The sequence below is a fragment of the Apium graveolens genome, chromosome 3 (assembly GCF_009905375.1).
Source record: "Apium graveolens cultivar Ventura chromosome 3, ASM990537v1, whole genome shotgun sequence".
Lineage (NCBI taxonomy): Eukaryota > Viridiplantae > Streptophyta > Magnoliopsida > Apiales > Apiaceae > Apium > Apium graveolens.
In genome coordinates, this window is record NC_133649.1 from 51,860,731 (window position 1) to 51,932,819 (window position 72,089).

General features: G+C 35.2%; 3 protein-coding genes and 2 long non-coding RNA genes across 7 annotated transcripts; 3 read left to right on the forward strand and 2 right to left on the reverse strand.

The window, feature by feature from the left end:
* Positions 1 to 36,292: 36,292 nt before the first annotated feature.
* Positions 36,293 to 41,067, forward strand: LOC141712273 (uncharacterized). 3 transcript variants are annotated; one of them, XM_074515146.1, is made up of 10 exons: positions 36,293 to 36,597; positions 36,737 to 36,802; positions 39,303 to 39,383; positions 39,506 to 39,559; positions 39,646 to 39,714; positions 39,990 to 40,052; positions 40,208 to 40,290; positions 40,391 to 40,456; positions 40,567 to 40,611; positions 40,821 to 41,067. In XM_074515146.1, exons 1-9 carry the CDS (start codon positions 36,409 to 36,411, stop codon positions 40,607 to 40,609), a joined length of 714 nt encoding a protein of 237 aa, XP_074371247.1. In that variant the 5' UTR covers positions 36,293 to 36,408; the 3' UTR covers positions 40,610 to 40,611; positions 40,821 to 41,067. The 3 variants fall into 3 exon arrangements, 2 of the variants coding, with proteins under 2 accessions (XP_074371247.1, XP_074371246.1); XR_012571573.1 differs by having other exon boundaries at positions 36,294 to 36,597; positions 40,567 to 40,667; XM_074515145.1 differs by having other exon boundaries at positions 36,295 to 36,597; positions 40,567 to 41,067.
* A 1,560-nt stretch (positions 41,068 to 42,627) lies between these two features.
* Positions 42,628 to 46,630, reverse strand: LOC141712274 (uncharacterized). The gene is made up of 2 exons (XM_074515147.1): positions 43,551 to 46,630; positions 42,628 to 43,207 (listed from the first exon to the last, which is right to left on the reverse strand). The coding sequence occupies exons 1-2, from the start codon at positions 46,351 to 46,353 to the stop codon at positions 42,759 to 42,761; spliced, it is 3,252 nt and encodes a 1,083-aa protein (XP_074371248.1). The 5' UTR covers positions 46,354 to 46,630; the 3' UTR covers positions 42,628 to 42,758.
* On the forward strand, positions 46,220 to 49,279 carry LOC141712275 (uncharacterized). The gene is made up of 3 exons (XR_012571574.1): positions 46,220 to 46,359; positions 48,294 to 48,628; positions 48,754 to 49,279. It is a non-coding gene; the product is annotated as an uncharacterized LOC141712275 (long non-coding RNA).
* A 3,019-nt stretch (positions 49,280 to 52,298) lies between these two features.
* LOC141710713 (uncharacterized) lies at positions 52,299 to 52,753 on the reverse strand. The gene is made up of 2 exons (XR_012571026.1): positions 52,642 to 52,753; positions 52,299 to 52,516 (listed from the first exon to the last, which is right to left on the reverse strand). It is a non-coding gene; the product is annotated as an uncharacterized LOC141710713 (long non-coding RNA).
* A 5,712-nt stretch (positions 52,754 to 58,465) lies between these two features.
* On the forward strand, positions 58,466 to 68,167 carry LOC141712277 (PHD finger-containing protein 1-like). Its single transcript, XM_074515149.1, has 7 exons — positions 58,466 to 58,581; positions 58,695 to 58,743; positions 66,450 to 66,535; positions 66,847 to 67,359; positions 67,448 to 67,669; positions 67,757 to 67,881; positions 68,029 to 68,167. Exons 2-7 carry the CDS (start codon positions 58,741 to 58,743, stop codon positions 68,082 to 68,084), a joined length of 1,005 nt encoding a protein of 334 aa, XP_074371250.1. The 5' UTR covers positions 58,466 to 58,581; positions 58,695 to 58,740; the 3' UTR covers positions 68,085 to 68,167.
* Positions 68,168 to 72,089: the final 3,922 nt, after the last annotated feature.

Genomic DNA, 72,089 nt, shown 5'->3' on the forward strand with positions numbered 1-72,089 from the left:
TCCCATTCAAATTTCTGATTTTTCCTGGTGAGCTTTGTCAATGGCATAGCTATCTTCGCGAAATCCTGCATAAATCTTCTATAGTAACCTGCCAGTCCCATGAAACTTCTTACTTCCGTTGGTGTATTTGGCCTCTCCCAGTTGATTATGGCTTCAATCTTTGCTGGATCCACTTCCACTCCTTTATTGCTAATCACGTGCCCAAGAAATCGTACTTCTTTTAACCAAAATTCACACTTGGAAAACTTTGCGTATAACTTCTCCTGTCGCAGTATCTCCAGAACTATCCTCAAATGCTCTACATGCTCCTCTTCTGTTTTGGAATAGATCAAGATATCGTCTATGAACACGATCACGAATTTATCCAAATACTTCTTAAATACTCGATTCATTAGATCCATGAAAGCTGCTGGTGCGTTGGTTAATCCAAATGCCATCACTAGAAACTCATAATGCCCATATCTGGTTCTAAATGCGGTCTTCGGAATGTCTTCAGGCTTGATCTTCAGTTGATGATATCCGGATCTTAAATCAATTTTAGAAAACCATATAGCGCCTTTCAATTGGTCAAACAGATCATCGATCCTCGGCAATGGGTATTTGTTCTTAATGGTCAGCTTGTTTAATTCTCGATAGTCAATACACAGTCGCATACTCCCGTCTTTCTTCTTGACAAACAGTACTGGTGCGCCCCATGGGGATACACTGGGTCTTATAACTCCTTTCTCCAAAAGATCTTGCAGCTGAGTTGTCAATTCCTTCATCTCCACTGGTGCCATCCGGTACGGAGCTTTAGAAACTGGTTCTGTTCCGGGTGCTAGATCAATTGCAAACTCAATTTCTCTGTCGGGAGGTAATCCTGGTAGATCGTCTGGAAAGACATCTGAAAATTCGTTGACAATTGGAATCGCTTCTAGTGTTGGAACTTCCTTACTGGTGTCTATCACATGGGCCAAATATGCTTCGCAATTCTGACGCAATAACTTCTTCACTTGAGCGATCGCTAAGAACTTCTTCTCTTGCCTATTTCCTCGAAATATCACCTTCTTCTTATTATCCAAGGTCTGAAGTCTCACTTTCCTATTCTTACAATCAATCTGGGCGTTATTTTCCGACAACCAATCCATTCCTAAAATAACATCAAATTCTCCCAACTTAAAAGGTATTAAGTCGGCATAGAAATGATGTCCTCCTATCTTAATATCGCACTTCGGGCACACTCGGTCGACGGAAACTTGATCCTTATTAGCTAACTCTATCATTAATGCTTGTTCTAACAACTTAACTTCGCAATACAGTTTATCGACAAAACTTTGAGAAATAAATGATCTTGTAGCTCCAGAATCAAATAAAACTTTAGCATCTATGGAGTTGACTGGAAGCGTACCTGCCACCACGTCTGAACTCTGAACAGCATCCTTCATAGTCATATTGAATGTCCTAGCCTTTGGCTGGTTCTTTGTTGGTGGTCCTTCAATCCTTGGCACATTAGCAGTTGGTTCAGTTGTCTGGCAGTCCCTGGCAATATGCCCCATCTTTCCACATTTAAAGCACACTGTCCCTGATCTTTGAGCTGTAGTCTGACTTCGACACTCATTAGAATAGTGTCCCTTCTGATTGCACTTATAACACAACACATTAGCCTTACAAATCCCAAAATGCCTTCTACCACAAAATTTGCACTCTGACGCAGGTAGACGATTGGGTCTCTGCTGATTTGAATTCTGAAAACGGTTCCCATTTCCTGGCTGTGGTTTCTTAAATCCCACACTCTTATTATTCTGAAACTCTGGCCTTTTATTGAAACAGCCCTGGAAGTTACCTTGTTGCTGGCCTCCCCCTGAGGTTTCTATTTTCCTTTTCTTCCCATCCTTCCCTTTTTGATACATATCACTCTTACTTTCAATCACCATTGCTTTCTGCACCACTGCCACATATGAAGTCAATTCAAACATGGCCACCCTATTCTGAATCCAAAATCTCAATCCCTGTTCAAACCTTCTTGCTTTCTTTTCATCCGTATCAACCTGGTCTGGCACGAACCTCGCTAATTCAGTAAACTTAGCTTCGTACTCAGCTACAGTAAGATCTCCCTGGGTCAAGTTCAAGAATTGGATCTCCATTTGATTCTTCATATACCTCGGAAAATACTTCTCTAGAAACAGCTCTGTAAATCTCTCCCAAGTTATAAACTCACCTCCTTCCAATGCTCGCGCGGATTCCCACCAATAGTTCGCCTCACCCTTCAGAAAGTAACTTGCAAACTTGGTCTTCTGCTCAGCTCCTGCTCCGACCAATTCAAAAGCCTTTTCCATTTCCTTAAGCCATGCATTGGCTTCCACAGGATCAGCACTTCCCTTGAACTCAGGTGGCTTCACTGCTTGAAACTGCTTAAAAGTCACTGTAGGTGGTGCTGCTCGCTGCTGCTGTTGATGTTGCTGCTGTTGTTGCTGCTGCGTAAGATGTAACATCTGCTGCTGCATCAGTCCCAACATCTGGATAATCGCTGGATCTGTACGGCTCTCGGTACTACCCTCTCCTGAATTATTCCTTCTCTTTGGTGCTATTATTCTGGTAAGAAACAAGCAATATATATAATAATCTGTCAAGCATTGTGTCAAATATATAGCAATTCCTTAGCATATTAAAGTTCGCAAACACTATCTCTTCTCAAAATATCATAAACTTGCTACCATATTAACACAAGTGACATGATTATCACATAATCCTGCTTATTATCTCGCGAATAATATCATAAAGAAAATTTACTCCGAATTATCCAAACCTTTTAAATCCTTGCACGAAATCTTAACTAAATCTACAAAATAGCAGCAATGACACAAGGCCTAAAGCTAAACGCAAAACAGGAAACCTAAACAATTTAACTACAACTTAACCCAATAACCTAAATTTAATCCTATAAAAGCTAAACTACACGCGCCTATATTATGTGATCTTCCTATGACTCATCTATGACAATCCTAAGCCTGTTTCAGTGACCATAACCTGTAGCTCTGATACCAACCTGTGACGCCCTCCAAACCCGGGGTCTAGATTTGGGGGTCACTCGCCAATAAACCAAAATAAAATAATCACAGCAGAATAATATAATAAATACGACCCCTTTTACCTACACTGGATCGATCACAGGTTATAGTATGGAACAGGCACTAATACGAACCAACTGTTATTACAGACCATAGTCTAATTAGTTTTACAACTTATTCAAATTTTATTACAAACCTCTAGACTAATTAAGCGTCCCAAACTGTCTACCTGGAAACACACCAACTATTTACAAGCACAAAACCTTTGGTCAGACCTGGAACTTAAGCTTGCTCTGGCCTAGCTGAAAGAATCAAGATATGAAACAAGTATGAGCGAACGAAATGCTCAGCAAGTAATAAATAGCTTATGATTTGGAATAACAACAGTATATCTGATGAACAAAACCAACTAAGCTAACTAAACAGTATCAAAACTGATAAAAAATTGATAATAAACAACATTTGCAATATATTATGTTTTGGGACTGGAATCCTCGAACGACGGTGTGTTGCCGCCGGTGATCAGCCGCGGAGCAACACCGGTATGCCGAAGCATATCCAACTAAACAAAAGGTACCCAAGGCACATATTGGCCTAGCAAGGTGTTATATCCTGTATAACACATAGCTCACACTGGACCGCCGCCACGGCCTCTTACGCAACCATCCAACCCATAAAAACAATTTTCCGCCAAAGGAGTCGAATCAAATGACATCCTTAACCACATAACTCCCCATTTCTCATGGTCCGGAGTTTTCTCAACAACCAATGGCAAAATAACCAGAACAATTAGTTATTCGCTAATCTCAATTCAAAGCTTTGCCGTATAGAGTAATTCATAGCGAAACATAAAACGTTTAACTATTCTGAACTTAGAATAGTATGGATATTGAAAGAATAAAGTTCAGAGTCAATATCAATTGAATGATAAATAAATATATAGGTACTTGTATAATATGATTAGAAATGAACGTCACTTGAATGATAAGTGAAGTTAGGGGTACTTGCCTGGTATGCTCAATAACCTCTTACTTTAACTCTGCTTCTAACTGCTGGTTACTATCTTCGTCTAACACTTGACTGCACTCCTTGCTACTCGATTCTATAAACAAAAAGACTATCTTAATTGACAGAACTAAACTCAATCGACGTAACTCTACGTCTTGACATCTCCCCGACCATTTATAACTAAGCATGGCATATTAAACTGTAAACAAATAGCATACTTATCACATAACACATAATCATGACATTTGTATAACACGTAATCTCATAACTCATGCAATACATAATTCAGATCATTAAAAGATACGTCTCAGTGTGCTCAGAATGAAAATCAGGTCAATATTAGCATTTATCGATCAAATACCGACTCAAACTGATATACAAATTAAATGATATTGCAATATAAAAGAAATTAGGTCTCAAAAGTATTTTTATTGAAAGCGCAATATTTTTCTGAGTCTGTACGCGTTCGTTTCGTATTAAACGGACAAACGGTTGATTTATTATGAATTTTTGAACATTTTTCGGAATAAAACGGGTCTCCAAATCATTTAATAATTAAATAATAGGGCTCAAACACCCTAAAATAATTTTATAAGATTTATCGAGCCTGGAAATTAATTTAAAATAATATCTTAAAGCTCGAAACTATTTTTCAGAATTTTTAAATCAATTTTAAATAATTAAATCTAATTAAATAATCAATTAAAATTAATTAATAACTAATTAAATTAATTAATCAATTAATATTTACATTAATTGACTAATTAAATAATTAATTATCAACTAAAATTAATTAATTAAATAATTTGGATTTATTTTTTGAATTAAAATAAATTTTCAGAATTAAAAAATAATGATTTTTGGAATTTAAAATAATTAAAACAATTTTATAAAAATAATTATAAACAGAAATCTAATTTTTGAAAAATTTTAAAACAAAAATCCAATTTCTGCAGACTTTGGAAACGAGGGGGGTGCAAACGGTAATTTCACCGTCTTCCCCGTCGTTCCGCCGTCGCCGCCGGCCAGTCGCCATTAACGGCGACTGGAGCTTTTCCGGCCACCTGCAAAACCACTCAGATAATCACCAAATTAACAGGAAACGTTGTTCTTACTTCCAGGAACGCATCTGCAAGACTAAAATCTTCAAAAATTAACGATTTTAACCGGGAAATTTAATCAAAACTTCCGACGCCGCCATGACTAATTTTCCGATGAGGGCCTTCCGGTTATCGTTCGTTAATTTCAGTGGTACCATTCGATTCGTTGCACAACGGTCTACTTAACCATGTAATCAATTTCAACTCATAACCCCTAACAAAGAAACGCCTAATTTCTAATTGAAAATATTCTTGAATATAAACCCTAAATTCATAATCCGAGAATCAAAATCACTTTTCTACATGTTATTGAACTCCAAATTCAACGTATAATATATCAAAATGACTAGGAAGAAATTATCTACATGATTCTAGCATCAAATCACATCAACAACATCAAGAACAAAAATTCATATTTTAATTATCAAATAATTGGAATATAAATAAATAAATAAGAAAATTACTGTGATTTCTGGGCAGAAACTGATGATTGATTCAGAAAGAAGATTTCGAGAGCTTCGTTTTGATATGCTGCACGCCCGAATCGGAGTTCGATAACGCCTTCGTTCGTGTGTTTGATTCTCGGAAACGTATGGGTTTCTCGGGTTTTTCTCTATTTTTACGGTATTTTAACTGGTTGCAAATGAATAAACGAAATAAACGAAATAAGAAATAGGCTATTTATATTTATGGAATATTGGATCGTTTTGGATCGTTAAATTAGTTGCTTAGCCGCTAAGTAACTGTAAAAACGATACAATTCAATACCAGAATTGGATAATTATCAAAACCGGGCTTTTTATAAAACACCATATACGAACATCACGTAAAAATATCCCGTCTTTCGAGATTACGGGTTTTATTGATTACCGAAATAACTATCGTATCGAAAATATTGCGCCGGGTCGCGCACAAGTCAAACCGTAATCCGGATCGAAAAAGTCAAAACACGGAAAATGTCCGGAATTACCAGATTAGGTTAGGAAGGAGTTTTCGGAAGAGTTTCGGGTTGTAAAAACGCAAAACGGTTGAAGTTGGAAGATTCCCGGCTTTATAAAATAATTTTATAATTATTCTGAAAATAATTAATAATTCATAAATCATTATAAAATCATATAACACTCCAAAAATTACCAGAAAAATACCACAATTATCTATATTTTATTCTGGACATATAAAAATTCATATATTCAAATAATATCACATATAACATTCAGATATCTATTCTACTTTTCAGATAATTCACCAAAAATTCACATAAAATCACATAAACAATTCCGAATAATAATAATAATATTTGAAAATATATGGGATATTACAATCCTCCTGTTCTTTTTGATTGCATCAGTTCCCTGGCATCTTGTCTCCAAAGCATCCCATATCTCATTTGCAGTCTTGCATCCAATTACCCTGTTTGACATGACATTATCAATGGCACTCTGCAGCAAATGCCTTACCCTTGCATTCTTGACAATAGATGAGATGTCTTCAGCTGTGTAATCATATTTCTCCTTTGGTATGGACTTTACTGGTTGATCAGGAACTACAACATAGAGCTTGGTAGGCTTATATGGTCCTTCATTAATCCTATCAAGGTATTCTAGATCTGTAGCTTCCAGAAATATAACCATCTTCACTTTCCATATGGGATACTCAGAAGGTCTCAGTATGGGGACCCTAATAGTCTCATATCGACTGTGGGTTTGAGTGTTTTGAGTATCTTGAGTTTTGGTGGGCTTAGTTGGGGTTTGTGTTTCTTCAGACATGATTCTTTGGATCTTTACTGTATGTGTGTTAACAGAAAGGATCTGATACCACTTGTTAGGTCACACAACATTATAGAAGGGGGTTGAATACAGTGTATACAATCAAATCGATTTGAAAATAAGTATGTAACAAAGATCAAATATATTCAATAAACTCTGTTATAATACGAACTGTTGTTCTCTCTCAGTGATGAACAAATATCACTAAGAGCTGCTAGGTTACAATGAATAATATTTCTCGATAATGATAACACATATAGTGTAAACCCTAAGTTGTATTTATATAGTACACAGTTACAAGATATATTCTAATTGATATGGAATATAATTTTGTCTCCTAAAATATATCAATTAGATATCTTCAACAAGTCTTCTAGTCCTCTAACTCTTTCCATGCATATCTTCTATTGTTTTAGTCCAGATCTTCTCCTGCAAATCAGCCGCATTCCTTATCTAAAATCTTCCCGCACTTAAGTGCTGATATGTATCTTCTGACACCTTAAGTTCTGATATTAAGTTCTGACTTCAGTAAGTTCTGATTTCAGTAAGTCCTGATATGTCCTGTTGTTAAGTATTGAAAACTAAACACAAATCTATTAGACATGACATCTCAAATATCTAACACCTTATAATCTTGTATAAGTGAAATAGAGTTAACTGCTATAAAGATGCTATCAACGGATGTTCCACAAGGTTTCAACGGATGATCAACTAGTGTTTCAACGGATGATCAACCAGACTCTCAACAGATGATCAATTAAAGTCTCAACGGATGATCCCACAGAGTTTCAATGGATGATCAAATTCAGAAGCAGTTGATAGTGACTTGACAATCACATGTGTTGATTGTATGCAAATAGAATGTGGCAGCCTATTTACAGGTTTTAGAGAACAAAGAAGCATTTCCATTTTCATGTTAAACTGAAGATATTCAAATATATTGGATAGAGAAATGAAGAAGTATGTAATTAGACTAGAAATATTTTATCATATTTATTTGTCTTTTTATCATGTAACTTGGTGATATATAAACCAAGGGTAGCAAGTAGAACATGATCGAAGTTAGTAAGCAATTACCAGAGAAATAGAAAAAGCTATATTAGTAAAGAATTTCTCTGTTCTTTGTAACTTCAACTTGTAAGCAGCTGTGTGCAAATCTTGCATCACAGAGTTCTCAAATTTATATATATCTCTGGTGGAAAAGTTCAATCCACCAGAAAGTTTTTAAATACTTGTATTTGATTACTTTGTATTTGATTTCTTCAATACTTTCATTCCGCACTTTAGCTAAATCAAACACAGTTATATATTTAAAGTAGAACAGTTCTTAAAATCCAAAAGTAACCAGAATTACATTCAATCCCCCTTCTGTAATTCTTTGTTAGATTGTTTGGGAATAACAAATAGTGATATGATTATAACAAGAATCGTAAAATATTGTATTCTGCCAAATTTTACGTAATATTTTAATTGTAGAGGGCATATGGATTCCAGGATTCTAGAAAAAAATAGGGACTCCATATAACTTTCTTCTATATATATATATATATTTATATATATATATCACGGTGTGGTATGATTTTAATTAAAATAACTTATCAAATCATATTTTAAATTAGTATTTTGACTAAAATAATAAAAATTTATTTTATAAAATTTGTAGTGTAGTGCGATTTAAAGCACGCTATTAAAAATTTAAACGGCACTACGCGGTTTGATAAAATTTTTAACTACGAGAATTAAAAATTATTTGTTAAACACATGTTGATGCATATGTATATATAATATAGCGTAAAGTGCATCTTGTATAAGGTCATTTAGGGGTGGCCGTGTATTGAATTGGACCGGTAATATGCCAAACCCTAACCAATCCATTTAATTTATTAAATATTTTTAAATCAAATAATGTTTGGTTAAATTTGATCGGGTTATATCAGTTAGAATTTATTTTGATTTGAATTGGGTTGGCTCGACTAGAATAAGCTATTTCCTAGTATTGTGTGAACGTGTTGACTTGTTAAGTTTCATAAAAAAGACATTTAGGTAACTACCATTAACATTTCTTTAATATGCACTAACAAAATGAAGGGAAATAGGATTAATAGGCCAAACATAATTGAACTGAGCACCAACCTGCAGTTGGGTAAATAAACTCAAAAAAAAATTTACAAAATTTGCAGTTGATCTTAAATCTATAATGTATATATTTATAAATTTTATAAAATCTATAATTTCATAAAATCTATAATTTCGTACAATTTATTATAAGTATTTTATTATTTGTATATAAGCACGTAAAAAGTATGTAAATGTGAATTATTTTGCAAAAATTAATTGTTTTATTTAGTAAAAAACACTAATTAATTTATTTTAAAAAAACTAATTGATTTATTTAGCAAAAAACCTAAATGGTTTATTTATAAAAAACAACTAATTTATTTAGCAAAAAAATTAATTGATCTGTTTAGAAAAAAGTAATAATTAGATGATTTTTTGCAAAAAAAAATAAAAAATAGTTCATATTCTGTTAAAGTCAAATATGAGTTAACGTTTGTGCAAAAAATATAATTTTTAATGACTAATAAGCAATTTAATTTTAGTTTAGTGACCCGTGAGTTTTTTGAGTTCACCAACACATTTACAAGTTGAGCAGGAGTTCAATTATATTTTAGCCTATTAACCCGTTTCGTATATAACCAAAATGAATTCCTAAAGGCAACATGAGTTTGTAAGATGGACTATGCAATGATTGAATTTGGTTTCAGGCGGCATATTAGCATTTGATATAAAAGGACCATACTTGGGTTGAGCGGAACCCAACGGAAATCGAAGAAATCAAATTGTATTAATTCGTTTCGATTCAGTTCGATCCTGATTTTTCAGAAATTTGTTTTATTCGGGTCGGACTGAATAGACAAAAATGAGATTCGGTTCGGTGTGATTCTTTTAAAGAATATTTTGGTTCAGATCAAATAGACCGAATAGAAAAAATCATAAATATTATAATTTTATATTATATACATTAAAATTATAATTTTTAATTTTTAAATTATATTTATACACTCTTAAAACTCTATATATCACCTTAATTTAGTTATATTTTATAATTTTTATTTAAATTTTAATATAATTTTATTTTTTTAAAAAAATCGATTCGTTGAGTCCAAAATCGGACCGAACCGAATAGGACACGGAAATGATTAATTAATATTATACAAACTTTTGAAAGTAAATATTTGATAATTATAATTAATATCCCATTGTTTAGGATAAAGAAACGACTTTAATGTAATGTAATTTAGTTTTTTATTATAAAATAAATTATATACATGGAGTTAAAACTTTCAAGTATAAAATATTGTTAAATCTCCATAAATTAATACTCTATTAATTAATAACCTCAAATAGTTAATAATTTTTTATAGTCCCGACTCAGACCTTTTAATATAAATTAATAATTCTCTAAATTTATAAGATAATAATTTTTCATGAAAACATATAAGTCCCATATATATAAATGTTATTCCCAGTGGACTAACAATGAGATTTACAGAAGGGGGGTTGAATGTAAATCTCAAAACGTTTTCAAGTTTTGAGCAGTTTCTAAGGCTAAGTGTTTTAGTGAACAAATGTGTGTGAATTGCTTGAAGTTAATACAGACAGATATATATTCAAACACAAATGTAAAGAACACAAGGAACTTAAAAACTTTTCTGGTGGATTTGTTGTTCCACCAGAGATGTGTTATTTCAGAAAATCAGTGATTCAAAGAATTAAATCACAGCTGTGTCCTAGTACAAACTAGATGATTTTCTCTCTGGATTTTTCTAAACAGCTCTGGAAAATTCACCATCTAATTACTAGCTGCTACTTGGTTTATATATCATCAAGTTTATAATTGAAGACAAAACTATAAAATACAATTAAAAGATTCTTCACATGTTTCTTCTTCATTTCTCTATCCAATGTAATTTAGGTTTAGCTGTGAATCTTTGAATACTTCCTTGTTTACACCAGAATGGAAATATTACATTTTCTTGATTCCTCCTAGAGGTTTCCACATTCCAGTTTATCTCTGTCAACCCATGTGCCTCTGTCAGCTTATGAATTGTCACAATCAACTGCTATTGAACTAAGCGTCCGTTGAAGCTTTCATCCGTTGATGACTTTATCCGTTAAAGCTTTATCCGTTGAAGCTTTATCCGTTGATGCATTAGCAGTTGAAGCTTTATCCGTTGAAGCACTCATCCGTTGATGGATGTTATCCGTTGAAGCTTTAGAGACATCCGTTGAAGCTTTGTTTCTCATCCATTGAAGGCCTTTAATATCAATTGATACTACTTCACTTATACAAAATTACAAGGCATGAAATATTTATAATTAGCCCTCCTATTTGCATATCCACTAGTAGTCAACATGACTGATAATTTCCCACAACATCTAAGAATTACAACTTAAATACAGAGAATGAAATGTGCTACAATACTAAACTTATTTCTAAGTAAAGCTACTCCTTCAACGGATAGCCAAAAAGGTCTTATCCGTTGAGGCTACAAATACTAGATTTTTACTTAAGTGTTTTGTTTAACTTATCATCAAACTAATACACACATTCCTAACAATTCCCCCCTATTTATTTCTACTAGAACTGTAGGCATAAATTTGGGTTTAACTTGATGATAACAAAACACTTATCAAACATATGAACTGAAATAGAGTAGAAATTCAAAAGTGCTGCAAAAATGTGTATACTGAGATAGAATTGAAGAATTACATTGTTTCCAAGGGTGCTCCTTAAGCCTGAGTAGATTAATTTCTTTTCCTTTGATCCCTTGCTTTCTTCCCTAGCCTCCTGTCATTCTCCTCTATTTGGAGTTGGAGTTGTCTGTAGAATTCAGCTTCATCTTCTTCATTGATGTCCAACTTAGATTGCATATCCTTGAGAGTTTCATTACTGGCAATCTTGAGTTGATCTTCAAGTCTGAAAAATCTTCTGACTCCTTTATTGTCTCTGAACTCCATCAACCAATGAGGTGATTTATGAACTGTAATTCCTCTCTCTGGGATGAGTAATGTTCTAGGCAAGGCATTGGGTTCCTACCAAGTTTTCCTTATGCTGGCAATCTTGTTGAGAATCTCAGTTTTGGCAGTCCTGGTAAAGCCAGAATCCCTTTTTATAGCTGAGTAGACTCTAACCAAGGTAGAATAGCCTTCATCCAGAATTCTGTAAAGAGGCCAAGTCCTTTCCCCACTTCCTTTGTATTTGAACACTAGTCTTTCTGGAAGCTGTCTGTAGGCATTTATTCCCTTTACTTCCTCCAGCTCATCCAAATAGAGTTCAATGTCTGTAAATTCCTTTATGTCACAAATGTGAACATAATCATCCTTTGAGGCTTGTGGCTTAGATTTAGGCTTCTGAGTGAATTTGATTGAGGTTAAAGGAGGTGTTGATTTGATTTTTCTTTTCTGTTTCTTTGATGGTGGAGAAGTGGTTAAGAAAGTGGGCAATTTGATGGTGTCCCAATCAATTGGTTCCTCCTTAGGAGTGATTGTTTCACCATGAATGTTTATGAAGGGGTCAGGCACAATGGGTTCAGGAATAGAAGGTAGTGGTTTGGATTTTGATTGGGTTTTTTCAGTTTCATCTACAATCTTCCTCTTTGCATTGGCCTTCTTTCTGTTCCCTTTCGGCCATTCCTTTCTTTCCTTACTTCTTTCTTTCACATCATCACTAAACATGTTCCCCATACCTACATCTTCACCCTTGTCTTCAATTTCTTTCTTTTCTTTATCTTGACTTGACTTTAGCTATTTTTCAAGCTTTGCTTGTGCACTTTTGTCAGTCTTTAGCTTTTTAGCTTCTTCTTTCAACCTTCTGGCTTCTTCCCTCTTGGCTATTGAGAATTTGGGATGTCCTTGTATCACACAAATACTCTTTCCCTCTCTAAAGATAATAGCCATGTTCATTCTTTCAACCACATCCTTGGTCTCCTTGTGCTTCATGATATTGCCACCCAAAACCTTGTCTTCATCAGGCTTTGGAAGAGGAAAATCCACTCCTTTCAACTGAGCAAGGCTTAGAGGGTTCTTTGTAGAGTCCTTGTTGGATCTGTTGTTGGGCTTGAGAACCATAGGTTTCAGATTCTTGGAAGAAGTCTCTCCAATCTTATTCCTCCTTACTGGCTTGAGTTCCATAATGTTTGGCTCCACCTTTGTGTTATGCTTCACAGATTGTGATTTTGAAGTTGTAGAACCAAAAATTTGTTGCATCCTTTCATCAATTTTCCTCCTTTGCTCTTTGACTTTCATCTCAGCTGCTGCTATCTGTATTAGATCAATTCCATCAAGCTTTCCTTTGATTTGAAGTGTTGGAGAAGTGGTGATGGCAGGAACTAGCACTTTAGATATTTGAACTTTTGTTGATGGCTCTCCTTCCCTTTCCCCTTTATTCTCCCCCTTTTTGTTATCATCAAGGGTAGGGGTCAAGCCTTGTGCTTTTGCCAGCTGCAATAGTAGACTTGTCTGAGATTGTTGATTTTGAAGAATGGTGACCACAGAGTTTTCAATGACTTGAACTCTGTTTTCCAACTTGGCCGGCCTCTTGTTAGCATCAAATTCTCTCCTCAATCTCAACAATAAATCTTGCATTGTACCATAAGGCATGACTGAATCCAACTTCTCAGAATTGTAGGATTTCAAGTCAGCAATATCCTTTTTGAGTTCATCCACACTCAAGTTCTGTCTGATGTGCTGCAATTGCAAGAGATGCAGAGAGTCTAGATGAGCTTGAAGAATAGCCTTGGTACCAGCATCTGAAGTGTCCTGAAGGGCCTTTTGAATATCCAGAACCTGCTTGACCAAAGCTACACCAAATTGTCCTGGTGTAGATTTCTTTGTCCATGCCCATTCAGGTAGATTTGGAACAGAACTTGGGCTTGGGCCTGCATCTCCCCCTAAGTTCATGCTTCCATCCAAAGAAATAGAGTCATCATCATTAGAATTTACTTCAAATTCTTCAGATGGCTCACCAGCTTGAGAAGGCATCCTATTAACAGCAGCTTTATCTCTTTGAAGAGATTCTGAAGTGTGCACTATGTTCAAAGTCTGCTCTACCTCCACATTGCCCTGAGCAGCCAACAGTTGATAGGCTGAAACAGGATGAGTAAAAGTGTCAGCATCCAAAGAAATGTTATCAATTTCAGCTTTGTAATGTTGGTGAAATTGTCTTTCCTTTTCAGCATCACCACAATCATTGACTCACTAGCAATGGTTGGATCCACCCTTATAGCTTCTGTACCTGCTTTTCTCTCATTTTCTCTATATTCTTGCATCAGGGACTCCCCCTGGCTCACACACACCCTCACACCCTCACACCCTCACCCTCACCTACTAAGATGGCACTCCTCTCACTCACTTTTGCCATGCTGGAAGAAATAGCATGCATATTTTGACTCTCAACCTCTCCTTTTTCCTGGGAGCAACCCAGCCTCTCACTCAAATTATCACTCCCTTCCCTCAATCCTAGAAGTGATTGTACAGTAACCATGTCTTCTACACTTGGAATTGATTCAGTTATATGTGTAGAGACCATCAACGGATAGGGAGTATCCGTTGAAGTGGAAACTGATGATATCAACGGATAACTGCTGTTAAGCTTATCCGTCGAAGAACAACTACTTGTCAACGGATGAGAGATATATGTTGAAGAAGGAAAAGATGTAGATATTGAAAGTGACATAATTGTTGAATCAGTGTGAATTGATTTTAAGTGAGGTGACACAGATTCTTCAACTAAGTCTGAAAGAATTGGCTGATGATCCAACAAATCATCTAAAAGATGATGATCACCAGGATTTGAGTGGGGCTCTTCCCTTAGTTTTAAAGAGGGAGAATCAGGAATTGATGTGAATATTATATCCACATCCATAGATGGTGATGGAGAATTTGGTGATTGATGTGTGTCTATTATGAGAGAATGGGACTGTGACTCCATATTTGCTGGAGCCACATCAAGCTGAATTTGAGAAGGCAAAGATACAGGTGGATGTATCTGTGCAGTGTGTGCCCCTTGTGTTAAAACTAGGGTTTTAGCCTTCTTTCTTCTTGAAAAGGCTTTGATAGGTGAATGTGTGGTTTCAGTGTCCCTCCCTCTTTTGTTCTGTGTCCCTGGTTGGGGACTATTTTCAATAGCTGCATCCTTTTGGGAGGATGCAACTAGGGATGTGTTTGAATCCTTTTGAACCACCACAGTCTTTTGAGAAATTGTGGCTTGGCTGGCTAGGGTACCACTCACCTCTCCCATCTTATCCTAGGGGGTTTCTTGATGTTCACCCCTCCCCTCACCACTCACACCCTGTTCACTCCCTTCAGGGTTTATGGTAGTTGTTACAACTGTTGTCTTTTGAGAAACAACAGAGGTGGTTTTCTTTGACTTGTGTTTTGGAATTTTAGTTTTGGTGGCTTTGGTAGGAATCTGTTGGGACAAAGATACAGATTCCATTGCCACACTAGAAGGAAAAGAAATAATGGGGTTAGAAGAAGTAGGAGTTGCAAAAATATTTACCTCACTTACCTGAGGTGCATTCATTATTGGCAAATATACCAATGGCACCTGGCTGTTGAGGTTAATTCTCACAAGGTCTGCAAGGACCCTTTTCTCTTGTGCCCAACATTTGAGTTTATTGCTCTCATTAGTTATGACCAAACCTTCAGCAACATGGTTAGCCAATAACATAAAGAATCTAGCATAGTAAATGTTATGAGGTCTATTAGCTTTGTTACCTAACCTGGAACCTAATTCTAGCATGACATAGTTGCTAAAATTAAAGTACCTATCAGAAACTAGCATATAGAGCATATTAACAAGAGATGAAGTTATGGCATCAAAATTGCTAATCTTCCCAGAGAAAACCTTGATAAAGGCATCTCCAAGAAAACTCCATTATTTCCTAAGGCCCTTCCTTCTAATGCTCCCTAAACTAGCAGAGTCAAAAGAATAGCCTATGGAATCTAACATAGCAGATACATCATTATCAGTGTGTGGTGTCATGGCATTATTCTCAGGTAACTTAAAGCAAGAGTGTATATCATCACAGTTAATACAGTAATCCTTACCTTTGAGAGAGAAAGCAATGGTCATATCTGTGGAGTTGAACTCTGCAGTTGTCCAAATCTTCTCAATTACCTCACAATAGATAATTGGGGATTCCAGCATTGCATAGCTTAGTTTGCAGTTCTTGATGAAGTCCATCATCTTGTGATAATCTGAGTGGGCTTCATTCTTTTCCACCAAGGCTACGAAATTGTTCTTTTCATAAACAAAGCCAGACTGAGACATAATCTTGACTACTGGTGCCATTGTTGTGAGTAGAGGTTGCATAGAAAAGATTGAGAGTTTTGGGAGAGAAAGAGAGTAAAAATTACAAGAAAGCGTAAAGTGAAAATAAGAATTCAATGGGTTTTTATACTTTCTCGAATTAAAACGTAAATAGAATGATTAAATAATACTTTTAAGTAAATTACAACCGTTTGAGAATAAAGAAAACTGTAGAAATTTTGAAAACTGCCTTTAATACAAATACATACAACTGTGTATATATGTATCAACGGTTAAGTAAACGAATCAACGGTTGTGACTCACTTAAAGTAACTGATGTGACACTTCAACGGATGAGGTAAATAGTTATTCGTTGAAGATTAACACTGTTTTTATCCGTTGAAGGATAAAATTACCAGAAATGTATTTGTCTTTCAACGGATAATGAACATCCGTTGATAGAACAATTTTGGCTTTTAACGGATAGGGAATATCCATTGATAGAATAAACTTTACTTAAAGCCGACTTTGTTCTTGCCATAAATTCATTTCAGGCTTCAAAGCAGATTATAATGAGGACATGAATTTATGAATAATTAAGCATACCTAGCTCACTTACTAATCTTGTGAATGTTGATTCATCAAGTGGCTTGGTAAATATGTCTGCAATCTGCTTTTCACTTGGAACAAAATGAAGTTACACTGTACCTTTCATCACATGTTCCCTTATGAAGTGGTACTTGATGTCAATGTGCTTGGTTCTTGAGTGTTGCACTGGATTTTCAGTAATGGCAATGGCACTTGTGTTGTCACGGAATATAGGAATTTTGTCAACAGTTAGACCATAGTCAAATAGTTGATTCCTCATCCACGGTATCTGTGCACAACAACTTCCAGCAGCAATGTACTCAGCTTCAGCTGTTGATGTTGAAATAGAATTTTGCTTCTTGCTGAACCATGACACAAGCTTATTCCCTAGAAATTGACAGGTGCCAGTTGTGCTTTTCCTGTCTATTTTGCAACCTGCATAATCTGCATCTGAGTAGCCAATTAGATCAAAACCAGACTCTCTAGGGCACCAAATTCCTAGATTTGGAGTCCCTTTGAGATATCTGAAAATCCTTTTAATAGCCACTAAGTGAGACTCTTTAGGGTCAGCTTAAAATCTAGCACAGAGACATGTAGAAAACATTATATCAGGTCTACTGGCAATTAAATATAAAAGTGAGCCAACCATGCCTCTATAACTTGAAATATCTACAGACTTTTCAGCCTTGTTTAATTCAACCTTGGTGGCAGTGGTCATGGGAGTTTTTGCAGATGAACAATCTATTAAGTCAAACTTCTTTAAAAGATCATAAATATATTTAGTTTGACTAATGAAAATTCCACCACTAACTTGTTTAACTTGTAAACCAAGAAAATAAGTTAGCTCTCCCATCATGCTCATTTCATATTTACTTTGCATTAACTTAGCAAACTTTTTACAAAGCTTATCATCTGTAGAACCAAATATAATATCATCTACATAAATTTGAACAAGTATTGTAGAGCCATTAACATTTCTAAAGAAAAGAGTTTTGTCAACAGTACCTCTTGTGAAGTGATTATCTAGAAGAAATTTTGACAAAGTCTCATACCAGTCTCTAGGTGTTTGCTTTAGTCCATAGAGTGCTTTCAACAGATAATACACATAGTCTGGAAAATTTGGATCTTCAAATCCTGGAGGTTGGCTTACATAAAATTCTTCCTCCAATTCCCCATTCAGAAATGCACTCTTGACATCCATTTGATAGACCTTGAAATTGGCATGGGTTGCATAGGCTAGAAAGATTCTGATGGCTTCAAGTCTGGCAACTGGAGCAAATATCTCATCAAAATCTATTCCCTCTTGTTGAGAATAGCCTTTAGCAACCAATCTGGCTATATTCCTTATGACAATGCCATTTTCATCCATCTTGTTTCTGAATACCCATTTTGTGTCAATAGAACTCTTGTTCTTTGGCTTGGGTACCAGCTTCCATACTTTATTCCTTTCAAATTGGTTTAGCTCCTCTTGCATTGCTAAAATCCAATCTGGATCCAATAGAGCTTCTTCCACTCTCTTAGGTTCCTCCTGTGATAGAAAGCTACTATACAGACATTCATCTTGAGTAGCCCTTCTAGTTTGCACTTTAGATGTAGCATCACCAATGATCAGTTCAAAAGGGTGATTCTTGGTCCATTTCCTTTGAGGTGGTAGATTAGCTCTAGATGAGGTTTCCTCAGTATTGTTATGATGTGAGATAGAATGTTGATTGGTTGAAACTCCCCCTGAGTTGCTGATCCTTTGAAAGAAATTGGGAATTCTGTCAACTGATGAAGTGAAATGAGTATCCGTTGACAGACTTGTGATCAATGGATGCTTCATTATGAACTTCAACGGATGATGCACTTTGTCTTTCAACGGATGCTGCATTGCTTCTATCAACGAAAGCTGAATTATGACTTTCAACGGATGCACCATTATGTGCATTATCCAAAGGCAGATTTTGAATTCTTTTCGAGGTGCCTTCTCCATCATTCTCATCTTCACTATCATCACAATATATCTCAATGTTGTCAAATTTGAGTCCTTCATGATGTCCCTCATCTGTTAGTCCATCAATCTTTTTATCATCAAACACAAAATGCACAGATTCCATGACAATGTTGGTTCTTAGATTGTAGACTCTATATGATTTTCCAGCAGAATAACCAACAAATATTTCTTCATCAGCCTTTGCATCAAACTTCCCTTTGTGATCCGGTTGATTCCTTAGAATGTAGCATTTGCAACCAAAGACATGCAGAAAGTTTAAAGTTGGTTTTCTTCTCTTGAACAATTCATAGGGAGTCATGCCTTGTGCCTGATTAATTAGAGAAATATTCTGAGTGTAACATGCACAGTTAACAGCCTCAGCCCAAAAGTATGTTGGGAGTTTTGACTCTTCAAGCATTGTTCTTGCAGCTTCAATTAGTCATCTGTTCTTCCTTTCCACCACACCATTTTGTTGTGGAGTCCTTGGAGCTGAGAACTCATGCATGATCCCATTTTCTTCACAGAACAACTTCATGGTTGTATTCTTGAACTCAGTTCCATGTCACTCCTGATATCCCTTACTTTGAAATCTGGATGATTGTTGACTTGCTTGATATGATTGATAATGATTTCACTAGCTTCATCCTTTGATCCAAGGAAATAAGCCCATGAAAACTTTTAGAAATCATCTACAATCACTAGGCAATATCTTTTACTTGAAATTGACAATACATTGACTGGTCCAAAAAGATCCATGTGTAGCAGTTGTAATGGTTCATCGATTGCCAATTCAAGCTTCTTACTGAATGATGCTTTCTTTTGCTTTCCTTTCTGACAAGCATCACACAGTCCATCCCTTGTGAATTCCACTAGAGGGATTCCTCTAACTAAGTCCTTTTTGACTAGATCATTCATTGTCTTGAAATTCAAATGGAACAGCTTCTTATGTCATAGCCAACTTTCATCTGGACTTGCTTTGCTGAGAAGACAAGTAATTGATTCTGAATCTGTAGAGTTGAAGTCAGCTAAGTACATATTCCCTTTTCTAACTCCAGTTAGAACCACTTTGTTGTCCTTCTTACTTGTGACAACACAGGCTTCAGAATTGAAGGAAACAGTATTCCCTCAGTCACATAATTGACTGATGTTCAATAGATTGTGTTTGAGACCATCAACTAATGCAACTTCATCAATGATGACATTTTCTTTTGAAATCAAGCCATATCCCATAGTGAACCCTTTGCTGACATCTCCAAAGGTTATGCTAGGGCCAGCTCTCTCCTTGAACTCTGTGAGCAGGGTGAAATCTCCTGTCATGTTTCTTGAACAACCACTGTCCAAGTACCAAAGATTCCTTCTTTTTCCATGCACACAACAAAATCAATCAAGTTGATTTTGGTACCCAAGTTTCCTTGGGTCCAGCCTTGTTAGTCTTTTTCCTAGACTTCATTCCTCCTGCATCTTTTGACTTAGGTAACTTTGGGTCAACCTTGGTCTCAGATGTAGTTGGTTGAAATGTAGGGTTAGTCACAGAATCATTTAGCATATTTGGTTGAATTTGATAAGGCATGGATTGTGCAAACATATTATTCCACATAGGCAAGTTGTATGGCATCACAGGCATACTAAATGCAGCAAAATAAGGATTATTAACATATGGCATGTTTGTAAAATGTGCATGAGGATTCTGATGAGACATAATAGGCATAGCATGCAGAGGTGACATAGACATGTTAGGCATGGAGGGAGTTAAAGGCATGGGAGCATTCTTAACAGATTTGCAGTTATCAGATAGATGATTAACACTTTTACAATGCACACAGCTTTTTCTAGGAGCATACTTATCAGGTGTGTAATTGATGTGTTCGTTAATCCCTACCTTCCCATTTCTATTAGATTTTCTTTTAGTTTCCTTTTTATCCTCAACCAACTTAAGCCTATTTTTCAACTGATCTAAAGTCATGTGTCCTATATTCACCTTACTGGCATCTTTGGATATGCTAGCTCCTTCTTTGACAAAGTTCTTGAAAGTTGAACCAACCTTCTTATTGATATTTTTCTTTTTAGAATCACTTGCCTGTTTTAATTGATGAGCCTTTGTTAGTCCCTTAACAATATAGCAAGAATTACAGAAGGGGGGTTGAATGGAATTCTTGAACCTTTTTCTCAAAATAAAAATGTTCGACTCGATTATAGATATATTTGTTTTGATTAGCACAATGCGGAATGTAAACTTAATTGAATCAAAACATAAGTAATTAAAAACAAGAGTCTTTAAAAACTTTCTGGTGGATTTAAACAATTCCACCAGAGATATATATAATATATCAAGAGGACTCTGTGTGCAAGAATGCTCACAGCTGCTTACAAATTGAACTACTGAGAATACAGGAAATGCTAAAGATTCTGCTTACAAAGATTTCTCTATTTTTGTGTTTCTCAGCTATCTCAGTTATATTTCTATTTGCTACTCTCTTGGTTTATATAATACCAAGATTACAAAGTCAAAAAGACTGAACAAATGTAAAAACTATCAGTCTTAAGCTTTGTTGCTTTTCGTCCTCTATTACCCAGTTAATGGGCTTCCACAGTGTGTTTGTATACATCTCGACGGCTGTGTGTCAGCTTTCATTGTTCAACTGCTGTTTGAATTCTTCATATGATCATCCGTCGACTTTCAGAACATCCGTTGATGGTTTAATTGATCATCCGTCGACTGCTATATTAAACATCCGTTGATAGTCATTTGATCATCCGTCGATGGCTTTGTTAATCATCCGTCGGTAGCTATTTTGGCACTTGACTCTATTTCACTTATGCAGAATTACAAGACATCATTTATGTACAATTAATCAACATATTCTGCATATCTAGTTAAAGTCAGCATGACTTATATGCTACTACAGATTCTATACAAAGGTGCATACATAACTGTGCTACAAACTTATTATTACATAAGCTACTCACTCGATGGATAAAAAGTTAATCATCCGTCGGGACTATAATGAGTTATCCGTCGGGACTATAATTCTTATCTGTCGAGTGCTACATAATTTCACTAAGTAAAATCTACTTAGATGTTTTGTTTATGAAATCATCAAGTACACAACATATGTACAACAATCTCCCCCAATTTATGTCTACTGAAATTGTAGCCATAAATTAAGAGATACTTGATGATAACAAAACATCCTGAACATACATCTTTTAAAGATAAGTAGATAAACTGAAAGTGCTTCAATTAAACAAAATGTACAAGGTTTGGCTCACAGTCAATTCAAGATACTCCTCTAGCCTGAGCAGATTTTTCTAGTTCCTTGAAGGTCTGGATCTTCTTCCAAGCTTTTTGTTATTTTCCTCAATTTGATTCTGGAGCTGCCTGTGGAATTCCAGTTCATCAGATTCTGAGAGATCTAGCTTTTCTTGCATTTCCAAGAGGGTCATTGCTAGAGATACTCAGTTGGTCTTCTAATCTGAAGAATCTTCTCACACCCTTGTCATCCATGAACTCCATCAGCCAGTAGGGCCTTAGATGCACTCTTCTCCCTGTATATGGGATGATTAGTGTCTTTGAAAGTGCATCCTTAGCTCTAACACTCCTTAGCTCTTCAATCTTCTTCAATAGTAGTCTTCCTGCAGTTACATTGAACCCAAAGTTTTTCTTGAAGGATGAATAGACTTTAATCAGCACAGCTTGGCTTTCTTGAAGAATCCTGTGAAGTGGCCATTGAATCTCTCTTCCTCCTTTGTACTTGAACACCAACCTTTCAGGTAGGTTTCTGTATGCATCAATTGCCCTTACTTCATCCAGTTCATCCAGATAAAGATTTAGATATGAAAATTCTTTGATGTCACATAAGTACAAGTAGTCTCCCATGTTGACCTTGGGTTGAGCTTTAACTACTGACTTGGATTTGAGAGGTGACAGCTTCACTTTCTTGACTGCCCTTGACTTTGTCCTTTTTGGCTTGCTAAGGATTGGTAAGTTGAAGTCGGGAATTGGTATGTTATCCCACTCTATTGGCTCATCCTTTGGCACAATAGGTTCACCATGTATGTTCCTGTAGGGATCCACCACCCTTATGTCTTCAAATACCATAGAGGGCTTTGATGCTTGAGTTATAGCTGGTGTGGATTCCTTAGGAAATTGATCTTCCAATTCCTTGTCAACAACATCCAGTTTCCTTTTTGTTCTTCTAGCCAATTCTTTCTTCTTTGGGGATTTCTTCTGTTCTTTAATTTTCTTCTTTGATTCAGCAGCTTCAGATGGTTGAGAGGGAATTTGTTGAGAAGAATTTACAGCCTGTAGCTTGGCCAAGATAACAATCTATTCTTTTTTTTGTTTAGACTTCTTTGCATCTAGAGCAGCTTGCCTCTTTTCCTGCTTTAATCTGGCTTTTTCTTCTTTCTTTGCTTGAGCAAATTGTGGATGTCCAGCTACCACACAAATTTCCTTTCCATTTTTGAATATCTTAGCAATTCTCCTTTTTGAAGCTGAATCAGCTGGATCTTTATAGAAGATAATAGATCTTGACAGAAGCTTCTTTTCATCAGGCTTGGGTGTCTCATACACAGTGTCCATAGGGTTCTTCCCAGATGATTTAGGATAATTTGCCCTTGGTTTAAGAATTGTTTCAGCCTTTATAGACTTGATGCAGGAAGATTGCCCTTTTTCCAGATAGTTCATGCTCATTTCATTCGCACTGATTGGCTTGACATGAGAGTGATGGATGGCTGACTTAACTGGCTCCTTGACTAGTTCAAACTTTTTCCGTATCTCCTCATCAATCTTATTCCAGTTGATCAAACTCAACTTTCCTTTTTCAGCAACTTTCAAATTTGCTGCTGCTGCTTTAATTAGATCTATACCATCTGCAACTGTTGGCTTGGAGACAGTAATTGAAGGTACAATTACTTTGTTGATTTGTACTTGAAGTTTCTCCCCCTCAGTTGGTCCTTTCTCCCCCTTACTTGATTCTCTCTCCCCTTTTTTGTTATCATCAAGTTGAGGAGTTAGGCCTTGTGCTTTAGCCAGTTGCATCAGAAGATTTGTCTGAGTCTGTTGATTTTGAAGAAGGATAGCCACTGAATTCTCAATAACTTGAACTCTGTCTTCCAGCTTGGCTAGCTTCTTTTCAGAATCCGATTCTCTCCTTAGTCTCAGTAATAGATCTTGCATGGTACCATATGGCATTACTGAATCTAGCTTCTCAGAAGTATAAGTTTTCAAGTCAGCTATATCTCTTTTTAGTTCATCTACACTCAGATTTTGTCTTAAGTGCTGGATCTTTATGAGATGTAGAGAGTTTAGGTGAGCTTGAAGAATGGCCTTGGTACCAGCATCTGAAGTTTCCTGAAGGGTTTTCTGAATAGCCATCACTTGCTTGACCAAAGATACACCAAATTGTCCTGGTGTGGATTCCTTTGTCCATGCCCATCCAGGTAAATTTAAAACAGAACTTGGGCCTTCATCTCCCCCTAATTTCATGCTTCCATCCAGAGAAACAGAGTCATCATCATTAGAATTTACTCCAAATTCTTCAGATGGCTCACCAGCTTGAGAAGGCATCCTATTGACAGCAGCTTTATCTCTTTGAAGAGATTCTGAGGTGTGTACTAAATTTAAAGTCTGTTCTGCCTCCACATTGCCCTGAGTAGCCAACAATTGATAGGCTGACACAGGATGAGTAAAAGTGTCAGCATCCAAGGAAATGTTATCAATTTCAGCTTTGTAATGTTGCTGAAATTGTCTTTCCTTTTCAGCATCATCCACAATTATTGACTCACTAGCAATGGCTGGATCCACCCTTATTTCTCCTGTACCTGCCTTTCTCTCATAATCTCTCTTTTGTTGCATCAGGGTCTCACCCTGGCTCCCCACCCTCACACCCTCACCTTCACCTACTAAGGTGGGACTCCTCTCACTCACTTTTGCCAATCCTGAATAAATGGATTGCTGAGATTCACTCTTTTCCTCTCCTTTTTCCTGGGAGCAACCCAGTCTCTCACTCAATGCACTCTCCTCTCTCAGTCCTAAGAGTGACTGTATTACCACTAAATCTTCTGCACTAGAAATAATTGAAGTTTGAAGTTGTGCAGAGACACTCGACGGATAAGTGATATCCATCGGGTATGTGGTAAAGCTATCCGACGGATAACTGCTGTTAAGCTTATCTGTCGGGATACAATCACTACTCGACGGATGAGCAATATCCATCGAGAGAGTAGAAATGAATGAGGTGGGAAGAGTAATTATTGTTGACTCTGTGTTGATTGAAGTTATTTGAGGCACAGATGTCACAATAGTATCTGAAAGAATTGGCAAGTGAGCCAACAAATCATCTAAAAGATGATGCTCACTTGCACTAGATTTTGGCTTCCCCAACAGAGTTAAAGAAGGGGAATCAGGAATTGAAGTGTTTATCATATCCACTTTCAGAGAGTTTGTTGGTGAGTATGGTGTTTCAGAGGTTTCAATTATAAGAGATTTTGGCTGTGACTCCACATTTATTGGAGCCACATCAAACTGAATTTGAGAAAGTGCAGGGACTGTGTCTTTAGCACCAGTTTGCACTGTGTGTGTGCCCTGTGCATCCCCAATGATTTTGGATTTCTTCTTTCTTGTGTAAGTTTGGGGTGAGCTTGTGTCCCTAACCCTTTTGGCCTGTGCTCTTGGCTGAGAGCTTTGTTCAATAGCCACATCCTTTTGGGAGGATGCAGCTAGAAGTGAGCTTTTGTCCTTTTTAAGCACTGCAGTTTGTTGGGAAACTGCAGTGTGGCTAGGCTGGGATTCACTCAACTCTCCAACCTTATCCTTGGGGTTTCTTTGATGTTCACCCCTTCTCTCACCTAACTGACCCTCCTTCACACTTCCCTCTTTGGCTTTGGTAGATTTTTCAACTGGTACCTTTTGAGATATACCAGAGGGGGTTTTCTTTGACTTGGATTTAGAAATTACAGTTGTTTTGGCAGCTTTGGTAGGCAACTGTTTGGTCATTGTCACAGTTGCCATAGCTACTCCTGAACTCAAAAAAATTGAGGAGATTGGAATAGTTGAGGGTATGGATGAACTTACCTCACTTACCTGAGGTGTCTGTATTACAGGAAAGTAGACATTGGCACATCCCTATGATGGTTGGCTTTGTTCAAATCTGCAATGATTCTTCTCTCTTGAACCCAACAAGCTAATTTGTTGTTTGGGTTCTCAAGTACAATCTCTTGACAAAGATGGTTAGCCGATATCATGAAAAATCTAGCATAATATACATTCTTTCCTCTTTTGGCTAACTCACCTAGTTTAAAACCTAACTCATACAAGACAAGGTCACTGAAATTGTAAAATTTATCTGTAACTAGCATGTATAGCATGTTAAGCATGGAAATGTTCACAGAATCAAAATTACTGATTTTTCCAGAGAAAACTTTAGTCACAACATCACACATGAAACTTCATTCCTTCCTAAGACCTAATCTTCTAATATCACTTAGCTTAGTAGTAGGAAGTGCATAATGCATGGAATTAAGCATATTGATAATATCAGTGTCATTGTGTGGTGAAGTTACATTATCATCAAGAATTTTGAAACTTGCTTTTATCACATCACTATTGATACAGAACTCATTACCTTTGATAGTTAGAGTGATGGTTTTGTCAGTAGGGTTGTAGATTGTAGTGGTCCACATCTCTTCAACAACTTCACAGAAAATTGTTGGTGATTCAAGCATGGCATAGCTTAACTTGCAGTTCTTCATGAAGTCCATCATCTTGTGATAGTCTTCTGATTGCTGAATACCCTTATTGACCAAAGCAGTGAAGTTGTTCTTCTCATAAATGAACCCAGTCTGAGACATAATCTTTACTACAGGTGCCATTGTTAGAGAATGAAAGCTTGAAGAGAAAGAGAATATTTGCTTGAGAGAGAATGAAATAAAAGCAGTTGAATTTGAGAATGATAAAAGAAAATAATTGGAATGAAATAAGCTTTTATACTATCTCAAAAACAACGGATGAAAATAATAAAGAAAAGTAAATTACCCAATAGAAATTACCTAAAATAGCCGTTTTAAAAATAAACTATAAAAATTCCACCTATTATCCGTCGTGTAATGCTTACAAACTGTAAGTATACTCGATGGATAATGTTCAGGAAATTAACGGTTAAGATTTAGGCAATTCGAAAGATGAGGATAAACTGTTATCCGTCGAGTTTTAAAAGATTCCAGAAAAGTAATTGATTTTTATTTGCAAATAGTATATCGACGGATGACTCAACTCGATGGATAATGGTCATCCGTCGAGATGCAAATTTTGACTTAGCCAAAATTTCATCCATGACTAAAAATTAGCTAAATTTCTGGCTACATTTCAACTTGCAAAATAACTCAGATAAATTCAAGAGTAATTAAGCATACCTAACTCACTTACCAACCTTGAAAAGGTGGATTCATCCAGTGGCTTGGTAAAGATATCTGCAAGTTGCTTCTCACTTGGAACAAAATGTAACTCTACAGTACCATTCATTACATGTTCCCTTATGAAATGGTACTTGATGTCTATGTGCTTTGTCCTTGAATGTTGCACTGGATTTTCAGTGATGGCAATTGCACTTGTGTTATCACAGAAAATAGGAATCCTCTCAACTTGCAAACCATAGTCTAGCAACTGATTTTTCATCCATAGAATCTGTGCACAGCAACTACCAGCAGCAATATATTCAGCTTCAGCTGTAGAAGTAGAAACTGAATTTTTCTTTTTACTGAACCAGGACACAAGCTTGTTTCCTAGAAATTGACAAGTTCCTGTTGTGCTCTTTCTGTCAATTCTGTAACCTGCATAGTCTGCATCTGAATAACCAGTTAGATCAAAACCAGAATCTCTAGGATACCAAATGCCAAGTTTTGGTGTTCCCTTGAGATATCTGAAAATTCTCTTAATAGCTATCAAGTGAGACTCTCTAGGATCAGCCTGAAATCTAGCACATAAACATGTAGCAAACATTATATCTGGCCTACTAGCTGTTAAGTACAGAAGTGAGCCAATCATGCCTTTATAGCTTGAAATATCCACAGACTTTTCTGTAGTGTTTAATTCAAGCTTAGTTGCAGTGGTCATGGGAGTTTTTGCAGATGTGCAATCCATTAGATCAAACTTCTTTAAAAGATCAAAAAGGTATTTAGTTTGACTAATAAATATTCCATCACTAACTTGCTTAACTTGTAAACCAAGAAAGTAAGTTAGTTCGCCCATCATACTCATTTCGTACTTACTTTGCATCAGTTTGGCAAACTTTTTACAAAGTTTCTCATCTGTAGAGCCAAAGATAATATCATCTACATAAATTTGAACAAGTATGCTAGAGCCATAAACATTTCTGAAAAATAAAGTTTTATCTACAGTACCTCTTGTGAAGTGATTTTCCAAAAGGAACTTTGATAAAGTGTCATACCAGGCTCTAGGTGTTTGCTTTAGTCCATAAAGTGCTTTCAGTAGATAATAGACATACTCTGGAAAATTTGGATCTTCAAAGCCAGGAGGTTGACTAACATACACTTCTTCCTCCAAATCTCCATTCAGAAAGGCACTTTTGACATCCATTAGATAGACCTTGAAATTGGCATGGGTTGCATAGGCTAAGAAGATTCTGATGGCTTCAAGTCTTGCAACAGGAGCAAATGTTTCATCAAAATATATTCCTTCTTACTGGCAATAGCCTTTAGCAACTAATCTGGCTTTGTTCCTTACTACTATGCCATTTTCATCCATCTTGTTTCTGAATACCCATTTGGTGTCTATTGGATTCTTTCCTTTAGGCTTGGGTACCAGCTTCCATACTTTATTCCTTTCAAATTGGTTTAGCTCCTCCTGCATAGCTAAAATCCAATCAGGATCTAACGAGGCTTCTTCTACCTTCTTTGGTTCTTCCTTTGACAGAAAGCTGATGTATAGACATTCTTCCTGAGTTGCACTCCTTGTTTGAACTCTAGAAGAAACATTACCAATAATCAGTTCAAAGGGGTGATCTTTTGTCCATTTTCTTGGTTGAGGTAGATTAGCTCTAGATGAAGAGACCTCATTATTGTCTTGATGTGTGATTGAGTTTTGATTGCTAGAAACTCCCCCTGAGTTTGTGGATCTTTGATTTGAGAAAGGGGTACTTTTTGATGGGTGATCTATCTTGACTTCCTTCTCCTTTTGATAACCCGACGGATGGTGAATTTTGAGTACCGACGGATGAGGCAGGTTGTTTTCCGACGGATAAAACAGATTGCCTTCCGACGGATGAAGCATTATGCAACTCGACAGATGTTGAGTTTTGTGCTTCATTGGTGGTAGATTTGTCTGCATTATCCTTAGACACTGTTTCTTGATCACTCTCATCATCACTTTCATCACTGACCATCTCAACATTGTCGAATTTGAGGCTCTCATGGTAATCTCCATCTTTTAGTCCTTCAATCTTTTTATCATCAAACACAACATGTATAGATTCCACAACAATGTTGGTTCTTAGATTGTAGACTCTATATGCTTTACCAACAGCATATCCAACAAAAATTCCTTCATCTGCTTTAGCATCAAACTTCCCATTTTGATCAGTTTGATTTCTCAGAATATAGCATTTACATCCAAAGACATGAAGAAAGTTTAGAGTTGGCTTCTTGTTCTTGAACAATTGATAAGGAGTCATGCATCTTGCTTGATTAATCAGAGAGATGTTCTGAGTGTAGCATGCAGTGTTTACAATTTTAGCCCAGAAATATGTTGATAATTTTGATTCTTCAAGCATTGTCCTTGCAGCTTCAATAAGAGATCTGTTCTTTCTTTCCACTACTTCATTCTATTGTGGAGTCCTTGCTGCTGAAAACTCATGCAAGATCCCATTTTCCTCACAAAATGCTCTCATGACATAGTTCTTGAACTCAGTTCCATTGTCACTCCTGATTCTTCTAACTTTGAAATCAGGATGATTGTTAACTTGCCCTATGTGATTGATGATGATTTCACTAGCCTCATCTTTAGACTTTAGGAAATATGTCCAAGAGAACTTTGAGAAATCATCTACAATTACTAGGCAAAATCTTTTCTTTGAAATTGACAATACATTGACGGGTCCAAATAAATCCATGTGAAGCAATTGCAGAGGCTCTTCAATTGCTGAATCAAGTTTCTTCCTGAATGATGCTTTGATCTGCTTCCCTTTTTGGCAGGCATCACACAGTCCATCCTTTGTAAACTCCACTAGAGGAATGCCTCTTACTAGTTCTTTCTTTACCAGCTCATTCATGGTCTTAAAGTTTAAATGGGATAGCTTCTTGTGCCATAGCCAACTTTCATCTTGACTTGCTTTACTGAGAAGACAAGTTACAGATTCTGCTTTAGTTGAGTTGAAGTCAGCTAGGTACACATTTCCTCTTCTCACACCAGTGAGAACCACTTTGTTGTTTTGATTGTTAGTCACAACACAGGCTTCTTTGTTGAAGGTTACTAAGTTGCCTTTGTCACAAAGCTGGCTGATACTCAACAGATTGTGTTTGAGACCATCCACTAAGGCAACCTCTTCAATGATGACATTGTCCTTTGAAATCAAACCATATCCCACAGTATAACATTTGCTGTCATCTCCAAAAGTAATACTTGGGCCAGCTCTCTCCTTAAACTCTATGAGCAGGGTAGAATCACCAGTCATGTGTCTTGAACAGCCACTATCCAAGTACCAAAGATTTTTTCTGTTTCCCTGATTGCTTGAGGAACTTGTCCCTGTTTCATCAGACTTGGCCATTAGGGCTAGATTGACATAGCTGACATCTTCATCTTCATCCAAACCATCTGCTGCCCAGTCATTTTCTTGTGTAATAAAAGCCCTTTCCTTTTGTTTGAGTAGATCAAAGTATTTTTGCTTATAATCCACAGACTCAAACCTTTTCTTACTGGAATCTGACTTCTACACTCATTTGCAAAATGCCCTGCCAAGCCACATTTGAAACATTTGAATTTTGACTTATCCACCATGTTTCTATTTGGCTTGGCTGCTCCAAAGTTCTTCTTGAACTTGAGCTTGGCAAATCTCCTTGAAAGAAATGCTAGGTGCTCATCAATGTCCTCCATGTCATTTTGGCTCAATGATTCCTCACTTTCTGCAGCTAGCCCCTTACCCTTATTCTCACAGACCTTTGAAGTTGATTCTACAGCTTCCATCTTCATTTCCCTCTCCTTTTCCAGATCAGCAACTTGTGCAATGGATCCTCCTTTCTTCATTCCTCTCTCCATTCTTTCATCCTGCTCTATCTCAAGCTCATAGGTCTTCAGAATGCCATATAGTCTCTCCAAAGTAAACTCCTTATAATCTTGTGAGTTTCTCAATGAGACTGTCATTGGTTTCCATTCCTTTGGAAGAGATCTGAGAAATTTCAGATTGGAGTCTTTAGTTTGATAGACTCTTCCATGCAACTTAAGAGCATTTAGTAGTTTTTGGAATCTACTAAAAGTGACTCACTTTCTTCATTGTGAAAATGCTCATATTGCTGAATCAGGAGCTGCATTTTATTTTCTCTTACTTGCTCAGTGCCATCACAAATTATCTGTATTGTGTCCCAAACTTCCTTGGCAGTTTTGCAGTTGATGATGTTATCAAATATATCTGCATCAACACCATTGAACAGAATGTTCATGGCCTTTTTATCTTTCCTGACTTGTTCAATGTCAGGATCAGACCATTCATGCCTTGGATTTGGAACAGATGGCTCGTTTCCTATTGCAGCTCTCATTGGAACATGAGGGCCTCTTTCTATGCAGTCCACATAGGTCTCATCTTGAGAAAGCATATGAAGATGCATCTTTACCTTCCAATGATGGTAATTATCTTTATCAAGAAAAGGAATCTTGATTCCAACATCTTTCTTGTTCATCTTGCTGAATTGTTTTGATCTTTAAACTCTTTGTAGATTAAGAGCTTGCTCTGATACCAATTGTTAGTCCCTTAACAATATAGCAAGAATTACAGAAGGGTGGTTGAATGGAATTCTTGAACCTTTTTCTCGAAATAAAAATGTTCAACTCGATTATAGATATATTTGTTTTGATTAGCACAATGCGGAATGTAAACTTAATTTAATCAAAACATAAGTAATTAAAAACAAGAGTCTTTAAAAACTTTCTGTGGATTTAAACAATTCCACCAGAGATATATATAATATATCAAGAGGACTCTATGTGCAAGAATGCTCACAGCTGCTTACAAATTGAACTACTGAGAATACAGGAAATGCTAAAGATTCTGCTTACAAAGATTTCTCTGTTTTTGTATTTCTCAGCTATCTCAGTTATATTTCTATTTGCTACTCTCTTGGTTTATATAATACCAAGATTACAAAGTCAAAAAGACTGAACAAATGTAAAAACTATCAGTCTTAAGCTTTGCTACTTTTCGTCCTCTATTACCCAGTTAATGGGCTTCCACAGTGTGTTTGTATACATCTCGACGGCTGTGTGTCAGCTTTCACTGTTCAACTGCTGTTTGAATTCTTCATATGATCATCCGTTGACTTTCAGAACATCCGTTGATGGTTTAATTGATCATCTGTCGACTGCTATATTAAACATCCGTTGATAGTCATTTGATCATCCGTCGATGGCTTTGTTAATCATCCGTCAGTAGCTATTTTGGCACTTGACTCTATTTCACTTATGCAGAATTACAAGACATCATTTATGTACAATTAATCAACCTATTCTGCATATCTATTTAAAGTCAACATGACTTATATGCTACTACAGATTCTATACAAAGGTGCATACATAACTGTGCTACAAACTTATTATTACATAAGCTACTAACTCGATGGATAAAAAGTTAATCATCCGTCGGGACTATAATGAGTTATCCGTCGGGACTATAATTCTTATCCGTCGAGTGCTACATAATTTCACCAAGTAAAATCTACTTAGATGTTTTGTTTATCAAATCATCAAGTACACAACATATGCACAACAGCCTTCAACGGATGCTCTTTTTCTTCCTTCAACGGATAACTTTCATCATCCGTTAATTCCACATCCGTTGACAATCCATTAATTAATTCTAACTCCTTTTTGTTTTTCTTCCAGGCATTCTCACAAAATGATTCAATTCCCTGAACCTTGACAATCTGAGCACTAACATCCCTAAATGTTTTCCAGGCCTTGATTACCTCTTGCTCACTTTCTAACTGTTTAGAAAGAATTTCTACTTTCTTAACGGCTTCTTCTAGTTCACTCTCAACAGTCAAGCATTTAATTTTAATCTTTTCAAACTCAATTACTTGATCCTCTAACACAGCATTCCTATCACTTAAAAACATATTATTCTTTTTTATTCTTGTGTTTTCTTTAGCTAGTGATTTAAGGGAAACACGCAAATGATATAATTCATTGGACATATCATTTATGGCTTCATTGCATTCAATTTTAGAAAGCTGAGAGAGGTCAGTAGTAATTACCTGATTGCTTGATGAACTAGTTTCATTTTCATCAGAATTAGCCATCAGGGCTAGGTTGACATATTCCATATCATCATTTTCATTGGTTCCATCTGCTGCCCAATCATCTTGAGTGAGAAAAGCTCTTTCCTTTTGTTTGAGCAAATCAAAATACTTCTTTTTGTAATCAACTTGCTCAAATTTCTTCTTATCAGAGGTTGGCTTCCTGCACTCATTTGCAAAGTGTCCACTAATGCCACAGTTATAACATTTGAACTTAGATTTGTCCACCATGTTTTTGTTTGACTTAGTGAATTTTGTATTTTTCTTGAATTTCATCTTTGCAAACCTCCTGGACAGAAAAGCCAGATGTTCATCAACATCATCAGAGTCATCTTGACTGGAATTGTCTTCATCCTCAGCTACTTGCTCCTTTCCCTTGCTTGATTCTGATTTGTTTGTGCCAATTTTGAGACTTGGCATTGTCTTTTCCTCATTCCTGGCTTCAATCTTCTCATTGTCAGCTACAAGTGCAACTGATCCACCTTTTCTCTTTCCCTTTTCCAACAGCTCATCTTGCTCCATCTCAAATTCATAGGTCTTCAAAATTCCATATAATCTTTCAAGTGTGAAGTCCTTATAATCTTGAGAATTCCTTAGTGAAACAGTCATAGGCTTCCATTCCTTTGGTTGAGACCTCAAAAATTTTAAGTTGGAGTCCTTGACTTGGTACACTCTGCCATACAGCTTCAATCCATTCAAGAGTTTCTGAAATCTGTTGAAGGTATCATTCAATGATTCTCCTTCTTCAAAATGAAAATATTCATACTGTTGAATGAGAAGCTGCATTTTGTTTTCTCTAACTTGCTCAGTACCTTCACAGATAAGTTGCACAGTATCCCAAATTTCCTTAGCAGTTTGGCTGTTAATGACATTGCCAAACATATCTTGATCTAGGCCACTAAATAAAATGTTCATGCCTTTCTTGTCCTTGTGAACCTCTTCAATATCTTCAACAGTCCATTCTGCTTTTGGCTTGGGAATAGACTGTCCAACAGCAACTGTTGAAGTAGCAGCTGTGGCCACCTTGTGAGGGATGTGAGGACCATTTTCAATGCAGTTGATGTAGCTTTCATCTTGAGAGAGAAGATGTAAATGCATCTTCACTTTCCAGTGATGATAGTTATCTCTTTCCAGGATTGGAATCTTTACACCAATATCCTTCTTACTCATGATGTTAGCAGAATAGATCTTTAAACTCTTTGTATGTTAAGAGCTTGCTCTGATACCAATTGTTATTCCCAGTGGACTAACAATGAGATTTACAGAAGGGGGGTTGAATGTAAATCTCAAAACTTTTTCAAATTTTGAGCAGTTTCTAAGGCTAAGTGTTTTAGTGAACAAATGTGTGTGAATTGCTTGAAGCTAATACAGACAGATATATATTCAAACACAAATGTAAAGAACACAAGGAACTTAAAAACTTTTCTGGTGGATTTGTTGTTCCACCAGAGATGTGTTATTTCAGAAAATCTGTGATTCAAAGAATTAAATCACAGCTGCGTCCTAGTACAAACTAGATGATTTTCTCTCTGGATTTTTCTAAACAGCTCTGGAAAATTCACCATCTAATTACTAGCTGCTACTTGGTTTATATATCACCAAGTTTACAAGTGAAGACAAAACTGTAAAATACAATTAAAAGATTCTTCACATGTTTCTTCTTCATTTCTCTATCCAATGCAATTTAGGTTTAGCTGTGAATCTTTGAATACTTCCTTGTTTGCACCAGAATGGAAATGCTGCATTTTCTTGATTCCTCCTAGAGGCTGCCACATTCCAGTTTGTCTCTGTCAACCCATGTGCCTCTGTCAGCTTATGAATTGTCACTATCAACTGCTATTGAACTAAGAATCCGTTGAAACTTTCATCCGTTGATTACTTTATCCGTTGAAGCTTTATCCGTTGATGCATTAGCAGTTGAAACTTTATCCGTTGAAGCACTCATCCGTTGATGGATGTTATCCGTTGAAGCTTTAGAGACATCCGTTGAAACTTTGTTTCTCATCCATTGAAGGCCTTTAATATCAGTTGATACTACTTCACTTATACAAAATTACAAGGCATGAAATATTTACAATTAGCCCTCCTATTTGCATATCCACTAGTAGTCAACATGACTGATAATTTCCCACAACATCTAAGAATTACAACTTAAATACAGAGAATGAAATGTGCTACAATACTAAACTTATTTCTAAGGAAAGCTACTCCTTCAACGGATAGCCAAAATGGTCTTATCCGTTGAGGCTAAAAAACACTAGATTTCTACTTAAGTGTTTTGTTTAACTTATCATCAAACTAATACACACATTCCTAACAATAAATTAATAATTTTATTTCATAACAAAATTCTAAATTTATTCAAATATTCTATTCTAAAATAAGACTCTAACATAAACTTACTTTCTTTTGAAATTGATTCATCCATAGAAATTGTATCTTTTGAGTGCATTTTGGAGCTGTCCTATATTAGGTACATATTGCAATAAAAAATTAAGGACACGAGTCGGTTGTAACTCAATACTTTCATCTTTTGCATCATCTTTTTTATTATTTCCCATGACACTATTAATTATTTTTTCATCGTTCATCGGTTCATCAATTATGCCGCTGTTTCATTTTCGCAAGAATAATCAATAACTTTTTCAGCATTTATTTCATTACGATAATTAATAATCTTTTCGGCTTATATATTTGTAAATATATGTTAAAGAAATTAAAAATGATATATATAGTGATAATTTATAAATTATTAATATATCGATAAATTAATAATTTATTAATTTATCGACTAATTAATATTTTGATTAATTATTAATTTCTCGGTCCCGAAAATATTAATTTATCGAGATTTACCTTTAATTTTTACAAAAAAAAATTCAAAATTCAGTATCCAATTTCACAAAAATTCTAAAATATTTACAAAATAGATATGGTTAAAATAAAAAGAGAAAAAGGTGGATAAGAAACCGGGTGGGTACAAATTTTTGGATTATCGCCGGTTATGGAACCGAACTCAATGTAACTAAACTAACTAGTGCTTAGTATAAACCATATCATCAAAGTACTACAGACACTGGCAAGCTTTGTAAGAATGGCGTCGCCAGCTATCCTACATTCACCGTCTACTTCATTTTCATTGACAACCTCATTTTTTTCACAGCGCTTAGCTCTTTATCCTCAACAACAAAGCATTCCAAAATCGTCGAAAAATATTGCGATTCGAGCAGCCAGAACAGAGTCTAAAGGAGTCTCTCTCGGTTTTCGACCTCCGCGATTCCAGGTCTTTTTTATTTTCTTACGACACTAGTAGTGATTTTAGCTTGAGGATATTAATATGCATCGTGTTAATTCATTCTATTGTTTTGTTACATTTTTTATATTTATTCAAACTGCTTGTTTGTGAATTTGAGTGGATTTAGCTTACTGAGCCGCTTACTGGAAGAGTGTGGGAATTGGAAGACTTTGAGTCACATCCTGCATTATTGGTAATTTACTCTTACTTGATATTATAGTATTGTGTTTTTTTTACAAAACTATGATGTTGATTATAGATGGTATTTAGTGACCTATATAGATTTATGATTTATTTTAGTGATATGTGATCTAATTTATGCCATTAACTTATTACTGTTTAAGGAGATATGATCACTAAAAAATGGGTATCTCTGTAAGTGATACTTTCATTTTATTTAATTTTTGCAACCCAAGGTTCCTAAAAAGCCGGCCTCGTAGTGTTCAGAGCTCTAGGCTAAGGGGAGTAGGTTAAAGATAAAGTTATCTAATTGAACCTTTTTTTTTGGTAAATGAGCTAATTTATCGGTATGATATACTTCCTTCGTCCCAAAATAAGTGTACTTTTTGCACATATTTTAAGGTACAAAAGAAAGTTTTCACATATTACTTTTTGATTTTTTTAAATAATAATTTAAAAGTCATATTTTATTTAAAAGGAAAAAATTGAAAAAATTAAATGTCAAGATCACTTTTTTTTGGTCTGAAAATATGTGCAGAAAGTCAAAAGGACATAAGGACATTTATTTTGGGGCTGAGTGGGTACGATACGAACTTTAAGTTGGGTTGGGTGGGTCAGGTCATCAGCTAAAGGAAGCTTAAGAAGGATTACTCAAATTTTATATAATGTGCAATGTAGTCATTGTACATAAAAATATTTCACTAATATTTTCCTAATAGGAGTAATGTCATAAACTAATATGAAAGATTTTAGTAGTTCAGGTATTTGACTGAAAGTTTTTTTTTTCCGGCCGGTAACTCAACTGAAAATTCGTATATAGTACCTTGACGAATTAGCTTATTTGCCCCTTTTTTGGTGGTTTAATCTGTATTCAATTTGGTTTAATCTATATTCTATTTATGGTTTTAATCTATTCCTTTCTATTGTGCAATATAAACATAAGTAACTATTCATTGGAGTGAGATTATGCAAAATTACATAAATCTATTGTTTTTTGTGTTACCTGCTGAGCTTCTTTTTGGAGTTTATTGGTTTGTGTAGAACTCGTTAGCTTTAGATATCATTTCTAGCTACATATGTGATTGAGAAGCTCAAATTCGTTACATCCAAATCACCGACTCTGTTTATTCTTTGTTAGTTATAGTTATCCTACTTTTCTTGTGGCTATTTAAATCTGGTAAGAACAAATTCTATATGTTACTAGCTCACATCCCCTGCGATCGGGGTAACTTTAATTTTTTTAATCTTGTTATTGTGTATATTTAAATATTTTATGTTTTGTTTATATTGCTTCTTTTTTGAAGATTCGTTTATATTAGAATAATTGTGTGTGTTTTAATTAGAATATGAATTTAATATAATTAGCCCCCTTAAAATAGGCTTTTGAAATAATTTGGCCTGGATGTGTTTGAATTAGGATTAGTTGTTTAGCTCATGCCTAATGAACTGAGTCCAACCAAGATAAATTTGGTCACCCCTTTAGCCCATCTGCATGTGTCACATACTATCGAAGAGAACTTCCTTTATTGAACTACATGTTTGGAAAAGATTCCTTTCAAAGCAGATTCTTACTAGAGCAAGTATCGATTTCATATGTTACAGAGAATTATCCACAGCGTATTAGCGTTGCTGCATACCTAATATGATGATAATTCTCATCATTTTCTATTGAAAGTTTTCATTGAGCCACAAAATAATATGTTCTCCGTACCATGTTTCATAAAGGCGCTCACGTTTTTTGGCTCCGTCCCGGCCTAGAAGTTCGCTTCTGACGACTAGCTTCTACCGCTAGCGCTTGGACTTGTTGGAAGCGAGCTACTTTAAATCAATCAATGAATGAATGAAAAAGGAACCGCTGATCGAGAAAGAGAAAGGGAGGAGAGGTTGGTTTGAGAGTTGGGGAGGTACTGATTCCTGCGCGGAGCCGTATGATGCGAGAGTCTCACATACAGTTCCTTTTAGAAGGGTGTAATACCACCACCTATCCGGCCCAATAAGCAGTCTTGTCCCTTTTTTATTCCTCTTTCTAAACTTTTTTCAGTTGTGTAGTGTCAATCCAACACCAGCCCTTTTTTAAAGATGTGATGAAAATAAATTCTATTTATTTTGTTTTTCCATTGTATTATATTCTTAACATTTATATTGACAACAGTGTATCGTACAGATCGAATTTATCGATGAAGTAGCTATTAGATTGTTTTCATCATGTAAATTTGACGAGGTTTTCACAGTAATTTCGGTTAGGAAGAAAACACTAAATGCTGATGTGGCAATGCCAATGCCATGCAAGGTATATCATGGATTATAATAAAAACTGCTTTTTCCAATATAATATTTTTGCCTCAGCTGAAGGCCTCATCTCTAAAAGCCCGGCTCGCGAGAATCCTATGCCTGATATGGCCTCCTAAACTAAATTTTACAAATATAATATAAAATAACTTTTAGATAATCATTTGATGATTTAACACCATCAATACAAACAATTGATGCCTGACTATGTTTTTTTGGTGCAGGTGATGTTTATATGCAACCATTGCCCCTTTGTCATACACTTGAAAAAAGCAATAGTAAAGCTTTCAAAATTTTACATGCAGGTAGTCGGAGTTTGTCGAAGTTCTTCTTAGTTCATAGGCCTTGCTCGGACCAGGCATTTGATGAGTTATATGGACAACAATGAACATTAATATTTTCTAATTCTTTTTGTTGTGTGCTGCAGAAGGGGCTTGCAGTCGTCGCAATATCATCAAACTCTGTCATAACTCATCCACAGGTTGAGCTATTCCCATGGCTTCAGATTGAGCTGCTTTGAAGAATTAAAGTCATCATATGATTTGTTCATCATTGAATTCCTCACAGGATGGACCAGATTTAATGGCTGAAGATGCCAAACAGTTTAGCTACCCTTTCCCATATCTATATGATGAGGTAGGCCATTCAGATTATATTATTTTGTGAATTTAGACATGAATCAAGTTAATCTAAGAATGCATTTATGAGTTTTATAAAGTATCTGAAAAAGTCTACTAGCTGAAAAGTTAAATGATTTGAAGATTTGGCTGGGTTTCAACATCATACACATATGAATCTGTGTAAATTTAACTTAGGAGTTAGCCTCATGTCAACCGAAATATATATTACATCCTAAATTGTACACATGAGAGTTGCTTCAGAAATTAATATGTCAGTGTACTTCTCTGCAGTCACAGGATGTCGCAAGAGAATTTGGAGCTGTTTGTACGCCAGAGTTTTTCCTATTTAAGAAGGTGATTAGGATCTACACTATCCTTGTACAGTTCCTGTCCGGTATATCTATTTATTCACCCGAAAATATTGATGTCAGGACAGTAATAAATCAATCTCTTCTTTCAAGTTGAATCCCAGCAAACTGACGGATCCATATTATCTTGTGCTGTAACAGGATGGTCGTAGACCCTTTCAGCTAGTATATCATGGGCAGTTTGATGATTCACGGCCAAGCAACAATGTACCTGTCACAGGAAGGTTGGTCTCTGATTTATTTTTTGGGTCAGATTTAATTAGTAAAGCTCAGAACCAAGTCCTTAGCCTCTCGAAGTTTCTAACCTTAGCTAAATCTGTCTAGGGATTTGGCGGTGGCAGTAGACTGTGCTCTTAGTGCCCAGCCAGTACCATCAGTTCAAAAACCTAGGTATGCTTATGTTACGATTCCTATTTTTTTCATTCTACTCACGAATTAATTTTTGATTCCTCACATTGGTTGCTTACATTCTGAAAGCTCTTCTTTCCGTTTTCTTGAAGTGTTGGATGTAGCATAAAATGGCATCCAGTGACAGAGCTGTAATAGTATGTTGATCTTACTTCAGCCCATGTTGCAGTCTGTTATAGTGTTATGCTATAAAGTATATGTTAGTTATCTTTGTATTCTGCCTTTAATTGTAATTCTAAATGTCTTTGTTTTGATTATCTAGAATTGCAATTTTAAATTGTAACATTATTTATCCTTGTCAAGTCCTTTCTCCTGACCCTTATGTGTTCCACTGTTTCTGCTTCAGTCTCTTAAATTTGGATGCAGTGTTGCACAAGCAGATGGTGTGATCTGATGTCTTATTGATGTCTTCTTATTTGTTTGAGATTGCAGTTTTATGTATGTAACATAATTTAAGGCCTGAATTTCTTATAAATAGCATTTTGTTTTTTCCTGCTAACAACAAATAGCATTCTTGTTTATAACTAAAACGGTGATATGATGTCATATTAGCTGTAATGATGCCAATTACATGAAGTGTATTGTTCAATACACCACGCGGTGACTATTTTTTGCTCAAAAGAAATGCCCCTTGCGAAAACAGTAACATCCGACTCGTTACATCTTTAATAAATTATGTAGGATACGTGATTATGTCCACTTGCGTATACTGTAAAATAAAAATCTTCAGGGCTACGTTAAATCTCAGATGATATGCATATGAATGAATAAATCCTGAATTTTGCAACATCTTCTGAAACTAAAGTGTTAGTTTCCCTTTAATTTCCTAGACACTTCAATAACTCTCTGTTTGAAGATCCAGATTCAACACAAAAACCATTTCAACTAGTTCATAACTACAATTTTCTAATCATCTCGAATAAATAACTTAAAATAAAGGCTTTTTTTTTGCTTATATGCATTGTTTTATACTTGTTTTTTGAAGTTCTGTGTAATTGTTCAAATGCTTGTACTCTTTCAATATGAGCTTCTTCATACTGAACTTGAAATGTGTCTGAGTTTGTCGCCATCCGGGGCTGTGTAGCCGTGTAGGTATAAGCTTGACAGTAGAGTTGTAATCACCTTTTAGGGAATTCGAACTTGCAAGGAACACACACATGACACATCAATTGAAATTATATTGTCTAAAGTGATACACAGCTTACTGATTAATATCCTTATCAACCTGCTAAAACATATCTGTCCACTTATTATGTAAGAGGACCAAAGTAATATTTCTCAGAAGTAGATGGTATCAGGTACATGCATACAAATGCAACATATAAACACCTAAGCATGATAAAGATATTAAGCCATTTTCGTTTAACACCTAAAGTTTCAGGACATTTGATAATTTAACATGGCATCGAAGAAGATCTTTTGATGAAACAGCTCGACCAGTCTCGAGTTGGTATGGTGAGTACCCACTGCTTTCTTCATTGGTGGCCGATGGTATTCGATTAACAAATGAACTGTAGGTGGGTCGTGGGGGAAAATAATTGTATATGTCACATGACCCAAAGCAATGTATCTTTCAAGCACATGGTGCATTGTTTATCTTTTTCTCTTGTAAAAGAAATATTGAGGGACTTCGTGGGGAATAATGGTTTTTTTAGCTCTCTCATAATATGTTCCATTAGCTCATGACAACCAAAATCTTTGTCCCCGGCTGCATGATCGTGTTGTTATACGTTAAGGAACCAATTACTCTAAAACCTTAATGTGTTAGAGAATGACCATTTTCAGGATCTTATATTCTAACATTATAAACCCTTATGCATACATACGACATACTGGGTTTGCAAGCTACTCCATTATATGATTTAGGACTCCATATATATAATAGAAATGTCTTTGTTTGCTTCGCCATGTTGCTATTTGCTAGGCTCTTGATTCTGGCTCAAAAGTCGGTTGAAGTGCATGTACATTATAAATGTATCATCTTAAGTTGATCCAAATGTTTATATTTTTAATTTTTTATTAAAGAGATTGCTAGCAGACTACTAGATTCTCTCTTCCAAGTAATGTATTTTCAGTGTTTGGTATTTAATGAATAAATGGAATATATCTGCCTTTCATGATCAGTAGTAGCAGTAAATGTCTGGAGACACCCATGGAACAATAGAATTTATTTGTAAGAAAATGACTACCTCAATACACCATTATATTCTTTACAATAGTTTCTAGCATAGTTAAATAAATTAATAGAATATAAATGTAAAACAATGATTTGGTGTTGAATATGCTACTGTAGAGGTGATCTAATTAGAGGTTGAGATGATCTGGAAAAACTAGAACACTGTGCTGCTGCTCTGGGGTTAGATACCGATCCTGTGCTTTGCGCATTTTGTTTTTTAAAATCACCAGTTTCTTCCCTTAGCTCTGTGAGCATCATTGTCACATCTTTCATTGTGGGTCGTTCTTTTGGGCATGAATTAACGCATAGAAGTGCTACTCCGAGTACCTGAAGCATCTCTTGTATCTGTGTGCCGGACTGCAAAAGTAAGTCTTGATCGAGAATTGAGTTAAATTCCCTCAATTTCACTTTTAGTTCTTGGTTAACCCAATTGACAATGTGGCCACCCTCTGGAATACGTCTATCCGCTGGTTCCATACCTGTTAGTACTTCTAGTAGCACAACTCCGTAACTGTACACATCACTCTTTTCTGAAATCCTCATGCTGTACCCATATTCTGCAATTTTGAGGGAACAAGTTATCAATGGGTAAGCCTTAATTTTAAAAATTCAAAATCAGAAGAAATGCCAGATAGATTAATTAAACTATTAACACAGAATTAGTGAGAATATATAAGACGATTCTGTTTGCATATGAATATATTTTCTTTTTAGAACAGTTTGCACGACTACTTGTGTTTATATTTAAGAAGTGCTGGATTCCCAATTTTGACTGTGATCGAGTTCTGCCCTATTGAATGGTATTGTGCCGTACAATATTTCCATTATTTAACAGGATGCCAATATATCACATTGATTGATGAACATGTACAAGAATATTGTCATGGAAAGTGTCCTTACCAGGAGCCATGTAGCCATAAGAGCCTGCAATTGTGTTGGAAGCTCTTGAGCAATCTGGAGAAGACAATAGCTTTGCTAGTCCAAAATCAGCGAGAAAAGCTTCAAACTGTGGTCCTACCAAAATGTTGTTGGCCTTGATATCGCGGTGGACAATAGGAGGGAAACAATCATGGTGAAGGTAAGCTAGACCATGAGCAGCTCCTAGTATGATTTGATACCTTGCATCCCAATCTAAGGGTAATCTGCTCTCGTGGAGCAACCCAGCTAAACTTCCGTTACTAATGTAATCAAATAATAGCATTTTACTTTTTCCATTGCTACAACTTCCCAGAAGTCTCACTATGTTTTTGTGCCTAATTGATCCCAATGTTGTAACTTCTGCAGAAAATAAATCTCTCTGTGGGAGCTCGCCATTCTTTGTTGGCCACAATCTTTTTACTGCAATATACTGTTGTGTTGGAGTCTCAACTCGATAAACAATTCCTGAACCACCCTTTCCTACAATGTTGGAGTCTGATAGCTTTCCTACAATATCATTGACACTGAAGCTTAGTTTTTGGTATGGGGTAAGATTCCACTCCAGCCCACTTTCTTCATCATCCCTTTTGGCACCATGAGCTCTGATAAATAATATTATTACAATAGTGAAAACTGTCATACCTACAAGTACACCGAGTAAAACAATGACGGTTGTAGTTTTAATGCACTTCCTGGTGTGGTGTATTTCACTAACATAACAACTATTTCTGTTAGTGCAGAGTCTTTGGTTGGCGAGGAAAACAGTGTCAGGGAGATCATGGAAGAACTTGGTGTCAGGAAGGGCGCCTGAGAAATCATTGTAGGAGACATTTAGCGAAACAAGGGTGTCAAGGTTCCCGAGTGTTCTCAAGCTTCCTGTTAACATGTTGTGTGAGAGATCCAAGTTTGCAAGCTTTAAAAGATATGAGAAGCTATCTGGAATTTTTCCTGTCAAAGAATTCCAGCTCAAATTGCACATTATATCTAATGCTTGCAAGTGACCAATCTCATCTGGTATTGAGCCTATCAGCTTATTGCTGCTCACATCCAAAAGCTGCAAATCCTTGCAGAGTCCTAGTGACTTAGGAATCAAACCAGTTATGTAGTTTCCGCTCAACACAAGTTTGTTCAAGGAAGCGAGCTTCCCGAGATTTTCTGGAATGCTGCCTGATAATCTGTTCCTCGAAAGATCTAAAACATTAAGCCTGACAAGAGAGTCTAAGGAACCAGGAACCACGCCTTCAAGCTTATTTTCATGTAAATCAATCATTTCGAGTTCCAAGCAGTTGCCAATTTGTGGCGGGATATCACCTGTAAACTGATTTTTGGACAGCTCAAGATAACTTAAGCTCTGTAAGAGTCCAACTTCAAAAGGAATAAGACCAGATAACATGTTTGATCCAAGACGTAGGCGAGTCAGGCTGGTGCAGTTACCAATGTCAGCTGGAAGCCAACCAGAAAGCTTGTTTGATATCAACAACAGTTTCGTTAAGTTGTTGAGATTGAAGAGAGATTTTGGAATAGACCCAGTCAGGTAATTGTGTGAAAGATCCAATGCTTGAAGTTTCACACACTTTCCCAACTCAGCAGGAATGACTCCAATAAGCTGATTCTGCCAGGCAAAGAACAGGGAAAGTTCTTTTAACTCACCAATGTTGGGTGGAATCTCACCAGAAATATTATTGTTATCCAATTCTAGATGCTTTAATCCGGAGAAGTTTCCGAAAGAAGGTGGGATTGGGCCAGAAATTTTGTTCTCAGACAGAAGAAACTCCTCGAGTGCATTTAAACTTGCATGAAATTGTGGAAGCTCGCCAGTCAGAGAATTAATGGAGAAATCAATCACTGTGAGTTCCGAGCAATTACCAAGAGTTCCTGGAATGGATCCACTTAAATTGTTCTGCCACAGTAACACCCTTTTAAGATTCTGAAGAAATCCCAGTTCAACTGGAATTTCTCCTGTAATATGGTTTTGATAAAGAAAAAGATTTTCTAAAGATGAGCAATTAGCAATTTCTGGTGGGATCTCACCAGTGAGATTCGCTGTATAAATTGATAGAGTCTTGAGATTCTTTAGTTCACCTAAAGTATAAGGAATCTTCCCTGAAATTCCAGTATCAGCTAGACCAATAAAAGTTAGCTGTCTGCAGTTTGATATCTGCAGTGGGATCTCCCCGTGAATTTCCAAGTTTCCGCCAGCTCGAAAAATTTCCAAGTACAACAAATGGCCTATTTCTTCTGGGATTTGCCCTGAAAGCTGGTTATCAAACAATTCAAGTTGTTTAAGCTTTGAGCAATTTCCGATTTCTTTTGGCATTTGACCTTCAAAGGCATTTGAATTCAAAAATAGTTGCTGCAACTCCGATAAGCTTCCAATTTCATGTGGGATTTTTCCGGTTAGAGCATTGAAACTGAGGTCCAGAATCATTAGTGAAGACAAGTTTCCGATGGACGGGGGCAGTTCTCCGGTGAGGTTTCCGTTTGAAAGGACAAGGCTGGTAAGAAATTTGAATGACAGAAATTGAGTGGGGAAGTTTGTGGAAAGATCAACAGAAGTAATTTTGATTTCTGAAACAAAGCCATTGCTAGAACATAATATGAAGTTCCATCTACATGGACTTTGATCTGATGGATCCCATGAAGTGAAGAAAGTTGCAGAAGGTGAAGAGTTAAAAGTTGAAAACCAAGACAGTAGAGAGAGTCCTTCTTGGTTTAGACCAGAACTGACTGGAAACCATGAGGTGTTGAGAAGCAAAAAGAGTAAGATAATTGCTCTGCTTGACATTATGAGGTATGTACCATGCTACTGTATGATTGCATCTGATCCTCAATATTGAACTGACTCACATGTATGTATTAGTATTCATATAATAGATTCTAGGAATGTCAGTATGCTTTAATAAAACTGAAAATCAGTTTTGTAAGTTTAAGGAATTTCTAGTGACAAGAAGGCAGAAGAGAGAGCAGGGAGTTAATAGTATAGATGCAGAGATGGGTGGCAGTGTTTGTATAACATGTGTGAATATAGATTCTTTTGCTAATACTTTAAATATAAAAGATCAGATAAGGTTTGTATATCATATAACATATATTATGCATAATATTTATTTATTAAAAGAATAATGAAATTCCTTCTATAAAGTTTGCAAAATGTTGAAACATATTTAATATATATAGCCCTAAAATATATCAAGTGATTTGCTTGGTGACTGTGTCATGATGCCGATGATGTATAATACGTGTTATTTAAATTATAATTAATATTAAAGGACCATACGGGCAGTACTTCACTGCTATCACAGGTTGAGGGTAAGGGACGAAGCTGGGAGAAAGCCAGTGGGTTTTCATTTCCCCATTGCTATGTTTTGGCTCACTGTAATTTCTTTTATATACACAAAATAGTAATAATCTTGATTAAGCTTAGTCTCGTTGTAGGGCTCATCCTCAGCGATCTGTCCACATTGCAATATGTCTCCAATGTACAATTTTCAGACTAATAACCAGTCCCCCAGACATCTTTTAAGGCTTTGCCACTGTAGAGGGTTCAAGTATTATTGGGGACATGTATGCTTGAGTAGGAGTACTCTTTAAAAAACTCTGCTTGCCAAAGGAAACTCAGAGAGGGACTAAGGAAAAATCAGTCTTTGTCTCAATTATGTTATGTCAAATATCAGCTTAAGATTGATAAATGATCAAGTAGCTTCATGTGCTAGTATCCACTAGTAAATACTGTACTTGGTTCAATAAACCCAAGTTGGTATATGTTATTCAGTACTTTAAGTGTGAATTACCTAAAAGGGATAAACACCAGCCTAACCTTTTATGCTAACTGAACTCTTCATCAAAGCTATATATAACAATCCCCATTCCTTTGCTTTCCGGCATTGCATTCATGTCGAACTAAATTATTACCCCTATTAATTGTTTTTACCCTGTAGCAGAAGCTCGGCTGCAGGGAATTTTAGTATATTTACTAAATATTGCTTGAGTTTCATTGCTCCATGCAGGGACGGAGCCGGAATCTCGACTTTGGGGTGGCGAAATTTTTTTCCGAGTATCTAATATATATATTTAATTTAATATATATTAAATAAATTAATAAATATTATTTTTAAAATTTTAATGTACAAAATATACCTGAATTCGTGTATCTAAATTCGTAACTATTGTAAATATCACTAATATTAGTACTAAATTCATCAAATTTATATATTTTTGAGAGGGCGAATATTTAAAATAAATTTTTTTTACTATGAAATATATAAATATGTAATTTTTTTTCATAAATTTTAATACTAATTTCACGATTATACAGGAGTTTGGGGTGGCGGCCGCACCCGCCGGCCACCCCCTGCCTCCGTCCCTGGCTCCATGTACTATGCTTAAAGAAATTTAACTATAAAAAGAAAACGATCATACTATCTGTCTCATCATATGAAAGTTTAGTTTGCCTGTTCTGTGTAAATTAAGCATGAATTATTGATTCATTGTAGCATATTAGGTTGTTTCATGTTTGAGTAATCATGAATAGTATAATCCTTTGTAGATTATTCCTTGTTTCGTGTTAATTAATCATAAAATTTAGCTTATGAACAAGTTTCATGTTAATTATTAGCTTGTTTCGTGTTGGTTAATCATGAATTATTCAATTCATTGTAGCTTACTAAACTCGTAATATATTTTATAAGTTAATGCTTCTAATGGAGTTATTTCCTGTTTTTGCAGTGGGGAACTCTACTAATCAAGTGTTTGGACAAGAATTCTTTTGAATTATCAGAAAGTATAGAGTGTTTTCGAATATGGCTGGAGAATAAATGCCAAGAGATCCAACTAATGAAAATGACAGATGAAAGAAAAAAGAGAGGTCGACACTTAAACCTTTTGTGCTAGATAATTGATATGGGGAGGGGGTCTAAAATCAATTTTTCCATGGATGTAGTGTAGTTGTCTTTATCATAAAAAGTTATCCAACTTATCTTCCAGAGGGGATCTCTACTACATACATTCCTTACAATAACAAAGCCCATGCATGAACCTGACCTACTCACTCTCACAGTAAGGTAATGTATAAACTTACTTATCTATGCATTAAGTTAGGTCCATACAAAGCCTACTCTTTCCACAATTCTTGTTTTCTCTCAAGCTTCATAGTGCCCAAGTTATAACATACATTTCACAATTTCAGGTTACATTTGCATCTACCTTTTTTCACTAGTGAGCAGGTTTGTTGGCATGGGACCTCTGTTACACTTTACTAGTCTGCCTCACGTGTAAGCCCATTCCGGGTGAATTCAACAGGGTTTGGAATGTTAACAAAGGGGGGGCCTAGACTATTGGAAACCAAAGCAGAGCAAACATATCCGGTACATCTCACTCGTAACGAATGTCCCACAGTCCGGAGATGTGCATTAACATTACCAATGCTGGAAAATGATATTTATCTTTTTTGGTTTGATTTGGATGATCAGATGTGTTTGTGCTGTTTAAAAACTATTTAAGCACACAAGAACTTGTAATATGAAGCAGCTTAGCTAAGAAAACAAAAACATGAAGCAAAACAATCAGCAGGCTAGAAAATTCTCCAAGTTGATTGCAAGTAAAGGTATTGTAACATGCAAGGGGGGGTAGTAGTTGTGAAAGGTGGGGCAAAGTGACACCCTAACCATTAGTACTGACTTGTCAAGATATTAACACAGTATTATGTAATGTTTAGTTGTATCCTAATTTTTGGATTATAATAATAGAACATAGCCTCCTTGGCTCCACTAATATCGAAGCTTTAATCAGTAAATTTTCCGAGATGACAACGTACAAATCTTAGATTTGAGCACATGAAAGAGGGGTCACGGATACTTCATTATTCTGCTGCTACCTTCATACATCACGGAATGAAAGATTGGACATACTATAATTATTGATTTTGGGAATAAGCTCACGGTGAATATCATTTGAATACGCAAATATATACTATCATTTAAATACGTAAATATATATTATAAATCAATTAATCAGGGTATGACGTACATAATCTTATAAAAATTAAAGAGACCGTATTTACAAAATATCCCGACTTGTATGTGCAATTATAGATTTGCAATTATAGATTAAAAGATAATCTATAATGATACATAAAATTACTTAAAAACTTAACATAAAATATTTTGCCATATCATCGGTAAAGAAGCGAGATAATACATTAACTTATGGTTTTCCCCACATGAACTCATTTGTGTCGTGAAAATCTTGGTTCATTAAATGAGTTAAATCCTTGTCTTGCGATCACTTTGCCCTAAACACACGTATTATCCTTCATAGCCCCAAGATGACAATCAAAGATTCCGATAACAATCCTTAATCGAATCGGTTAAGGTGAAATATGGTTGGTTAATCCTCCGCTAGAAACTCTCTTCTAATGAAAATAGCTAAAAGAGTGTAATGAATACGCGCAAATACTATCCTATCCGCATATAATCAATATTTGAGATTTCTGAAAATACTGGTTTTCGAAAGAATAAAAATATAATTTTTTAAGTTTTTATTTGCAAAAATACCATTTTTCAATTATTTTACAAAATACGATTTCACAATCATATGCAATCCGATGCAATCAAAAAAATAATTCAGTTACTTTTCAGAAAACGTAAAAAAAAGTTGCATATGTAATTGAATTTGGTTGTTAACCGTATTTTTGCAAAAAAAAAAATCAAAAAATAGTAAAATCGCAAATAAACTTAGAAAAAATAGTATTTTTGGTAATTTCTCTTAATGTTTTATATTAATTTATATTTGTCTTTTCGATTGTCCACTGAATTTTACATTTTAAATCTCTTTTTTCAATCATCCCTAATAATAGGAATCGTTATTTTTCCATAAGTTATAATTTAATCATATTAATAAAGATAATAGCTTAAAACCCGTGCAATGCACGGACGACACACATTTTTTTTAATATTACATAATTTGAAGAAAAAAATACTTGAATCCAATTCTTAATTTTGTTCATTTAAAACTTTAAATAATATGACTTCATGATAATTATATAAGTAAACGTATATGTTCATAACTTTTTAGAACATTTAAATTTATTTAAAGTGATAACATTAGTAAGGGAGAAATATTATTATAATAAAATTATTATTTTATTGAGGGTAAAAATATAATGTCTCCATTATGTTGGTACCTTAAAAAACTATTATTTTAGCATGGTGATTACTTACTCGATTAACTATAACTCTATAAATTATATATGAAAAGGGCAATATTACTAATTGAACGATATAGTTTTATTGATAATTCTAAGTGTATATAAAAAAAATTAATTTTTTATTTCCCATGAATAGGATGCGAATTATACTTAGTCTAATATTAATTTGATTTATCTCGGATTAGTGATTTATATTATTTTATTTTAGCCTGATGCCCAATACACCGACCAAATCAAACTAATTTATATAGTTCAATTTTAATTTTTTTTAAATTCCGGATCAATAAGATAATTTTGTTTTAGACTAAATAATTAGTATATATGTTTTTTTGTTGGTCGAATTGTACTTTTATTTTAATATTGTGTTAGTCTGAATCAATTATATAATGTATTTTTTTATTCTGTATAAATAAAATATATTATTTTGTTTATCCAAGTTCATAACTTTTTTAGGAGGACTTATAGTATTATTATTTTACCTTAATCCGAGTCACATTATATATCAACCAAATCTTAAGAATTATATTTAGATTGTTTAAATTTAATTTAGCCCGAAGTAACAAATTAGAATGATATAGAACTCGATATGAATTAAAATTTAAATTGGCTGAAGAAATTGAATTTAACATAAATTATAGTGATATAGAGTTCGATATAAAATAAAATTGAAATTGGTAAATTAATAGAGTAAGTTGACTTCAATATCAATTAGAATTAGAATTGAATCTTAGGAATTATATTTAATTTGTTTAAATTTAATTTAGCCTCAAGTAACAAATTAGAATGATATAGAACTCGATATGAATTAAAATTTAAATTGGTAGAAGAAGTTGAATTTAAAATGAATTATAGTGATATAGAGTTCGATATAAAATAGAACTGAAATTGGTAAATTAATAGAGGAAGTTGACTTAAATATCAATTAGAATTAGAATTGATCGACCTAATAATTAGAATTAGAACAATTAAGTAAGGGTAATTAAGTAATTTCAGCAGGTACCGACCGACCGACTACCAAACTTTTAATGTTTCCTCAATTATAATATAGATTTAGCTTAAAACACTACACCATAAATGGCCTACAGCAACACCAAGAAAATGTTACAACAGGCCCAAAAAAGTGTTACCACAGCCAGAAAAAGGCCTAAGGTAACATAAAAATTAAGTTGCTTTTTTTCGAGTTACCTTTGACCCCTAAGGTAACATTACTTTTGCCCTGGTGTAACATTCACTTTTGTGTTACAATAGCCGTCAAAGGTAACATTAATCTATGTCTATAGTATCACAATATGTATGTTACCTTTGAACTCAGAATTTTCAAAAAAAATGGGGCCCACCAGTGGGGCCCACAGTAGTGACGTGGCATGTAGGTTCCGCAGTGGTGACGTGGCATGTGGGTCCCACAGTGCTAGCATCAAATTTGTACCTGGGGTAACACTTTGAACAACCTACTCTAATACTTTATGAAGCTACTATAACAATTTACCAGGAAGAAAAATGAAAAACTAATATTGTAAAGTGTAAAATCGACTGCAAAATTTGAAAATATATTACATTAATCTAATACATTCCAAATTTCATAACCTCAACTACATTCATAACCAGTTTACAATCTACATAAATCACAATAAATTTAACCAATACAACCAACTAATCTACATCCCAAAACTTAATCCACTTCCTGCTAGTAGCTGCCGAGAACTTGACACGTATGCATTCATCAACAAATATATAGTTGTTACAGCTGAAATGAGAAAGAAACAAAGGTTAGGTCATACAATACCCTATATATATACCCCATGCAAAAGTATTGTACTTCTATATTCTATAACAACTACTATTTTACATACATGATGCATATATACATACAACAATGCCTGCAAACTCAATGATGCCAATGTATCTCTCCATCTAGCTAGCATTTTTTGCTGCATCAACATGAACAACAGGCACACTCAGAATTTTATGTTTGGCCATTAACTGGACATCTTCAACAACACTAGTGCCATAATTGATCAGGTTTAAGGTTGCTATATATAAGTATACATTAAATAATGCATACTATGCATATTAAATTTGAGGCCAAACTTCTGGACTTAAACACATATATATAAGTAAAATTTGAACATTTTATCACTATACCAGTTCACTTACAAGGTATTGAAATAGACCGCAACAAGTCTACCATTATTATTTAGTTTGGAAAAAATATACATATTTATACCAGTTGAAGTTGTAGTTACAGTCTAGAAGTGTACAAGAATAACCATAAGTATCGCAAATATATATATCAACGGGGGCTAACAAGAAAAAGGACATGATGGTCATGTAAAATACGGAACCACAGAAAACCTACCGTGCAAGGAGGTTTTCCCCTATTAGGCATCAGTTTGCAATTCATGTGCAATTGTGTCATTGGCAGGAAGCACTAACGGGAAAACGGAAGTTAAAACTTAAATTACATTTATTGAGCCCCATTGGTAGAACTGTAAAAGTAAGCTTACTCTTTTGACTCTCTATCAAAATGAATTACTTTAACAATGAACCAATCATCTTTATCTGCATCTTCTAGCCTGACCCTAGTTGCTACCTGAAATAATATACTTAACTACTTCAAACAAAAATAAAATTAGGATTTCGGCTAAAGATTGTAGTAATAGTCTCTGTGTTGTAAAGTAAACAAACCATACAATAATAGTGATACAGTACACTGTGTGATATTTACAGACATATCTGCGCTAGATTACACAAGGCAATGCATACCTGTTCACCCTTTAAACATGCAAGGGCATCCAGGTGGTTCCGCATCGAAGGGGAAACTCTTGATATATCTTAATCTCCCTTTATTCTTTTCTTTTTTTGCTCGTTACCTTCTGCAGTGGAACTAGACCCAAAAAACTTTATACAATCAAAACTCTTTAATAATATACACCAGAAACATAATCAGCCTCACATGATATATCTTTATTTAAAACAAGTACTTAAACAAGAAATTTAAAAAGAATAGAAGGGTTTAACATTTCATGTTCTTTACAGTTTATGTTTACAAGTAACTAGGACAGACAACAGTTTATAAAAGAAAATAGCTATAAGTAGATTTTTTTTTAAAAAAAGGAATATGCTGATCACAAACATCTTACCACCAAACCAAGCAGCCATCCTCATATATACACATATATTATTAGTCTACAAGACAACATCCAATTAATAACATTCTATAACTTATATAACCCATCTACTCTTCTTCGTTGTTGCCCTGGAGGTTTAGAGGGTAGCAGAGTATCCATCAGATAGCCATGTTGAAATAATAACAAAAATGAATTATTCTCTATTTGTTATATCTATAGATTAATTAAACCTGCATCTGCTATCTCGTAAGATTCATAACATACACATTCTACCAACTCTAAGTTTACATCACCTTTCAGTTATTAATTTTTTTTGATAGAGCTGGACAAAATCAGGCTAATGGACAATTACAGTTTCAATCTATGGTCTATCAAATTAATCAGAGCATCTCCCATGGTTGGCACCCTTCAGGATGCCAACTTTGGTGGCAAACAATCAAATACAATAATATTTCATTGCAAAAGAAAACTTGTAACTTACAATCCACAGAAGTTACGTGTGACGTTGAGCTTGGAATCTCTTCATGTTGTGTATGCACAACTGCAAGCCTGTCACCGGGAATTAACGCATAGTTCCCTATATGACTGTTGTACTCATTAATTCGTGGTGCAGAGTCGCCGACCACGTAAGTATGGCCAAAATCATAGTAGGATATAATCAGAGTTAAGAAGTTTAAGTAATATTCATTAATCATGGAAGAAGTATTAACTACACATATATAGCTGAAGAAAAGGTTGGATCACAACAAATTTAATCCTTAGATATTAATACTATGAACTCTGTTTCTGGAGAAATTACCAACACTTTAGGAAATAACTAGAAATTTGTAGCTCTAAATGTGCAGAATGAACTCATGTATGCAGTGTCCTTCTCCTTGAATTTCTCAGTAAGTCCCTGCAAGAGATACTGATTCATCAGACACATGCCAATATCTTAGTCCAATATTTACGGACAATACAATGTCAATCTTAGTTTTCACACTCCAAGTCGCAACAGGTGTTATACCAAAAATATATTAGTCAAAGTCTGGAGTCTACAGGTAATTCAATAATTCCCTACGAACTCAACAATTACTGTCTATAGCTAACTAACCACAATATACACAGTGCGGAAAAAATAAAATTCAGAAAACCATAATGTTTAAAAAGAAGCTATACCTTCACAGTGAGGCAGCACCTGTAATCAAAACAACCAAAAAACAAAAGAGGAAACAAAATAAAATGTTAGAAAGCTAGATTTAGTTCGAAAAAACTCTAACTTTTATAAAAGTAGAGCAAGAACTGGTGATATCGATTCATACTCGATGAAGTTGTCATATTCAATAGCCTTGTTCCTTCCACTAGTCTTGTCAAACTTGGAGACCAGCAAGTCCAGAGGTGACACCACAAATCCAAGGCTCACCAGCGCCTCTCTCAGCTCAGAAGCATCAATTTTACCACTAATATCCCCATCATTCTTCTCAAAGATCTCCTAAACACATGAATACAAGTCACATCCATTACATTCACCAAATCACATATCTAGTATACCTAAATCCAACAATTCTAGTACAAATATTAAACACTCACCCTCCATCTCTGGAGACTGTAATACACAGATGTGAACTCCTTAGGCCCTGTTTTCATCAATTACGTAAATTTAGCACACAACTCAAATCAAATAAAATAAAAAAGTACTTCAATTCAGGCATTCAACTGTCTAAATTCACTCCTCTAATATAATCGTATATAGGGATACACAACATGAATTCATAAGAAGATCATAAGAAACTAAACAAAAGACCAAATAATACTTACTCCTAATGCAAAAGACGAGAGTGGTGAACTTCTGAAGGTGACGGTTCCATCAAGATGGTGGTCAGAATATAGATCTGACAAGAACATAAAATATAAAGACATCGTTTCAATAAATATAGTGTGGACGGTAGACATGCCAGTGCACAAACATTCCGTGAATATATTATGATAAGAAAATCAAAAAAACATACAATAACAACAACAACAAAATCAGAGAGAGGGAGAAAGAGGTAATATATACATATACAAAAAATGAGAGAGAGATTTAGTACCCCAATTCCAATTAAAAACCCCCAATTCCAATTCCAATTAAAAGGAGAACCGCATGATTTAAACCCCAATTCCAATTAAAACCCCTTATTCCAATTAAAAACCCTAGCTCGAATTAAGCTAATCTAGTTCAATTGAAAGCTGAGAGAGAGAGAGAGAGAGAGAGAGCGAGCGAGCGACTGAGAGATGGGCTGAGAGAGTTGTTTTGTGATTAAAAATTTGAACTCTGTCTGAATACCCGGGTTTTCCAAAATACCGTCGCTTCTACGAAAACTTTGAAAGCCTGCCTGCTTGAGCCCAACGAGAGTCCAAAAAACTGTCCTTATTTTCACTTATTAGTTTTTAATAAACTTTAATGTTTAAATAGTGTTCAAATTTTTTATTAATAAAAAATTATCAGTTACTAATTAGTAAAGTTTACATAATTAATAATAATAAAAATATTTTATCAATCTTTGCTAATATTAATATTATTGCTTAATTATATTATCAATAATGATTAATTTTCAAGTCAAATAATTATATATATTTAGTTATTTGTAAAATATTACTTTTTTATCCATTAACACCCTATTGTAACATAAGTTTCCACATGTTACCATATGTAACACTTTGAAGCTATAGTAACATGTTACAAAAGCTATGGTAACATCAAAAATACTATGTTGCGGTAGGTTAAGATAAGCATACCTAATGTAACATAATTTTGTAACACCCATGATTAAACCATTGCGATAGGCCATTTATGGTGTAGTGAAACTCGTGCGATGCACGGATCACATAGATTTTTTTTAATATTATATAATTTTTTAAAAAAATATTTTGAATTCAATTCTTAATTTTGTTCATTTAGAAATTTAAATGATATGATTTCATGATAATTATATTAGTAGACGTATATGTTCAAAACTTTTTAGAACATCTAAACTTATTTAAAGTGATAGCATTGGTAGGGGGAATATTATTATAACGAAATTATTTTTTTATTGAGGATAAAAATATAATGTCTCCATTATGTTGGGACCTTAAAAAGTATTATTTTAGCATGATGATTACTTAATTGATTAATATAACTCTATAAAATTTTTAAAAAAAACAATATTACTGATTGAACAATATAGTTTATTGATAATTTTATGTGTATTTTTTCAAAAAATAATATTTATGTTTTAATTAAAATTTGATTTTTTAGTTCACATCAATATGATATGAATTTTACTTAGTCTAATATAAATTTAATATATCTCAGATCAGTGGTTTACATTATTTTATTTTAGCCCGATGCCCAATACATCGATCAAATCAAACTAATTATTTTTAGTTTAATTTTAATTTTTTTAAAGTCCGAATCAATAAGATAATTTTGTTTTAGACTGAATAATTAGTATATATGATTTTATTTTTGTTGGTCAAATCGTATTTTCATTTTAGTTTTATGTTAGTCTGAATCAATTGTATAATATATATTTTTTTATACTGGATAAATAACATATATTATTTTGTTTTTTAGGAGGATTGATAGTATTGTTATTTTATCTTAGCCCGAGTCACATGATATATCAGCTAAATCTTAATAATTATATTTAGTTTGTTGAAATTTAATTTAGCCGGATAAATAACACATATTATTTTGTTTATCCAAGTTTATTAGTATAATTTTTTAGGAGGATTGATAGTATTGTTATTTTATCTTAACCCGAGTCATATGATATATCAACTAAATCTTAATAATTATATTTAGTTTGCTTAAATTTAATTTAGCCCGAAGTAAAATAATATAGAACTCGATATGAATTAAAATATAAATTAGTAGAAGAAGTTGAATTTAATATATATTATAATGATATAGAGTTCGTTATAAAATAGAATTGAAATTGGTAAATAAATAGATGAAGTTGACTTCAATATCAATTAGAATTAGAATTGATCGACCCAATAATTAGAATTAGAATAATTAAGGGTAATTAAATAATTTCAGCAAGTACCGACCGACCGACTACCAAACTTTTAATGTTTTATAATGATATAGAGTTCGTTATAAAATAGAATTGAAATTGGTAAATCAATAGATGAAGTTGACTTCAATATCAATTAGAATTAGAATTGATCGACCCAATAATTAGAATTAGAATAATTAAAGGTAATTAAGTAATTTCAGCAAGTAGCGACCGACCGACTACCAAACTTTTAATATTTCGTCTATTATAATATAGGATAGATAGTATAGATAAATAGATAGATATTGAAATTTATGTATGATTCTAAATTTTGAATATTTGAATTGCAAAGTTTCTGGATAATGGGTGTAGTCAGATGACGGACTCAATCCGCCTGTAAAAATCTCTAGATTAGGCCTAGCCCATTTAGCACATTCCTGTCGGGCCTCCAACCTCTACTAGCCCACAAACCGTATTAGGATTTAGGTGCTTCAAAAATCCAATTTTGGTTTTGAAAAAAATACAATCTTAATTTTCGTATTTATATTCTGCTGCTGGTCCTGGTAAGCGGGTTGATCATATTTATATTCGGACATGTTTGTTTGTTCTTGTAAAAACCTCAAACTGTAAACTACCATTGACTGCCTCTTTCACAACCTAGTTTATTCACCAGCTCTGTAAGTATTCTTTTGTTACACACACACACAGTTTGTACAATTGACAAAAGAGTGAAATTGGTTTCAATTGTCAATTAGCACAATATAATTATTTTAATCTTCGCAATTCTCAGAATAAAGGTTTAATCTTTGAAGCTGGGGCATGATATTTCGTTAATTATGGTAATTTCTTGATGACCCTTGTTTTTAATTTTTATGTTATTTTATGCTTGCTAACTGTTTTCTTTATCTTTATAGTCTTTATGATTTGTTAAATTGGAAAAGTTTGTGTTTTTCTGATGTTTGGTGTTATTATTTGAGTATATGTGCGGTGAATTTTGTATTGGGTTGTGATGCATTGCTTGTAATGTATTGCTCTGAATATCCGATCCAAAATATTTGGCCTTATTACTTATTACTGCCTTGGACATGCATATTGAGAATGTGTATCACCTACAAAATTATTAGGGTTGGTTTATTAGTTTGGTTATCTACTGGGAGCTAATGTATGAGGTGGGTCAGCGATTGTAAATTGGTCTCAAAAGGGCTATTAAACACATTAATGTATCATTCCCATTACCTCCCATTGCTTTTATTGTCTTTACTACTGCATAGCTGTATCACGGAATTATACCATTCATGAGTTAGTGGATCTTTTCTAGTCCATTCTACGACAGGTGATCATTAGTCGGTGATACAATTAGGTTTCACCAAACTGATGATTGAACCAAATTACTAATGATACTCATATGAAGAATGCGTGTTTTCTTTAAAATGTTTAGGCTGGCCGCGCATTGCGTGGGTTGTATGTACAAACTACAAAGCACTCATCTTTGACATGCCACCTTACAAATATGTTCAAAACGTGTCTTATCTCATGCGTGCTTTGTTTTCCGATGTCTCATTATACACATCCCAAAAGTTCTTGTTTGAAGTAGTAAAAGGCCCCTACCACCCATTTATGGTATTTGGCCAAGCTTGATTAAAATTTGAGATTTTGGTCTATTGTTTTTGCTAATATGTTATCTTTCTACAGTGGTTCGTTGGTTTACGTTTTTTGTCACTCTGAATCTTTTTTCTTGTAGGTGGAATCATCTGTAGATATTACTTCATCTTTACACAAAGATAATCTAATTTCAAATTCTCTCAGTCAATTATTGAATCCTAGCCAACAACACGCTTCTCTTCAGTTATATAAATTCTAATACTTCAAGAAATTTTACCTTTCCTAGTCAGGCAAATTTCTTCAAGATCTTCCTAGCCATTTTTCTCCTAAATTTGACTTTATTCCCTAAAAAATATGAATCCAAAGTGTAAAAGATTTTATTTTTTGGAATTTGGCAACAACAATATCGATAACTTATTGCCAATAATGTTAATTATGTTAACATTAAGCCATAAATAATACTTCCTCCATCCCTTTTTATTATTCCATTATGAATTTTTCATGCATATTAAGAAAATTTGAACTTCGTCGTTTCCTCCCATTTTTACTTATAATTATTCCATTACTTATTTTGTATATGGAAAAACTAAGAAGTCAATATCGGGACTAACAAAATATAGGGTCAATGTTGGAAAATTTGTTGAGAAACTTGAGTTGAGAGAATTACAAACCACTCTCTTATTTGTAGCTAGAACCACTAACTACAAGCCCAAGATCAATCTTAAAGAATTAGGCAGAAGTTTTGATGAAAATATATTATATTTCTGAGATCTGATTTGATACAAATCTGCTGAGTACATTTTATATTAGAAATAGAATATTCTAGATAGTTATTAAATGCATAAGTCTACTCAGGTTCCATGTATAGATAATAAATGCAAGAAACTACAAGAACTTTCTAATGCATGAACCTATAGATGCATAATTAATATCTCAACAGTTCCAGAATCTTCATAGAGTTTGCACAAATTTTCAACACTCCCCCTTTGTGCGAACTTCGGAAACCAAACCAAGCTGTGCTCGAATAAACTCAAATTTCGCTTTTGGCAAGGCCTTCGTAAATATATCAGCAAGTTGTTCGTTTGTATCAACTTTGATGAGGTCAATTTCTTCTTGCAACACTTTCTCCCGTATAAAATGATAGTGCACTTCGATATGTTTAGTTCTTGCGTGAAATACCGGATTTGAAGCTAGACGAATCGAACTCATATTATCACAATATAACTCCACTGCTTCCATTTTAGAGTGAGAAATATCCTTGAGCAGTCTCGTTAACCATACACACTCCTGTGCAGCAAGTGTCGCAGCATTATATTCTGCCTCTGTGCTTGATAACGTAACAGTAGCTTGCTTCTTGCTGCACCATGAGATTGCAGCTGAACCGAGGTCAAAATTGTATCCAGAAGTAGATCGTCTTGATGAGGGATCACCTGCCCAATCTGCATCAGTGAATCCACTAAGTAGAATCTCCGCTCCTTCTTTATACATCAGCCCATAATTCATTGTGTGCTTAAGATAGCGAAGTATCCTATTAGCTGCATCCAAGTGAGGCTTCCTTGGCTTTTGCATGAATTGACTAACAACTCCAACCGGAAATGAAATATCAGGCCTTGTGATTGTCAAATATATTAAGCTCCCAACCAAGGTCCGATACGTTGTTACATTCTTGAGCTCTTTTCCAACATTAGCTCTTAACTTCAAATTCTGCTCCATTGGAGTAGCTGCTGGCCTGCAATTAATCATCTTAAATTTCTCAAGAATCTTCTTAGCATACTGACTTTGAGAAACAAGAATACCTTTCTTGAACCTTGATACCTCCAAACCAAGAAAGTGTTTCAATTCTCCTAGATTTTTCATCTCAAAACGAATAGCAAGTTCATTTTTCAACCTGTTAATTTCTTGCTCGTCATTACCCGTTATTATCATGTCATCGACGTATAGTAACACTAGAACGTGCACCTTCGAATCTTTCTTTATAAATAAGCTAGCATCAGCACTTGAGGAAACATAACCACAAAATGTTAGATATTGAGCAATTTTTCCAAACCAGGCCCGCGGAGCTTGTTTAAGCCCATAAATTGCTTTTTTTAGTCGACAAACATAATTAGGAAATTCCTTTGATTTGAAACCTGAAGGCTGCTCCATATATATTTCTCTATCAATATCTCCGTAGAGAAATGCATTCTTTACATCTAGCTGCCAAAGTCTCCATCCTTTTGAGGCTGCCAAAGATAAAGTAGCTCGAACAGATGTCATTTTTGCCACTGGACTAAAAGTTTCCTCATAATCCAGCCCATATTTTTTAGAGAAACCACGGGCCACAAGCCTCGCCTTATACCGATCAACACTTCCATCATTTTTACGCTTCACTTTGTAAACCCATTTGCAGGAAATCGGTTTTACACCTTTAGGTTTGGGAACTAGATCCCATGTCTCATTCTTGTAAAGTGCTGACATTTCTTCTTCCATCGCAGCTTCCCAATTCGATCTGCCTTTAGCATCTTCATATGATGTTGGTTCGGAATCATCAAATGGGCCAGCAAAGAAACACTCTGTAATTTTATCATAATCAGCTCCTATAGTATAATCCTTGTACCTTTCATTTCTCTTGCGTATTCTTTGCGACATTCGAGGCAGCTGATCACTTCTTTGATTTCCATTATCTTCTTCATGATGTGGTCACTTTCACAATCATTTTGAGGTACGATTGGACTTCGAGGATTTGTTTTGTCTTGTACATCTTCAAATTCATCATTGGACTGATCTGCAAGCTTCGTTAATATAGGTTGTACATAGTAAGACGCTGCTTCATCAAAGACAACATCTCTTGATGTCACAACCTTGCGTGTTTCAGGATCCATACATCGCCATCCTTTTCTGTTAGGATCATAGCCCACAAACACACATTTCTTAGCCTTAGCATCCATTTTAGTGCGTAGCTGATCAGAAACATGAACATAGCATGTAGAACCGAAGATTCTGAAATAAGAAACTGAGGGTTTCTCATTGTAGAGAAGCTCGTACGGAGTTTTCATATTGATCACTTTTGAGGGCAATCGGTTTATTACATGACAAGCACACTGCATAGCTTCTGCCCAGAGTTCTTGGGGAAGACTTTTTGAATGAATCCAACTTCTGCTTACCTCTTGTAAATGTCTTAACTTGCGTTCAGCGACCCCATTTTGCTGCGATGTTCGTGGACATGTAAATTGTCTTCTTATTCCATGTATCTCACAGAATTCAGCAAACTGGTTTGATATAAATTCCCCTCCATTATCAGTGCGCAAGCACCTTATCCTTCTTTGAAACTCCCCTTCAACCTTCCTCTTGAATTGTTTGAAGATTGAGAAAGTATCGGACTTCTCATTCATGAAGAAAACCCATGAAAACCTTGTATAGTCATCAACAATTACAAGCATATAGTGAAGACCGCTATAACTTGCTGCGTTGCTTGTTAATAAATCAGAATGAATCAGCTGCAAAGGTTCTGTACTTCTTATTGAAGATTTTCCGAATGGAAGACGATGTGCTTTGCCATATTGGCATCCTTCACACACAGCTTCATGATGAAAACTTCCCAAATTAGGCAACCCGTTAACAATGTTATTTGCTGAAATATTTTTCAGCTTTTCATAGCTCACATGAGCCAAACGAGCATGCCACAGTGATGCTTTATCTTGTCGGCTTGTCTTTTCTACAAAAGCATCACTTGCCATCAAAACATAGAGAGAATTAACTTTCTTCCCCTCCAACACTGTATCAGCCTCAATACTTCTGATATTTTCCAAAATCTTGACATCATTTGGGCCAAATAAAACATATCTTCCAGAATTTGAAAGCTGAGATACAGAGATCAGATTTTTTGTCATACCAGGGACATGATATACATCATTTAGAGTGACTTGTCCAGCATTTGAATCCATGGTCTTCATTTTAACATGCCCTTCATTTTTCACAGGATGAACTGAGCTATCTGCTGTCATAATTGCTTTGTTTCCCTTGTGTTCCTTCTGAGACGATAGTAGTGAAATGTCGCCTGTTACATGATGAGAGCAACCGGAGTCAATGATCCAATCTCGCGAGTAATCGATGGTTGCCATGCCTCCTTCCAAAGTGCCTCCATCACACGAAGTCAATGCATATTCTTGAAAAAAAATTCCTGAACTGATTGTCTCCGTAGAAAGGCATGTTTCCCAATCACGATTTCCATCTTCATTTGCAGAGATGTTAGCATTTTCTTTGACAATTCTAGACCTGCAAAACTTCTTTATATGCCCAAATTTGCCACACCTGTTACATATAATCTTCTTCCTTGCCTCATACTGTGAAGCACCTGAGTTCATCTCCTTTTGTTTAAAATTATTTCGTGGCCAGTTTCTTTGTTCATTTGAATCCTTGAGTCTCCATTGCTCCTCACTGCCGGAACCCTTTCTTTTCCAGTCATTCGTTTCTTTAAAATTATTTGCCTTCCAAATCTTATAATTATGATTGTTATACCTTTGTTTTCTAGCAAACAACGCGCCATCATGTTCAGAAATTGAAGCTTTCGCCATTTGCATTGCAAGAGCTTCTTGATTGGTTAGCAGATTCTCCAATTCGACGATGCTTGGCTGATTTGCCCATCCCTGGATTGAAGTCAAGAATGGGGTGTACTCCTTCTTTATGCCACGAACAAGATATCTGCGCATTCGTGCCTCCTTGATAGGCTCGTCCGGATCAAGCTCTGAAATTTCAGCACATAAACTCTTTACTTTTTGAAAGTATTGAGCAATTGTCATGCTCCCTTGGTTTGTATTCGCTAGTTCATTTTCCAGAAACTGAAGTCTAGCAGTATTTTTCCTGGTAAACAGCTTTTCCAATGTGTCCCAAACGTCCTTTGGAGATTCCTTATCTCGGATGTGATCAATTAGATCTTTGTGAATAGAGCCTCGCAATGCAAACAACGCTTTTCCGCATTTAATCTTCCATTTCCTTCGTGCTTCAGAATTTTCAGGACTGTCCGGAGGCAAATCTGTATCACCACCATCGACAATATCCCAAAGATCCTGTCCTTCGAGATACGCCTTCATACACATCCTCCAGTATTGATAGTTGTTGTTCGTAAGTTTCTCCATCCCGAACTGATTTAACGCTCCACCATTGATATCCATCTGTTCAAACTTTTAAAAAAAACAGGAACTGGCAGCTGCACTTTGTTTTCTGCCTAATGCAACTTTTCTGACAGCAAGCAATCTTCACAGTTCAGCTGATAACCTTGCTCTGATACCAAGTTGAGAGAATTACAAACCACTCTCTTATTTGTAGCTAGAACCACTAACTACAAGCCCAAGATCAATCTTAAAGAATTAGGCAGAAGTTTTGATGAAAATATATTATATTTCTGAGATCTGATTTGATACAAATCTGCTGAGTACATTTTATAGTAGAAATAGAATATTCTAGATAGTTATTAAATGCATAAGTCTACTCAGGTTCCATGTATAGATAATAAATGCAAGAAACTACAAGAACTTTCTAATGCATGAACCTATGAACCTATAGATGCATAATTAATATCTCAACAGTTCCAGAATCTTCATAGAGTTTGCACAAATTTTCAACAACTTGTATGGAATGAAAAGATGGACAAGTTATTTGGAAAAAAAAATATTTTCATAGTGGACTACTGAAGGGGACGGAGGGAGTATATATTAAGACTATGTGGCAAGTTACTTTGTTATATAATACTTTCCTCTTCCTTTTTTTTAACAACACCATGAACATTCTTTAGATACAACCCATCTTTCCTGCCACCCTGCTCTACCTCTGCCTCTGAAAACATGGTTACATGTAAGGATCATATGTTGTACTTGGTCTTTGATCATGTTAGTTAGACACAGTAGATGTAGCATTTTCAGTTTTTTTATTTCTAAATTATCTGTCTTAATCATGGTCTCCACCTCTACTTTGGTTTACAACTGTGTGTAAAGTTTGATGATTTAACAATAATCACATGACTATAGATAATGTGTTTGTTTAGGTCATGTTTAATATTTCTTGCAATTATGTCATAGGCTAGTTCGTTTTCTTTTTGTATTTTGCCTATTTGTGATCTCAAACTTAATATCTAAAGTTGGCCGTGTCTCCTTTTGAAATCTATGATGAAGTGCATTTAATAAGCTACTTCTAAACTATTTATATCCCTTCTTTTTGTGTTATCCCTTAACTGTACAGCATACTGGATTAAGACTTGTCATTTATACAAATTAAACACAAAAATTGCAGGCCTTTAAAATTTGTAAACATACAAGAGGAAGAAACAAAGTAGAATATAGTCATATACTGCTTTGTCTAAGTTTTCTCTCTTTGGTTCTTCCAAGTAGTTTAATGAGTGATCAATGCGGATATTCAGTAAGAATTTTGCAGCTTGCTTCCAATGCAGCATAAATTTTTGTCCAAGTTCCTCAAATTTTTTAAGTTTCATTTTTCTTGTTTTGGCTTACGTGACTTTGAATTTAAGTCGTCCGATAATAGGTTTTAAAGGTATTTGCAAGCAGTCTACAATTATACAACTATTAGCTAGGGTTTTTACTGGAGAAGGTTAACCCATTTTAGCAAAAAGTACCTCCTGTGAGTTTAAAGGTGAGACTGCTAAGGAGACACTTAAGCTACCAACCACTTGAGCTTTAATGCTACCATATGAAAATCCAGACATTAAAATTTGATTAAATGCCCTGTTGAATTTGAGGCTTGTTGACAAAGTTGAATTCCACAAGATTCTACCTGTAAAAATAAGAAGTATAATCAATTATCAAAGCTAAAGAAGATATTCATTCATTTTAAAGTTCTCTTGAGTTCTTGGAGATGTGAAGCTCCAAGTTGCATCTGTATTCTAGACAGTAAAAATATGGGTATGATGTAGTATTATATTGTGCCATGACTATAACTATTTGTGTTATTGCAGGCAACAACATGTCTTAAGTGCGGTAGCCAAAGCTGGGACAATGCCTTTGTGTCTTGCACCAAGTGCCAGGATTGTGTGCTACATCGGTAATGTACTTGATTGCTAATTAGTCAACTTTCTGATTATTGAGTAGCTCTAGCTTTGACCTGCCTTTTCTTTCCTTTCCCGTATTTCTTTTCTTTTTTCTGTTCACCGTGATATGGACATTATTTTCCCTCTTTTCTTGATGGACATCTCCAAAACTTCGATATTATTCTTTTACGAATGAGTCATACCTGACACACGATCATTTTGCCAGTTGGGCATAGAGGAGACTAGTAAAAGCATAAACAGATAGTATTGTCAATTAATGTAGAGACTCAGTTATTAATGCAAAATTACTTGCCACTGTTTTCAGTTATTGCTTGGATATAATTCCCGACACACTTGATGAAATTGTGACATGGTATTGTGAAGACTGCCAAGAAGATGTAACTCCGTCTACTGAGGAAGCACATGGCTTTGGTTCTAAGAATATAAGGGACACCAATACTACCGACATTGATGAGCAAATGTTTGAGGATGGTTCCTCCCATGGGGTTCATTCAAGGCAGAAGCAAAACAGTAAAAGTAATTCCATGGAGAATAAACAAGAGTCATGTTTAGTACCTGATGGACATGACAGTGTGCAAGGTCTTCTAATTCATTCATCTTCAAGTAATGGGGAATTCAAGAAACTGCAAGCAAGTTCTTGCTGTGGAGAGGATTCTAGATTAATTAGCAACACTGCGCATAACCCTGATGTTTGTGAGATCTTATATCTAGATAATCCTAACTCTGATGGTTGTGAGATCTTATATCTAGATAATCCAACTCCTTTACAGCAAGATCTTCAGATACCTGCACAACCAGTAGAAGATCCTATTTGGAGGTGAATCTTTAGTTTCTGTGTTCTATATAAGAGTCGTGTATAGTCCTTGTAAACTTTTTAACAGGTTCTGCATCATTTTGTTTTATAGGGGGGATTTTGTCATTAGTAACAAGAAGAAGAATAATTATGATGGATTTGTAGCTCATATATCAAACAAGGCATGCTCTAAAGTATGCGAGGAAGCAAGATCGCTTAACAAATTGCTGCATTTCGAAATGCATCCAAAGTCTGATGTGTGGCCAAAAAGTTTTCAGAAATCTCCTCCTGGTGATGAGAATATTGCCCTGTATTTCTTGCCAGCAGACATAGGGTATTGATTTCAGTAGTTTATATAATCCGCGTGCTTTTCCCAACTTTAATATCTTTTTTGAGCCACATTTTTATTTTTTCATTGCAGTAGTGAAAAGGTTTTCGACGGTTTGGTGGAATATATGATGGGACATGAACTAGGTCTAAAAGCCACTGTTGAGAATGCTGAGCTTTTGCTTTTCACTTCTATAGAGCTGCCCCTGTTATACTGGAGTAAGTACAAATTTCTTCTTTTGCCAAGTAGCATATACAAATTTATATATGCTCTAAAACTAAAACAGAACATTTTAGATTCTTTGTAAATAGTGTAGATCCCACTGTTGGTGCTATCATAATGTCCTCATCTGATATAATTTGCAGGATTCCAAGGCAGATATTATTTGTGGGGAGTGTTTAGGGGAAAGCAAACAGCTTGATGTGAAGTGTGAACAACACAAAATATATGATGCCTCTAAAATATAGACAAGCCCTTGATGAAGGAACTCCATTCGAAACAAAACCAGAAACATTAAGACTGGTAATCAGTGGAGTGACAGATGGGGCAAGGGGCAGCTGCCCTGCCCCTTCATTGTAGAGTTTGTATATTAAATATTTTACTTTTGACAGGAATTGGAGTAAGCTAAGGGATCAAATTCTGAAAGCCACTCATTCCTCATTATTTTGCTATAGTTCGTTATGTAACTTATTCGATGTTTTGCTGTATTTCTAGATACCTTCCAGAGTTCCTCAGGTTACTTTAACTCATACTGATCTCCTGTAGCTTTTTAAAACTCAATTCTCCCAAAATCTTCAAAGCAATCATGTGTTTGAAAGGCCATGTGAACTATTGCTTTGTAATTATATTATTCTTTTCTGGACTTTATTTCTTAGAGTTAGTTCTCTGAGAGCAAGTTTTTTTTTTTTGACTGATTTAGAATTGGGAAAACCAACTCAGAGACAAGAAACACTCCTCTCAAAAGAGAGGATAAAAGATCTGGGGGATCAAACATCCAGGATAGCTGCAGAGTCCTTGTGAAAAGCTTGCTTACGAAGGAGAGTTTTAGCTGGAATTCAGACTGATCGAATATGTTCAATAAGAACCGAAGAATCCCACGGCGGAGCTAGATCACTCGAACATAACTTAATGGCCTCTTTACAATCTGATTCGATAATGACATTTAAAAGACGATTTTGCCTTGCAATTAAGCAAGCCTCACGAATTGCGAAAAGCTCAGATTGAAAAGAAGATATGGCTGAAATGCAAGAAGTCCTGGCATCCACAAGCTTTCCTTCAGAATTTCTGCCAATAACACCAATAGCCGCAGCGACTTGTTTGAAAGCACCGTCACAATTAAACTTCACCAGATTTAGAGGAGAATTAGAGGAGGAGGAGTCCACTGCAGTGAAGAATTGATAACAGAGCTATGAGACACTTGGCTAGAAGATTCTAACAAAGAGAGAAACTCTGATTGAGCAAAAGAACTGGCCCTTAAAACTGAATTTGGGCAGATTGGATCGTTGTTAAAAACAAAATTATTCCTGGCACACCAAATGGACCAGGCAACATAAACAAAATTTGAGAGAAGATGGATACGATCTCTTCTAGAATCTAACTTTAATAGGAGAGATAATAAGTATTGCAGAATAGTATATGTAGAAGTAGGGGGAGGATGAAGCGCTAAGGGAGAAGAAAACCAGATCAGACGAGTCCATTGGCATTCAAAAAGCATATGCTCAACAGATTCAATGTTGTCCGAACAAATTGGGCATAATGGAGAAGGAGAACATTTACGCCTAAAAAGATTCTCCTAAGTAGCTAGAGCATTAGAACAGACCCTCCACATAAATTTTTTTAGTTTAGGTTGCGCTGAGATAGACCAAATAAGATTCCAGAAAGTTCTATCAGGCACCGACGATGACGAAGCTTGGTGAGAAGAACAATCTTGCGCTAACTTTAGAGCTATTTGGTAACCAGATTTAACCATATAGTTACCTTTCGAATTGTAATGCCATACAATCCGATCATTAGCATTAGTAAGACTTAAAGGTATAGATCTAATATCTGAGATAACTTCATCCGACACATGGTCCCTTAATTTACTAATATTCCACCGACCGGATGTTATAAAATCAGAGACAAAAGAATTAGGATTAAATGGACCCTTTGCATCACGGACCAAAAAACGAGGTGAAGATGGAATCCATTTATCTGACCAAAAATTTATACTTTTCCCATTTCCGACTTGCCACCGCATACCTGCCAGCAAAACGTCTCTACCTTTTAATAAGATGTTCCAAAACCAGGAAGCTCTCGGACCTTTTTTAGTATTCATAAAATTATCTCTAGGAAAATATAGACCTTTTAGAACTCTTGCCCAAAAAGAAGAAGGGTTTATTACCAAACGCCAACATTGTTTCGCTAATAAAGCTAGATTAAAGGCCTTGAAGTCCCTAAAACCCATTCCACCATCTGATTTTGATTTCGACAAAAGATCCCATTTCTTCCTATGGATAGACTTGCTACTTGGATCTCCTCCCCACCAGAAATTTCGCACCGCCATCATAATTTTATTTATCAATTTCTGAGGAAGAAGAAAACAGCTCATAGAATATGATGGAATAGCCTGAACAACGTGTTTTATTAAGATTTCCCGACCAAATTGGGATATAAGCTTCTGCTTCCATCCTTGCATCTTCTTAAGAGCTCTCTCTTTAATATAATTGAACATCTCTAATTTATTCTTACCAAAAACTGCAGGAACGCCCAAATACTTTCCTTTCTCTGAAGATTCTGGAATTTTCAGCACTTCAAGAATTTTACCTTTGAGATCATTTGACATATTTGGACTGAATATTACTGAGGATTTGCCGAAGTTAATTTGCTGGCATGAAGCCTCACAATACTCTTCAAGAATACTAAGAAACTTACCTGCCACCAACTCATTTGCATGCAGAAAAATTAGAGAATCATCGGCAAAAAGAATATGAGATACCTCTGGACATTGACGTGCCATTTTGATACCTGAAAGAGAACCGTCCTGAATGGCATTCAAAAGCGAACGAGAGAGTACATCCGCTATTAAGAGGAAACGATAGGGAGAAATGGGATCTCCTTGCCTAACACCCTTTTATGGCTTCAAAGAACAAAATTCTTCGTCATTAATAAAGAAATCCAGCGATGTAGTGGAAATACATTGAAAAATCCAGTTTTGCCACCTAGAATGAAATCCCATCTTGTTCATAATAGCTAGAAGAAAATCCCACTCAACTCGATCAAAAGCTTTATTTAGATCAAGTTTTATCGCCATCTCAGCAACTGATCCTTTCTTTTTATGAGTTATGTGATGAAAACATTCATGCGCCACCACAATGCTATCTTGAATTTGTCTGCCAGGGATAAATGCTGATTGTTGAGGAGTAATCAAAAGTTTCATAAACGGATTTAATATATTAGAAAAAGTCTTTGAAATGATTCGATAAATAAAATTGCAGAGGCTGATAGGTCTGAACTGAGTAAGGTTTTCAGGATTTCGCACCTTAGAAATTAGAACCACTTGAGTGATATTCAGAGATGGAGATAAAACACCAGTTGTAAAGAAATCCCTAACTGTAGAACAAACCTGAGGGCCTACAATATCCCAATACTTACGAAAAAAGAAACCTGGAAATCCATCTTTACCTGGAGCTTTTAGAGGGCCAAGTTGATTAACCGCTCTCAAAATTTTTGCATCTGTCACCTCTTTGCATAGAGAATGATTCATATCTTCAGATATAATCCTTGGAATTAAAGATATTAGGCGAGAGAAGTCTCTATTTCCAGCAGACTTAAAAATATCCTGAAAATGATTCCTGACAGCCTCTTTTATCTCCTGAACATCTGATAACCATCGATCATTAGTATCCCGAATCTTGAAAATTCTATTCCTCTGCTTACGATAAGAAGCCGTAAGATGGAAGAAGCGAGTATTTGCATCACCATAATTAATCCAGTCCACTCTTGCTCATTGATGCCAATACATTCCTTCTCTGATTTCCACAATTTGCTCTAAAATTTGATGCTGCAGCTTTCTATTAGCTTCTGTGGGAGGGTAGTTTTGAACAACTCGAAGTCGATCAGTCAGAGATTTGATGAGCAATTTATTATTCCCAAAACATTCTTTACTCCACTTTGTAAGACAAGTTCGGAAAGATTCAAGATTTTCCTGTAATACATCATATGGACAACCAATACTTTGCTTCCAGCTCGACCTTATAATAGGTTCACATTGATCCGAACGAGTCCACATTGTTTCAAAACGAAATCTTTTTCGAAAGGGTTTCCGAGGCTCAGTATTCAGAATCAAAGGTGTATGATCACTTCCAATGAGGGGCTCTTGAGAAAGCAAACAAAGAGGATACAATTCCATCCAATATGCATTAACCAAAACACAGTCAATTCTTTC

What these genes read in the sequence shown, in the direction of transcription:
- LOC141712277 (XM_074515149.1), top strand. An exon ending in GTAGAAGATCCTATTTGGAG is followed by an intron (nt 67,360 to 67,447) that starts GTGAATCTTTAG and finishes TTTGTTTTATAG; the next exon opens with GGGGGATTTTGTCATTAGTA. An exon ending in TTCTTGCCAGCAGACATAGG is followed by an intron (nt 67,670 to 67,756) that starts GTATTGATTTCA and finishes TTTTCATTGCAG; the next exon opens with TAGTGAAAAGGTTTTCGACG.
- LOC141712273 (XM_074515146.1), top strand. Translation starts at nt 36,409, where the DNA reads ATGGCGTCGCCAGCTATCCTACATTCACCGTCTACTTCATTTTCATTG. An exon ending in TTTCAAAATTTTACATGCAG is followed by an intron (nt 39,384 to 39,505) that starts GTAGTCGGAGTT and finishes TGTGTGCTGCAG; the next exon opens with AAGGGGCTTGCAGTCGTCGC. An exon ending in AGTTTTTCCTATTTAAGAAG is followed by an intron (nt 40,053 to 40,207) that starts GTGATTAGGATC and finishes GTGCTGTAACAG; the next exon opens with GATGGTCGTAGACCCTTTCA.
- LOC141712274 (XM_074515147.1), bottom strand. Translation starts at nt 46,353, where the DNA reads ATGTCAAGCAGAGCAATTATCTTACTCTTTTTGCTTCTCAACACCTCA. An exon ending in TTATGGCTACATGGCTCCTG is followed by an intron (nt 43,208 to 43,550) that starts GTAAGGACACTT and finishes TCAAAATTGCAG; the next exon opens with AATATGGGTACAGCATGAGG.